Source organism: Salvia splendens, chromosome 22 (assembly GCF_004379255.2).
Source record: "Salvia splendens isolate huo1 chromosome 22, SspV2, whole genome shotgun sequence".
Lineage (NCBI taxonomy): Eukaryota > Viridiplantae > Streptophyta > Magnoliopsida > Lamiales > Lamiaceae > Salvia > Salvia splendens.
In genome coordinates, this window is record NC_056053.1 from 11,588,289 (window position 1) to 11,660,377 (window position 72,089).

At 37.9% G+C, this 72,089-nt stretch overlaps 2 protein-coding genes and 4 long non-coding RNA genes across 20 annotated transcripts; 1 reads left to right on the forward strand and 5 right to left on the reverse strand.

Annotated features, from left to right (window-relative positions):
• Positions 1–6,341: 6,341 nt before the first annotated feature.
• Positions 6,342–17,328, reverse strand: LOC121785872. Of its 7 annotated transcripts, XR_006047070.1 has the most exons (31): positions 17,196–17,328; positions 16,925–17,043; positions 16,501–16,835; positions 16,328–16,399; positions 16,142–16,228; positions 15,932–16,043; positions 15,665–15,827; positions 15,455–15,576; positions 15,152–15,351; positions 14,906–15,045; positions 14,678–14,816; positions 14,117–14,250; positions 13,846–13,964; positions 13,444–13,756; positions 13,220–13,291; positions 13,015–13,120; positions 12,190–12,917; positions 12,014–12,085; positions 11,300–11,444; positions 11,133–11,213; positions 10,911–11,037; positions 10,408–10,692; positions 10,194–10,270; positions 9,880–10,075; positions 9,544–9,621; positions 9,417–9,451; positions 9,202–9,335; positions 8,406–8,524; positions 7,345–7,423; positions 6,641–6,954; positions 6,437–6,550 (listed from the first exon to the last, which is right to left on the reverse strand). It is a non-coding gene; the product is annotated as an uncharacterized LOC121785872 (long non-coding RNA). The 7 variants fall into 7 exon arrangements; XR_006047067.1 differs by lacking the exons at positions 6,437–6,550; positions 9,202–9,335 and adding an exon at positions 6,342–6,356 and having other exon boundaries at positions 6,849–6,954; XR_006047066.1 differs by lacking the exons at positions 6,437–6,550; positions 7,345–7,423; positions 9,202–9,335 and adding an exon at positions 6,342–6,356 and having other exon boundaries at positions 6,849–6,954.
• Positions 17,329–17,756: 428 nt separating this feature from the next.
• Positions 17,757–24,518, reverse strand: LOC121785871. 9 transcript variants are annotated; one of them, XR_006047056.1, is made up of 25 exons: positions 24,440–24,518; positions 24,239–24,361; positions 23,596–24,143; positions 23,401–23,513; positions 23,117–23,250; positions 22,846–22,964; positions 22,424–22,756; positions 22,251–22,322; positions 22,065–22,151; positions 21,855–21,966; positions 21,597–21,750; positions 21,388–21,508; positions 21,086–21,285; positions 20,840–20,979; positions 20,612–20,750; positions 20,051–20,184; positions 19,780–19,898; positions 19,354–19,690; positions 19,181–19,252; positions 18,995–19,081; positions 18,785–18,896; positions 18,518–18,680; positions 18,309–18,429; positions 18,006–18,205; positions 17,757–17,895 (listed from the first exon to the last, which is right to left on the reverse strand). It is a non-coding gene; the product is annotated as an uncharacterized LOC121785871 (long non-coding RNA). The 9 variants fall into 9 exon arrangements; XR_006047055.1 differs by having other exon boundaries at positions 17,763–17,905; XR_006047058.1 differs by having other exon boundaries at positions 17,763–17,905; positions 20,612–20,760.
• Positions 24,519–29,760: 5,242 nt separating this feature from the next.
• Positions 29,761–30,888, reverse strand: LOC121786727 (late blight resistance protein R1-A-like). The gene has a single exon (XM_042185357.1). The coding sequence runs from the start codon at positions 30,886–30,888 to the stop codon at positions 29,761–29,763; it is 1,128 nt and encodes a 375-aa protein (XP_042041291.1).
• A 940-nt stretch (positions 30,889–31,828) lies between these two features.
• On the reverse strand, positions 31,829–32,820 carry LOC121785878. Its single transcript, XR_006047078.1, has 3 exons — positions 32,586–32,820; positions 32,335–32,513; positions 31,829–32,175 (listed from the first exon to the last, which is right to left on the reverse strand). It is a non-coding gene; the product is annotated as an uncharacterized LOC121785878 (long non-coding RNA).
• Positions 32,821–37,591: 4,771 nt separating this feature from the next.
• On the reverse strand, positions 37,592–38,278 carry LOC121786728 (putative late blight resistance protein homolog R1A-3). Its single transcript, XM_042185358.1, has one exon. It carries the CDS (start codon positions 38,276–38,278, stop codon positions 37,592–37,594), a length of 687 nt encoding a protein of 228 aa, XP_042041292.1.
• Positions 38,279–62,116: 23,838 nt separating this feature from the next.
• On the forward strand, positions 62,117–63,102 carry LOC121785877. Its single transcript, XR_006047077.1, has 3 exons — positions 62,117–62,258; positions 62,629–62,682; positions 62,767–63,102. It is a non-coding gene; the product is annotated as an uncharacterized LOC121785877 (long non-coding RNA).
• The last annotated feature ends 8,987 nt before the right edge of the window (positions 63,103–72,089 follow it).

The following is a 72,089-nucleotide window of genomic DNA, read 5'->3' on the forward strand; positions in this document are numbered from 1 at the left end:
TAAACACACACTATACACAAAGCACGCATAATACATGCACAAAATATATTCACTACACACAATACTCGTAACACACTATAATATTCATATATGAGAACTACATATGTAGCACTATAAACACATTATACAAAACATAAATGCACTAAAATCATATACACAAAATACAAACTATATTCAAAATACACACTACACAAAATACACAATTTCCACACAAACATGGACATCCCAAACAATGCATACTTTATGCACAAAGTACACACAATCCACATACTCCAAGCTTCGTACATTGTAAAAATACAAATTACTCAAAATACATACATTGCATAAAATAGACACACTATACACTTCCCTGGTCAAAATACAAACATTAATAATAAAATACACACATTAAACATGAAAAACACACATCACAAAAGTACATACATTGCATAAATACATAAACTATACCAAATATAAATAAGCACTATACACATCCCCGATCCAAACACACATTATAAATAAATTACATACATTAAACACAAAATACACATAGACGCACTTCACACACATAAACACACACTAAACACATCTCCAGGAAAAAATACACATAATAATATTAAAATACATAGATTAAACATAAAATACACAATTCACATACAGACACTCCATAACATACATTGAACACACTACACTTAATAAAAATACATACATTGCATAATATACATAAACTATACCAAGTATAAATAAACACTATACACATCCTTGATCCAAATACACACATTATAAATATAATACATACATTAAACACAAAAATACACAAACACACTAATAATAAAATACACAAATTAAACACACAATCCACATACTCCAAACTTCGTACATTGTAAAAATACAAATTACTCAAAATACATACATTGCATAAAATAGACACACTATACACATCCCCGGTCAAAATACACACATTAAACACGAAAAACACACATCACAAAAATACATACATTGCATAAATACATAAACTATACCAAATATAAATAAACACTATACACATCCCCGATCCAAACACACATTATAAATAAATTACATACATTAAACACAAAATACACATAGACACACTTCCCACACATAAACACACACTAAACACATCTCTAGTAAAAAATACACGCACTAATAATAAAATACATAGATTAAACACAAAATACACAATTCACACACAGACACACTCCACAGCATACATTGAACACAATACACTTAATAAAAAATACAAACATTACGCTACACATATACACTATCCACGAATATATATATACAATACAGACACCGCACACCCTATTCAAACACATTATAAACATAAAGATACATATAGGGAAAACAATCTATACACAGTACATACATTGCACACAAAGTAGACATAATGCACACATTCCACACTACTTGCACACAGTACACACTATATAAAATACATAAATTGCATATAAACACATTATTCAAAATATTAACAAACACTGTACACATCCCCGATCAAAATACACAAAATGCACAAAATGCACACTACTTACATTACACACAACATACACTATACAAAATACACAAACTTAACACAAAAAACACACATTGCATATATTGCCCATAATACACACGTTACTGAAAATATAAACACACACTATACACAAAGCACGCATAATACATGCACAAAATATATTCACTACACACAATACTCGTAACACACTATAATATTCATATACGAGAACTACATATGTAGCACTATAAACACATTATACAAAACATAAATGCACTAAAATCATATACACAAAATACAAACTATATTCAAAATACACACTACACAAAATACACAATTTCCACACAAACACGAACATCCCAAACAATGCATACTTTATGCACAAAGTACACACAATCCACATACTCCAAGCTTCGTACATTGTAAAAATACAAATTACTCAAAATACATACATTGCATAAAATAGGCACACTATACACTTCCCTGGTCAAAATACAAACATTAATAATAAAATACACACATTAAACATGAAAAACACACATCACAAAAGTACATACATTGCATAAATACATAAACTATACCAAATATAAATAAACACTATACACATCCCCGATCCAAACACACATTATAAATAAATTACATACATTAAACACAAAATACACATAGACGCACTTCACACACATAAACACACACTGTACACATCTACAGTCAAAAAACACACTAATAATAAAATACATAGATTAAACACAAAATACACAATTCACACACAGACACACTCCATAGCATACATTGAACACAATACATTTAATAAAAATACATACATTGCATAAATACATAAACTATACCAAATATAAATAAACACTATACACATCCTTGATCCAAACACACATTATAAATAAATTACATACATTAAACACAAAATACACATAGACGCACTTCACACACATAAACACACACTAAACACATCTCCAGTCAAAAATACACATAATAATATTAAAATACATAGATTAAACATAAAATACACAATTCACATACAGACACTCCATAACATACATTGAACACACTACACTTAATAAAAATACATACATTGCATAATATACATAAACTATACCAAGTATAAATAAACACTATACACATCCTTGATCCAAATACACACATTATAAATATAATACATACATTAAACACAAAAATACACAAACACACTAATAATAAAATACACAAATTAAACACATACTCCAAACTTCGTACATTGTAAAAATACAAATTACTCAAAATACATACATTGCATAAAATAGACACACTATACACATCCCTGGTCAAAATACAAACATTAATAATAAAATACACACATTAAACACGAAAATCACGCATCACAAAAATACATACATTGCATAAATTTCATAGACTATACCAAATATAAATAAACACTATACACATCCCCGATCCAAACACACATTATAAAGAAATTACATACATTAAACACAAAATACACAGACACACTTCACACACATAAACACACACTAAACACATCTCCAGTCAAAAATACACACACTAATAATAAAATACATAGATTAAACACAAAATACACAATTCACACACAGACACACTCCATAGCATACATTGAACACAATACATTTCATAAAAATACTTACATTACATAATATACATAAACTATACCAAATATAAATAAACACTATACACATCCTTGATCCAAATACACACATTATAAATATATTACATACATTAAACACAAAATACACAAACACACTAATAATACAATACACAAATTAAACACACAATCCACATACTCCAAACTTCGTACATTGCAAAAATACAAATTACTCAAAATACATACATTGCATAAAATAGACACACTATACACATCCCTGGTCAAAATACAAACATTAATAATAAAATACACACATTAAACACGAAAATCACACATCACAAATATACATACATTGCATAAATACATAGACTATACCAAATATAAATAAACACTATACACATCCCCGATCCAAACACACATTATAAAGAAATTACATACATTAAACACAAAATACACATAGACACACTTCACACACATAAACACACACTAAACACATCTCCAGTCAAAAATACACACACTAATATTAAAATACATAGATTAAACACAAAATACACAATTCACACACAGACACACTCCATAGCATACAATGAACACAATACATTTAATAAAAATACTTACATTACATAATATACATAAACTATACCAAATATAAATAAACACTATACACATCATTGATCTAAATACACACATTATAAATATATTACATACATTAAACACAAAATACACAAACACACTAATAATAAAATACACAAATTAAATACACAATCCACATACTCCAAACTTCGTACATTGCAAAAATACAAATTAGTCAAAATACATACATTGCATAAAATAGACACACTATACACATCCCTGGTCAAAATACAAACATTAATAATAAAATACACACATTAAACACGAAAAACACACATCACAAAAATACATACATTGCATAAATACATAGACTATACCAAATATAAATAAACACTATACACATCCCCGATCCAAACACATTATAAATAAATTACATACATTAAACACAAAATACACAGACACACTTCACACACATAAACACACACTAAACACATCTCTAGTCAAAAATACACATAATAATATTAAAATACATAGATTAAACACAAAATACACAATTCACACACAGACACTCCATAACATACATTGAACACACCACACTTAATAAAAATACATACATTGCATAATATATAAACTATACCAAGTATAAATAAACACTATACACATCCTTGATCCAAATACACACATTATAAATATATTACATACATTAAACACAAAATACACATAGACACACTAATAATAAAATACACATTAAACACAAAACACACAATTGACATATACACACAAACTAATCACAAAATACAAACATTAATAATAAAACACACATTAAACACAAAATACACACCCTTTACAATTTATACACAAAGTGCATATAATCCACACTATACAAAATATAAATACACAATATACACATCCTCAATCAAAATACAAACATTAATAATAAAATACACACTTCCACACACATACACACAAATGCACAATTTATACACAATGTACATATAATCCACACAATACACACTATTCAAAATACATACATTGCATAAAATACACACTATACACATCCCTAGTCAAAATACAACCAAAAATACACACACTTCACACACATACACACAATACACACTTTATACACACTATACAAAATACATACATTGCATAAAATACACAATATACAAAATACAAACAAATGTATATAAAGAACACACACTATACACTAAGCATAAAATACACACTTCATAAATAAAATACTTACATTAAACACAAAATAAACATACTACATACACAGAATAAACACACTTCCCATAAAATAAACATAATGCACACTTTATACACACAATCCACACACTCCACACTACATACATTGCACACAACACAACTAATCAAAATATATACATTGCATAAAATACAGACTATATACAAAATATAAAAACAGACACTATACACATCCCCGGACAAAATACACACATTAAACACAAATTACACACACTTACCACAAAATACACACAATGCATACTTCATAGGAAAAATACAAATAATCCACAAAATCCACACTACAAACGCGCACAATACACACTATACAAAATACAAACATTGTGCTACACTCCTATCCACAAATATATATATACAATACACACACCACACATCCTATTCAAGCACAATATAAACAAAAAATATGCACACGTAGGCAAATTTATTATACACAAAATACAAACACTGCACACATACACACAACAAAAAAAATACACACTGCTTACATTGCACAAAATATAAATACACACTATACACAATACACATACTATACACAAAACAAATGAAATAAATACACTATACATACCATACACATAAAATACATGCACTTCACATAGTACGATGTACACACAATACACTATAAAGCACATAGTATGATGTACACACAATACACTATAAAGCACATAGCACGATGTACACATAATACACTATAAACAAAAATACAGGTTACACACACTATAAACAAATACACGTTACACACATTATATGAAAAAATGACAAAATGAAAAAAATACATGCATATACACACATTGCAATATTTACACAAAATACATGCACGGCAAACACGCATATACGCGAAATCCAGACACTACTCTCGTATGGCGGATTATGGCGGTTCGCCTAAAAACCGCCACAGGGATATGGCGGATATAGCGGTCAATAATTAAATAAATAAAATAATACTTATATATTTATATATAATTCAGAAATTAGAAAATAATTAAAATATAACATCTAAAACACTTTAAACAATTAATAAAGTATAAAATACAACTCTAACCTCCATGTTTCTTGCATAATGCCCCATTCCTAAATACAATACACACGCAATGTTGTCAAATGTCGGATATGGCGGTGTTATGGCAGCGACATGGTGCTATGGCGTTTCCACCACTGAACGCCATGCCATAGCGCCATGGCGCCGCCATATCTGCTATTTGATAACATTGATAAAATATACACGCGCTCCACATACACAAACAAAAAAATGACATGCACACATACATAAAATACACATGCAGGTACTGCACACACTACACACTATTATAGTCCTGCCATGTAAAAAGGCATGACTTCTTTAGTAATCAATTCACATTGGAAAGAAATATACCTTCAAGACAATTTCTTTAGTTGTTTATCTAGGCTCCATTGCATAATCTGTAATTTAAAAAAGCATAACTTCTTTAGTCAAAAATTCACATTGGAAAGGAATATATCTACAAGAAAAGTTCTTCAGTTGTCTATCCATGGCAACCGGCACTGAAAAAAAAAGAAAACATATAACTGGAATGAAGCCATAGTATAAAGCTTCTTATTGACAACCATTTGGTTTTCAATATTAGTTGTTGTACCTGCGACAATACAAAAGCTTGTTGCAAAAGTAATAGATCGTTAGTAAGTATTTAATACAAGTGTGATGGATGTGGAGAGACTTGACTAACTGCATATTCTGATTGTCCTTGTAAAAGGCCTTGAGCATAAGGAAGCTGGTCAGAATATCCTAAGCTAACTCACTTGTCATCCCCGGTCAAAGTTCCGTATGAATGAGGGCTAGGTGTAGCATACTATTATCGTGATTACAAAATCAACCTCCAATAGTACCATTGAATAAAAATAGAAAACTGAAGCAACCAAATAATATAGAATTACCTCAATCTAAAATTTGAGGATCATCTTCATGTACGGCATTGCATAAATCTCAGCAAGAAACAAAGAATTCCCATTGTCCAAGGGTAAGGAGGCCTATATCCAATACCTGTTCGAACAGGGTTCGATAATCACATTTACAGTCCTAACCAGGATATTTGCAGAATTCAAATGACCATTTGATTTGAGAATACTACCATTTTTATATCAATGATCAGGAGAATTATAAGTTAGCACATAGGTAACCAGAGAATACAACCATAACAAGGAACAAAAATCCCCAGAGTAAAAAGCATGTGAAAACCAAAAGGACCAAAATCAAGTGACAGTGACCTAAAAGTACAAGACAGCTACATCCAATCACCTCTACAGGAGTTTCTCTTCTCTCAGCCGTAACAGCAATCCCAATGTTAATATAATCCATAAGCACACAAAGAGAGAGTAGCACAACTAAAAGTGATAATTTACTTGCTTAGGTTGATCTAGAAGACAGGCAAACCTGACGAGGCAGATTGTATTGACAGCACAATGCCACTGCATATCTAATTGTGGGTGTGAGTAGATTAGCTCTCAAAATACTGTCAGAACAAGGAAAAATAGAAAAAGTATCAAGTGAACTAAAGTAGACAAAGACCCTATTACTTGCCTTAAGAAGTTTAGGTGTATTGTGCTGTCTTCTTTATGTAATTAGGAGTAACGAATGGTTTCTTCTCATCTGGAGAACATGGTGGTCTATGTTGTAGTGGAGGATCAAAGAAGGAACTGCTAATCTAGACAATGTGCCTACAATCTGAAAATAAAAGGACGCAATTGCATTGATCATGAGTTCACGCAAATAACTTGGAGTAGAAGTATTATCACAAGCACATAGACAAAAGGACCCAATTGCAGCGATCACGTTAAAGTGCTATCATGATGACATCCAGATAGCATTATAACATTTGTCATGTTTTTAGGAAACGTACATTTGTTTCTCATATTCATGTTCAACTACTTAACAAGCAAATAGTATTACTATGTCAAATACCTCAATATGTAGAGCAAAAGATTGAATAAGACTGTGTCACTGATCAGTATTGGCACTATGATGATCAGTGATTCAGTTTAACTATCTGAAATCTTATTAAGTGCTCTCTCTACAATGTGCTCCTATAATTGCAGTACTGTGGCCAGACGTCAGACTGAAATTCACAATAATTACATTAACTGATAACCTAGGAAGGGATGAACTTTTGAATCTGCATGCTTCCTCAAAGCATCTAAAACAGCTCATAAAGCAGTAAAGTACCCAGAACACTTACTGACTGATCCTAAACCCTAAAGGCAAACTGGAAATTTTAGAATGGGGTACATTACAACTATCACAGTAAGCTTGAAGATTATTTTACAACACTATTTAATGTTCACTCAGTAAAAGCATTGAATCCTCCCTAAAATCACTTAGCATGATCAACTGCTTCAGAACTATACGAATCGAAAACAAGAACAATCAAGGTTAGGGCTAAATAGATACGAAATCAATGATATTAGAAGTACTATTTAGATTGCAAAAAAACTCACCCTTTTTGGCTTCCGGTTCTCACGAAGCATGTCGATGCGGCTGGTAAGAGTTACTCCGAAAACGGTTATCGAAAAGGACTGAACATCGGAGGAGAAGAAGCCATGGAATTTCGATGGCCCTGATGAATATCGAAACTGAATTATTAGCGTTCAAGCACAGCATTTTGAATTAAATGAACTGAATCCCAAAATATCTGTATGGGGTGTTCCAAAGCAAGATGCGAAGGTCATGATCAAAGCAAGATATGTCAAACATATAAAAATTCAGATAACCTGCTTTGAGAAGTTAAGAATTGTGGCATGCATATTTAAAGCAGAGGAGAAGGAAAAGGGGGAGGGGGTAATGTTTACAAGATTAGACCATACCATATCATTTCTATTACATTTCTAATTCCATCTCCCATATGTGGACAACAAACTACCCCTAATGTTTGATGAGAAGGTCATTATCAAAGGAAGATAAGTCTGATAGTATGAACACTTCATTACATTAAACGTATGAAACTCTGGTAAGGCTGCTTTGAGAAGGCAAGAACTGTGGCATGCATATTTAAAACAGAGAAGGAAAAGGGGAAGGACGTAATGTTCACAATATTAGATCATATCATACTAAAAGGAAAACATCAGAGTACTTCCACACTCCGCATTTTTATTTTTGTATTTATGTTAACGATTTTGCTATTTTTATATAGCAAGCGGGCCATGGGGGGGGAGGACAATTTAGACACTAAGAATCACATAGACCAAGGACAGGCATGTTTCTACACTAACTAAAATAATTAACTCTGGAATATACCTCATCCTTATGAAAAGATGTGTACCCCCGCCAAGCAATTAGAGGAAATAACATCAACCATTTTTCATCCCATGGGTATAGCAAGCAATTTTATGGCCATGGACATTCATTAAATAAGAAGACAACTTCCATTCCTAAATAAAGTAAGATAAGTTCCAAAAACATGTTTAGTCGATTCAATATAGATTACAGAGAACCCTTTTTGGAAGACCTACCTTTCAACTCCTCTTCACGTCGTTGTCTATCCATCCTGCAAAACAATCAAAGATGGTAGAACTAAATCAGTTGCAGTACTCCTCGCCTCTACACTAGACGTATAAGATGTTGAGTTGGAACATATACATGTTCAATGTTACCAGATGCAACTAGCATGTTTTTAGCTTCATTCTTGAATCCTTCAGTTGTGGCAATTGCTATGACCTGCATAATTTTCACCAAAGAATGCCCCCTATTAAGATCTAACAAAATAAACAAAACATAATGCCAACAGTAAATGAAGTAAAAGCATTCCATCCACCACGCCCTTAAAAGGATGATATCTTCCAAACCCTGGTTTGGCATTTGCAATATAAAAAAGCACCCCGTGTACCTACAAAAAGGAAAAAAGTAAATTATTTAATCAAATACATCTACAAGAACAACAGACTAAAATAAGTAAAAGAACAAAAATTTGTTTACCTGATAACCTTGACGAAACAGATCTACCAGATTCATAATTATCTGCAATGGATGTGGCACGAAAAAAATCAATATAATGATATGGAAAAGTGGAAAAACATAAATATATTTTTTTACTAGGAGATGAATGAGTTAAATGTAAGTAGCATAATACCTTGAAGAGCTCCATATGGCTTCAGTCGTTTGCTAATAACAGCTAAAGCAAAATGTTGTATATATCTCAATTTTTTGGGTACATATAAGGGAAGAGATATAAGATAGGTCTAGGCGCCACATAGCAGCTAAAAGAGTACAAAAAATTTGGATGTTCATACCGTTTCTTGTCCATAAACCCTCTCAATATTTCATTAAAGCATGCTTCAGCCGCTTTACAACCATCTGCTTATTTATCCTGGAAAGGTAACCAAAAAATATCTAGAGACATAAGTTGATACACAACTACCTACAGAATAACAACCTTGCATAATGAAAAACCATCATAGCAGATGCAGTGGGTTTGAGCAGCTTTATTTCATCAAGGAAACTCACCAATCCGGTAAGTTGTCTTCTTGATAGCCATTTAAAAAGATCCCTGCGCCCTTCTATGCCTATTTCAGCGTCTGAGAGAATAATATATGGTAGCTAAACGCTAAAGACATCAGCAAGCGTGAGGTTAACAATACTCAAAGCAGGAAGTCGAAAAACACTATTTTCTAAAATGACTACAGACCATTTTATCGAGATGAGCAGCACCAAGCATTGGTACTCTCATTGTACACTCAATCATATGCTTTTTGTGTCGCCAAGGCATTTCAAGGCATCTGAAAGAATGCCCTGCATGAGCCACATTCATGTAAATGATCAAGCCTCACAGGAGCTATGTACATGACAGAAGAGTTTGAATATTGGGATTTAAAAGTACAAATATTGTGGTTGACGTTTTCAAGATTATCTAAAGGATCCCAAGTATTTATAATATTGGGATTGTAACTCACATTTAGTTAGCGCAAGAGACTCTTAATAATAGTATAACTAATAGTATACGAGAGTACCTTGCCTGACTTCTCAACTGGCAGTCCATTGCAGTCGTAAGAGTACCGATTGTGGACAAAGTAGCAATAATAAAAAAAATGTTGTTACTGTCGTGTGGACTCCCTTTTAGAGCTCCAAATAGATCTCCTAAAACAAGAAAGATAAAAGGGCATATCATGTAGATAATTATATACTCCATATACAAAAGTTGATAGTTATTTCAAATTTTTCACTGAACGTACCAGTTCCAGCAGGCAGAATAGGTTTGTTCGCCTCTTCCAGAATTTTGGTCACACTTTCAATAGATTCCAAACGGACCTACACTGAAGATAAAGTCAGATTGACAGCATGCCCTCATAAATCATTCATAGATTTGATGATTAACAAACATATACTCCATTTAACCAACCTTCAAATCAGAACCCTCTAAGCCTTTTAACGGGGGGGGGGTAGTCTTTTCACTGATATCTTGACGTGGAAGACCATCCATGCCAGTGATGCCACCACTCACCGCAGTTGATGTAGAATCAGTTACTTTATCAACCTTCCTAAAGCTGCAGATGCATGCAAAGGGTAATATTTGTAAATTTGAACTGAAGAAAAAAAACATATCATAGGAAAAATGACAGTTACACACCCCAAAAAAATTAATATTGTCATACTCGGCGTCGAGAGTACTTAGTAAAGCAGGTTTATCATCGGACAGAAATCACTTTATATCTTCGAGAAGAGAAAAACACAGTTACTTCTTTTTCAAATTTGACTATTATGATTTCCATAAAACCCCTCTAATAAGCCACCTCCCAACACATCCCCAGATATGAAAGCTGAGTTTTAAAAAATGTATCCCCATAAGACAGAAATCCCTGTATATCTTCAAGAAGAGGAAAAAAACAGTTAATTCCTCTTCAGATTTGACTATTTTGATTTCAGTAAAACCACACTAATAAGCTCCCTCGCAACACATCCAGTGACTGAGTTTAAAAAATGTAACACCTGGACCAACAAACTGTTGCATTTCTAGATGTAGCTGCACTAGATTGTAAACCGACGTACTTGCATAAGTCAATTAAATCCTGGAAAATGATTATCACGCATGTTAAAACCGATAAGTTTTGAGCACCTTCAGCTTAATATGAGAAGTACCAAAGTCATCCACTGCAGAAACCATCCATGATAGGCCTTCACTAAGAACCTATGGAAATATCACAGTTATATTCAAAAGAGAGAGACAAACAGACGAAGGTTTGAGCACCGGCACCTTCCCACATGGAAATATCTACATAGCTTTAAGCGCACCTCGGGTGAAAGAATATCATGCAACCATTTGTAGAGCTTCAATACATCTTTAATATTCATCAAGTGGATGATTCTTCAAGTGCCTGGTAATTCTCAAAGACCAGAGTGTGTATCTGCTCAATTTGAACAGAAACTTCCCCCAGAAAACGGACCTGATAAGTAAAACAATCAAGACATTCAATCAGAAAGTGGTGCACAAAGTCAAGACATTCTGCTGTTGGTGTGGCGAAATCCATAACGTATGAAAGGTATCTAAACGATCGAAGAGTAAGAATGCGTTTTACAATAGTGGAAACATATATAGCCGTTCCAGGTAACCAGCAATGCAAAATCATGATACCTGAGCTTTTGTGTATGCATCTAAAACGCCAAATTCATCAACAAACCATGTAGCAACAACAAGTTTCTTTGCTGAAACTGTTGGCCTCTCATCGCAGTCTCCAAAACATAGTCGTAAGCTATATTTTCTACTACAGATGTATGTGCACTAGACATAACACATAGTTAGTCATGCCACTCTCGCCGAAGGATGGAATCTTGATTTTGTACGAAATAGGCGTTAAGCATGAACTATAAAACATCTGCATATATCTTGTAACTATATTCATCTGCATACCTTGCAACTACTTTCATCTGCAGTGGTTGAATATTTGATGTATAGCTGTATTTTTCCCAGCTTTTTCTTGCTCTGGTTCCCGAGATATAAAACACTGACAATGCTTATTCCCCTGCATCAAAACAAGCAGAAAAACTTGACCCCTTGACACACACACAGATCTGTTTCAAAAATAACAGAAAACAAAAGATGAGGTCAAGATCAAGTACCGATTCATCAGAAATGTCAGCCATCTGAACAAGAGCATGCCCGCCATACTTTCCCTTCGAATCATGGACTTCGATTATCAGATCATCTTCAAATCCATCTGGCAAGCTGCAGGTCAAGAGCAGTATAATTCACTTATCAATGATCTGCCAAACTTAAGAACTAGAAGTAGAATGAGACACAAAACATAAAAGACACGAGATTCACCAGATACCGGTTGCATTCCCAATGAATCATCTTCGGGCGAACTTTTCAATCTCAACAAACAAGAATATGATTCTGGAATCAAAAACAAGATATACAATCCGAGTAGAAGTTAGACTGAATGAGAAACAAGAATCCATATTGATATATGAATGAATGAATGAATGAATGAATGAATGAATGAATGAATGAATGAATGAATGAATGAATGTAAGAAACCTGCATACCTTGCACCAATTCATAAGTTGATGCACTTTATGAGCTTGGGTACTTCTCTCAAGTATCTACGAGTCCCAACAATTAAGTGTGCAACGCTTCTATGCAATATAGAGAGCCTCTTAAAATGTCAGCTTTTTTTCTTTTCTTTTCTTTTTCCTTTTTTTCTTTTTTTTCCTTTTTTTCTTTTTTTCTATTGGATGAAACAACCAATTTCACATTTGATAACCTTTGCTGAAATGTTTCCAGCTTCACCGTGGATGAAGACTTTAAAGATGTAAACATGCAACCAGTGGGTTGCTCCGTCCCCATTCACTTTACGAACTGTAAAATAATAGAAAAACTTTGTACAGTTAAATACAAGCCATGCACAAGAAGCAGAAAACAATTTTCTTGCAATACCACATACTCACCTGGAACTCTAATCTTCCCGATGGTTTTCTTAGACTTTACGTAAGCGCCTTCACCCACAAGTTCAGAATGATCTTTCCTCGTCAGCTTTTCCTCTGATTTTAATAATATATTTCTTAACCTGCAAATTTAACTAAGGAAAGTTAATGTAACAGCAGATATACCCTTTTAAATAACTTTCTTTTGTGCAAAAGAAACCAAAATATGCTTTGGAAGCTAACTAATCAGCATATGCAGCAGAAAATTAAAAATAAAATCCAGAGATTATCTCACCCTAATACATCCCTCAGCAGTGAGCATTCATTTTCCAAAAAGGGAGGAGCTCCATACAGCTCCTAGCCCACGAGTGGGGGCATAGGCGGACAGATGCATCATAAGATAAAACAGCATACCAGTTGCCTAGACCACTGCATCGGATTTAGATAATATACAAGTATTAGAAGATCTGCTTCCATGAAAAGAAGCTAAATGAGAACTATTAACTTCAAGATCTCTCATGTTCATCTGGCATAATGAATCCCAAATTTCCTATTAGAATATCTCCTAGCATAAAAAATTGATAATGCTTTTTGCAACAATGTACTTATAGCTACGCAAAATCTAGAAGTGAAGAAAAAGATATTTTATTATTTCATCTGTCATCTCTGACATATTTCTTTGTGGAACAGTGGAATATAAAGTTTTTTTACAACGGAGTTACTCATTACAAACAATTGAGATTCCGAGACATATTTTGATTCAATGATCAATATCAGGTGTTAAAGAAGTAATTGATTGAAAAAAATCAAAATAAATATGCATGGTTGAGAGAAACAGATTATGCTTCTAACTTACCTCCAAAATAAATGAGGGATCATATTCCTCGTGAACCTTAGGTATGGTGGCTGTGTTACTTGTTTCAATACAGAATGTAACACAGCTCAAGTCAACGACCTTACAAGAGGAACTTTGTTTTTCACTGCTACCTTCACATCTGCAGAAAACTAATAATCAGTAAGATTAAAACTGTAGAAAGAACTTTCTAATTCCAAATCATAATAAAGACAAATTCTTCTTTTTAACCTTGAGACCCATGCATTAGTTTTTCCTTTCATATATGCTGTGGAGACAGCCACGGGATCCAATAACATGTTTTCGTTATTAGTCGAAAAGAACTTATCAATTTCAAACAAGTGCCTGATTGACCTTTTTCTCGTAGCAATCTGCAGAGAAACATCACAGTTATATTCAAAAGAGAAAGACAAACAGGCGACGGTTTGAGCACCGGCACCTTCCCACATGGAAATATCTACATAGCTTTAAGCGCACCTCGGGGAAAGAATATCATGCAACCATTTGTAGAGCTTCAAAGCAGGATCAAGTGCAGGTGCAGCCAATCCTGTTGCAGGTCCGAATACATCTATAATACCCGACATCGATGATTCATCAAGTAACTTGAAATTCTCCAAGACCAGAGTGAGTATCTGCTCAATTTGAACAGAAACAGAAACTTCTCCCAGAAAACGGGCCTGATCAGGAAAACAATCAAGACATTAAATTAGATACTATCATACAATAACCAGGAAATGTAAAAATGATAACAAAACAACAACTTGCCACATAACGACCTACCTCTTAGTGACTCAATGTGTGCTTACTTTTTGTCTTTGATTACCACGGGCAGCAGAATGTCGTGCACCAAATCAAGATAATCTACTGTTGCTGTGGAGATATCCATAACGTATGAAAGGTATCTAAAAGATCGAAAAGCAAGAATGCATTTAACAATTGTGGAAACATATATAGCCGTTCCAGGTAACCAGCAATGCACATTCATGATACCTGAGCTTTGTGTATGCATCTAAAACTCCAGAAAAGATGCAAATGAATCCACCAACCATTTCCACGAACCATGTAGCAACAAGATTCTGTGCTGAAACTGTTGGCCTTTCATCGCAGTCTCCAAAACACAGTCTTAAGCGATAGTTTCTGCTACAGATATGCACTGGACGTAACACATAGTTAGTGATGCCACTTTAGCCGAAGGATGGAATTTTGATTTTGAACGAAATAGGCGCTAAGCATGACATATAAAACATCTGCATATACCTTGTAACTATCTTTATCTGCAGTGGTTGAGTAGTTGATGTATAGCTGTATTTTTCTCAGCTTTTTCATGCTCTTTTTCCCCGGATATAATACACTGACCACGCTTCTTCCCCTGCATTAAAACAAGCAGAAAAATTTAACCCTTTCAGACACATAAACAGATCTGTTTCAAAACACCAAAAAACCAAACATGAGGTCAAGATCAAGTACCGATTCATCAGAAATGTCAGCCACCTGAACAAGAACATGCCCACAATATAATTCAGATTCAGATCATCTCCAAATCCACCTGGCAAGCTGCAGATCAAGAGCAGTATAATTCACTTATTGATGATCTGCCAAACTTAAGAACTAGACGGAGAATGAGAAACAAAACATATAAAACACGAGCTTCACCAGGTCCCGGTTGCATTCCCAATGCATCCTCTTCGATCGAACTTTTCAATCTCAACATACAAGAATATGATTCTGCAATTAAAAACAAGATTTGCAATCCGAGTAGAAGTTAGATTGAATGAGAAACAAGACTCCATAATTGATATATGAATGAATGTAAGAAACATGCATACCTTGCACCAATTCATAAGTTGATGCGCTTTATGAGCATGGGTACTTCTTTCAAGTATCCATGAATCCCAACAATTAAGTGTGCAACGCTTCTATGCAATAAAGAGAGCCTCTTACAATGTCAGATTTTTTTATTTTTTTTTTCTCTTTTTTCATTTTTTCCTTTTTTCTTTTTTTCTTTTTTTTTCTTTTTTTTGTTTCTTTTTGTTGGATGAAACAACCAATTTCACATTTGATAACCTTTGCTGAAATGTTTCCAGCTTCACCGTGGATGAAGACTTTAAAGATGTAAACGTGAAACCAGTGGGTTGCTTCGTCCCCATTTTCACATTACGAACTGAAAAATAATAGAAAAACTTTGTACAGTTAAATACAAGCCATGCTCAAGAAGCATAAACCAATTTTCTTGTAATACCACATACTCACCTGGAACTCTAATCTTCCCGATGGTTTTCTTAGACTTTACGTAAGCGCCTTCACCCACAAGTTCAGAATGATCTTTCCTCGTCAGCTTTTCCTCTGATTTTAATAATATATTTCTTAACCTGCAAATTTAACTAAGGAAAGTTAATGTAACAGCAGATATACCCTTTTAAATAACTTTCTTTTGTGCAAAAGAAACCAAAATATGCTTTGGAAGCTAACTAATCAGCATATGCAGCAGAAAATTAAAAATAAAATCCAGAGATTATCTCACCCTAATACATCCCTCAGCAGTGAGCATTCAATTTCCAAAAAGGGAGGAGCTCCATACAGCTCCTAGCCCACGAGTGGGGGCATAGGCGGACAGATGCATCATAAGATAAAACAGCATACCAGTTGCCTAGACCACTGCATCGGATTTAGATAATATACAAGTATTAGAAGATCTGCTTCCATGAAAAGAAGCTAAATGAGAACTATTAACTTCAAGATCTCTCATGTTCATCTGGCATAATGAATCCCAAATTTCCTATTAGAATATCTCCTAGCATAAAAAATTGATAATGCTTTTTGCAACAATGTACTTATAGCTATGCAAAATCTAGAAGTGAAGAAAAAGATATTTTATTATTTCATCTGTCATCTCTGACATATTTCTTTGTGGAACAGTGGAATATAAAGTTTTTTTACAACGGAGTTACTCATTACAAACAATTGAGATTCCGAGACATATTTTGATTCAATGATCAATATCAGGTGTTAAAGAAGTAATTGATTGAAAAAAATCAAAATAAATATGCATGGTTGAGAGAAACAGATTATGCTTCTAACTTGCCTCCAAAATAAATGAGGGATCATATTCCTCGTGAACCTTAGGTATGGTGGCTGTGTTACTTGTTTCAATACAGAATGTAACACAGCTCAAGTCAACGACCTTACAAGAGGAACTTTGTTTTTCACTGCTACCTTCACATCTGCAGAAAACTAATAATCAGTAAGATTAAAACTGTAGAAAGACAAACAGGCAACGGTTTGAGCACCGGCACCTTCCCACATGGAAATATCTACATAGCTTTAAGCGCACCTCGGGGAAAGGATATCATGCAACCATTTGTAGAGCTTCAAAGCTGGATCAAGTGCAGGTGCAGCCAATCCTGTTGCAGGTCCGAATACATCTTTAATACCCGACATCGATGATTCATCAAGTTACTTGAAATTCTCCAAGACCAGAGTGAGTATCTGCTCAATTTGAACAGAAACAGAAACTTCTCCCAGAAAACGGGCCTGATCAGGAAAACAATCAAGACATTAAATTAGATACTATCATACAATAACCAGGAAATGTAAAAATGATAACAAAACAACAACTTGCCACATAACGACCTACCTCTTAGTGACTCAATGTGAGCTTACTTTTGTCTTTGATTACCACGGGCAGCAGAATGTCGTGCACCAAATCAAGATAATCTACTGTTGCTGTGGAGATATCCATAACGTATGAAAGGTATCTAAAAGATCGAAAAGCAAGAATGCATTTAACAATTGTGGAAACATATATAGCCGTTCCAGGTAACCAGCAATGCACATTCATGATACCTGAGCTTTGTGTATGCATCTAAAACTCCAGAAAAGATGCAAATGAATCCACCAACCATTTCCACGAACCATGTAGCAACAAGTTTCTGTGCTGAAACTGTTGGCCTTTCATCGCAGTCTCCAAAACACAGTCTTAAGCGATAGTTTCTGCTACAGATATGCACTGGACGTAACACATAGTTAGTGATGCCACTTTAGCCGAAGGATGGAATCTTGATTTTGAACGAAATAGGCGCTAAGCATGACATATAAAACATCTGCATATACCTTGTAACTATCTTTATCTGCAGTGGTTGAGTAGTTGATGTATAGCTGTATTTTTCTCAGCTTTTTCATGCTCTTTTTCCCCGGATATAATACACTGACCACGCTTCTTCCCCTGCATTAAAACAAGCAGAAAAATTTAACCCTTTCAGACACATAAACAGATCTGTTTCAAAACACCAAAAAACCAAACATGAGGTCAAGATCAAGTACCGATTCATCAGAAATGTCAGCCACCTGAACAAGAACATGCCCACAATATAATTCAGATTCAGATCATCTCCAAATCCACCTGGCAAGCTGCAGATCAAGAGCAGTATAATTCACTTATTGATGATCTGCCAAACTTAAGAACTAGACGGAGAATGAGAAACAAAACATATAAAACACGAGCTTCACCAGGTCCCGGTTGCATTCCCAATGCATCCTCTTCGATCGAACTTTTCAATCTCAACATACAAGAATATGATTCTGCAATTAAAAACAAGATTTACAATCCGAGTAGAAGTTAGATTGAATGAGAAAACAGACTCCATAATTGATATATGAATGAATGTAAGAAACATGCATACCTTGCACCAATTCATAAGTTGATGCGCTTTATGAGCATGGGTACTTCTTTCAAGTATCCATGAGTCCCAACAATTAAGTGTGCAACGCTTCTATGCAATAAAGAGAGCCTCTTAAAATGTCAGATTTTTTTTATTTTTTTTTCTCTTTTTTCATTTTTTCCTTTTTTTTCTTTTTTTCTTTTTTTTCTTTTTTTTTGTTTCTTTTTGTTGGATGAAACAACCAATTTCACATTTGATAACCTTTGCTGAAATGTTTCCAGCTTCACCGTGGATGAAGACTTTAAAGATGTAAACGTGAAACCAGTGGGTTGCTTCGTCCCCATTTTCACATTACGAACTGAAAAATAATAGAAAAACTTTTTACAGTTAAATACAAGCCATGCTCAAGAAGCATAAACCAATTTTCTTGTAATACCACATACTCACCTGGAACTCTAATCTTCCCGATGGTTTTCTTAGACTTTACGTAAGCGCCTTCACCCACAAGTTCAGAATGATCTTTCCTCGTCAGCTTTTCCTCTGATTTTAATAATATATTTCTTAACCTGCAAATTTAACTAAGGAAAGTTAATGTAACAGCAGGTATACCCTTTTAAATAACTTTCTTTTGTGCAAAAGAAACCAAAATATGCTTTGGAAGCTAACTAATCAGCATATGCAGCATAAAATTAAAAATAAAATCCAGAGATTATCTCACCCTAATACATCCCTCATCAGTGAGCATTCATTTTCCAAAAAGGGAGGAGCTCCATACAGCTCCTTGCCCACGAGTGGGGGCATAGGCGGACAGATGCATCATAAGATAAAACAGCATACCAGTTGCCTAGACCACTGCATCGGATTTAGATAATATACAAGTATTAGAAGATCTGCTTCCATGAAAAGAAGCTAAATGAGAACTATTAACTTCAAGATCTCTCATGTTCATCTGGCATAATGAATCCCAAATTTCCTATTAGAATATCTCCTAGCATAAAAAATTGATAATGCTTTTTGCAACAATGTACTTATAGCTACGCAAAATCTAGAAGTGAAGAAAAAGATATTTTATTAATTCATCTGTCATCTCTGACATATTTCTTTGTGGAACAGTGGAATATAAAGTTTTTTTACAACGGAGTTACTCATTACAAACAATTGAGATTCCAAGACATATTTTGATTCAATGATCAATATCAGGTGTTAAAGAAGTAATTGATTGAAAAAAATCAAAATAAATATGCATGGTTGAGAGAAACAGATTATGCTTCTAACTTACCTCCAAAATAAATGAGGGAACATATTCCTCGTGAACCTTAGGTATGGTCGCTGTGTTACTTGTTTCAATACAGAATGTAACACAGCTCAAGTCAACGACCTTACAAGAGGAACTTTGTTTTTCACTGCTACCTTCACATCTGCAGAAAACTAATAATCAGTAAGATTAAAACTGTAGAAAGAACTTTCTAATTCCAAATCATAATAAAGACAAATTCTTCTTTTTAACCTTGAGACCCATGTATTAGTTTTTCCTTTCATATATGCTGTGGAGACAGCCACGGGATCCAATAACATGTTTTCGTTATTAGTCGAAAAGAACTCATCAATTTCAAACAAGTGCCTGATTGACCTTTTTCTCGTAGCAATCTGCAGAGAAACATCACAGTTATATTCAAAAGAGAAAGACAAACAGGCGACGGTTTGAGCACCGGCACCTTCCCACATGGAAATATCTACATAGCTTTAAGCGCACCTCGGGGAAAGAATATCATGCAACCATTTGTAGAGCTTCAAAGCTGGATCAAGTGCAGGTGCAGCCAATCCTGTTGCAGGTCCGAATACATCTTTAATACCCGACATCGATGATTCATCAAGTTACTTGAAATTCTCCAAGACCAGAGTGAGTATCTGCTCAATTTGAACAGAAACAGAAACTTCTCCCAGAAAACGGGCCTGATCAGGAAAACAATCAAGACATTAAATTAGATACTATCATACAATAACCAGGAAATGTAAAATGATAAGAAAACGACAACTTGCCACATAATGACCTACCTCTTAGTGACTCAATGTGTGCTTACTTTTGTCTTTGATTACCACGGGCAGCAGAATGTCGTGCACCAAATCAAGATAATCTACTGTTGCTGTGGAGATATCCATAACGTATGAAATGTATCTAGAAAATCGAAAAGCAAGAATGCATTTAACAATTGTGGAAACATATATAGCCGTCCCAGGTAACCAGCAATGCACATTCATGATACCTGAGCTCTAAAACTCCAGAAAAGATGCAAATGAATCCACCAACCATTTCCACGAACCATGTAGCAACAACAAGTTTCTTTGCTGAAACTGTTGGCCTTTCATCGCAGTCTCCAAAACACAGTCTTAAGCGATAGTTTCCGCTACAGATATGCACTGGACGTAACACATAGTTAGTGATGCCACTTTCGCCGAAGAATGGAATCTTGATTTTGAACGAAATAGGCGCTAAGCATGACATATAAAACATCTGCATATACCTTGTAACTATCTTTATCTGCAGTGGTTGAGTAGTTGATGTATAGCTGTATTTCTCTCAGCTTTTTCATGCTCTTTTTCCCCGGATATAACACACTGACGACGCTTCTTCCCCTGCATTAAAACAAGCAGAAAAATTTAACCCTTTCAGACACACAAACAGATCTGTTTCAAAACACCAAAAAACCAAACATGAGGTCAAGATCAAGTACCGATTCATCATAAATGTCAGCCACCTGAACAAGAACATGCCCACAATATAATTCAGATTCAGATCATCTCCAAATCCACCTGGCAAGCTGCAGATCAAGAGCAGTATAATTCACTTATTGATGATCTGCCAAACTTAAGAACTAGACGGAGAATGAGAAACAAAACATAAAAAACACGAGCTTCACCAGGTCCCGGTTGCATTCCCAATGCATCCTCTTCGTACGAACTTTTCAATCTCAACATACAAGAATATGATTCTGCAATTAAAAACAAGATTTGCAATCCGAGTAGAAGTTAGATTGAATGAGAAAACAGACTCCATAATTGATATATGAATGAATGTAAGAAACATGCATACCTTGCACCAATTCATAAGTTGATGCGCTTTATGAGCATGGGTACTTCTTTCAAGTATCCATGAGTCCCAACAATTAAGTGTGCAACGCTTCTATGCAATAAAGAGAGCCTCTTACAATGTCAGATTTTTTTATTTTTTTTTCTCTTTTTTCATTTTTTCCTTTTTTCTTTTTTTCTTTTTTTTCTTTTTTTTGTTTCTTTTTGTTGGATGAAACAACCAATTTCACATTTGATAACCTTTGCTGAAATGTTTCCAGCTTCACCGTGGATGAAGACTTTAAAGATGTAAACGTGAAACCAGTGGGTTGCTTCGTCCCCATTTTCACATTACGAACTGAAAAATAATAGAAAAACTTTGTACAGTTAAATACAAGCCATGCTCAAGAAGCATAAACCAATTTTCTTGTAATACCACATAGTCACCTGGAACTCTAATCTTCCCGATGGTTTTCTTAGACTTTACTTAAGCGCCTTCACCCACAAGTTCAGAATGATCTTTCCTCGTCAGCTTTTTCTCTGATTTTAATAATATATTTCTTAACCTGCAAATTTAACTAAGGAAAGTTAATGTAACAGCAGATATACCCTTTTAAATAACTTTCTTTTGTGCAAAAGAAACCAAAATATGCTTTGGAAGCTAACTAATCAGCATATGCAGCAGAAAATTAAAAACAAAATCCAGAGATTATCTCACCTAATACATCCCTCAGCAGTGAACATTCATTTTCCAAAAAGGGAGGAGCTCTCATATAGCTCCTTGCCCACGAGTGGAGGCATAGGCGGACAGATGCATCATAAGATAAAACAGCATACCAGTTGCCTAGACCACTGCATCAGTTTTAGATGACATAACAAGTATTAAAAGATCTGCTTCCATGAAAATAAGCTAAATGAGAACTATTAACTTCAAGATCTTTCATGTTTATCAGGCATAAAGAATCCCGAATTTCCTATGGGAATATCTCTTAGCAAGATTACCTTGAATGAAATGTTGGATATTGACCGCTCAACGGATGAGAAGCTACAGCTGCATTCTTAAAAAACGTATCCAGCTTTTCTAGAAACTTCTCCAGAGGTCTCATACCCACCATCTAAATAACAGATATACCAAAAGAAGCTAAATTGGCAATTAAAAATAATAATATTTAGAAGGAAAACCTTGAAATAATTTACCTTGGCAATATCCGCCAAAGCTGAGAATTGATCACTTAAATATCTTTCCAAATAAACTCGAAACACCAAACAAGATACTATGAACCTATCTCATGGTTTTCATATTTGGCTGCACGCTGGTGCTAGATGGATTAGCCCCTTTATTGTTCCGTTTCTCCACTGAAACGCTGTTGCTACTAGTGGTGTCCGGGGTGGGGGTGGAGTTCAGTTAGTGACAGATTCAGAAGACACCCTAGCAGAATCATGGTGCCCTACAACGACTCTATCATTACAATTCCCAGGTGCATTGGCAAAATAAATGTGTCTTGCACCACCATTGGCCACTTTATCATCCCGCGGCGATGCCTTAGGGGAGTCGCGACCACCATAGCCCCCACCCTCAGAATCAGAGGTGTCTATGTCCCAATCCGAGAGGTTCTCAATCATACGGTTAACAGAGGGCATACGTCCAGTGCGAAAGTTGGAAACAGAGGACAACCCGAGGCTATTGCCCTCAGCCCCACCACTGAATCAGAATGAAGCTTGTTCCGTAGGAACTAGTTCTCCACCTATTCATAATATACCAAATTCAAGATTAATGAATCACATAATGTATGAAGTCACAATGTAAACAAGAAATTGACTAAAGAAATAAGATATCGACCTCAAGCCGGATTTTCTGCCCTCCGGCAGACTAGCAGCGGTGGCGGAGGCAGACCAGCGGTGGCAGCGAGGCATCCGACGCACAACGACACTTCCCAGACCTTTTCGACGACATTTCCAAACCCTTTTCATTTCTGAAACTTTTAGTAAAGATTTCAAGGTTTTTAAACTTTTTTTGCAAATTAAAAGTGAAGCAACTTACCGAGCGTCGGCGGGGACAGCAGCGGTTACCAGCCGAAACAATAGCAGCAGCGGTGGTGTCACAGTAGGAAGGGTTGTCTAGGGGTGTCAATGTAGCCCGTAACCCGTGGGCTGGCCCGAATAGCCCGCCAAATTTATAGGGTTAGGGTTAGAAATTTCTAGCCCGATAAAATCAAAACCCGATTAGCCCGCACCCGATTAACCCGCAACCCATTAGGGCCAGACCCGAAAACCCGATGGGATGGCCCGAAAACCCGATAAAATTTCTATTATTCTATTTTTTTTACTCCTAATTCGACATTTTATTGATTAATTTTAACTAAAAAATAACTTTCAATTTTATATTAAATATACAAATTATATATTGAATTTTTATTAATATTATAATTGATAAATAAATTAAAAACATCAAATTCACAAAAAAATATTTAAATTTCTAAAACATGCATTAAAATTCTACGAAATATCTCAAATATTAGTATTTGATCATGTTTATTTGATCACGTTTATGATTGAGTTTAAGCATATATCTCAAATATATCACAATTAAATGTTTTACATTGTATGAATATTAATAATTTTAATCATTATTTATTGGATTGATCGCATGTTAATAAAATATTAATTCGACATTTTATTGATTAATTTTAACTAAAAACATAACTTTCAATTTTATATTAAATATACAAATTATATATTAAATTTTTATTAATATAATAATTGATAAAAAAAAATTAAAAACTTCAAATTCACAAAAAAAATATTTAAATTTCTAAAACATGCATTAAAATTCTACGAATATCTCAAATATTAGTATTTGATCATTTTTATGATTGAGTTTAAGCATATATCTAAAATATATCATAATTAAATGTTTTACATTGTATGAATATTAGTAATTTTAATCATTATTTATTGGATTGATCGCACGTTAATATTATCGGTAGCAACCCGATTAACCCGCTGGGCTGGCCCGAAACCCGAGCTTTTAGGGTTAGGGCTGAGCTTTTATAACCCGAAAGAAATCACAACCCGATTAGCCCGCACCCGATTGACCCGCAACCCGAGTAGGGTTGGCCCGAAACCCGACGGGCCGACCCGATTGACATCTCTAGGGTTGTCTGCGTCGAGGAAGAGAACTCCGGAGAATCGATAGCTAAGTAGTCCAATTCTAGTTTAGAGTTTTTTTTCAATTTGGTGAACAGAAAGGGTGAGAAGCGAGGGAGAGAGAGAGAGGGGGGGATCGGTGAGAAGCGATGGAGAGAGAGATTCAAATTTGGGGGTGATTCAAATTTGGGAGTGATTCTTTTCTTTTATTTATATACTGTAGGGCTTAGTTATATCTAGTGTTGGGCTAGTTTTACATTTATTTAGGTTTTGGGCTTAGGTAAATAGGTAAAATATTTTGGGCCCATATTAAATTCTCTTACTCGGGATCGTATATTGTTATTTCGTTGTTTGGATTTCCACGCAAGAAAGGGTGAAATATATTTATTTTTTAGTTCCCAATTTAATTTAGTTAATCCCTTAGCTAATTTATTTAATTCCCGAATTCATTCCGAGGAGGATGAATAAGTACGAGACTAACGATACGAGTTTCAAGGACGTGAGCGGTCGGCCAGCGTCGCTTGTGATGCCTCGGAAACCGCAAATAATCGAAATTTATGAAGCCCAAGGAAAGAACAAAGAAAAGACGAGATCCAAAATTCTAAAGAAGAACGAGAATATAATTGAATTTAGGATTCATGCATTCAAAAATCATACATTAATGTGTACCTTATGTGCTTTGCAAATGGGTTTCTTCCACACGCTAGTTAAGTTCGGAGGAGACATTCTTTTAAAGATGGAAATCCTAAGTGCTCGAGGTGAACTTTATTACCTAAACTCTTTTATTTTCAAAGTTATGAATGTGGTGCTATAAGGGGGTGGTCTGAATGTTATGTCATGTCGTATTCTTCTGTTTTGAATTGCCTACGGGATAAAATCCTACTAGACTCTAATGGTTAACAAAATCGGGTCTAACTATGGGGTGATCCCTTACTCAGGCTAGTGTACATTGATGGGGATCGTGAGCCGTGTTTTGGGTCGGCCGATCTAGTGATCGAGTTTGTGGCCACATTCTCTTTTCATGAGATGATTAAGATATGGTATATGATGGATGATGATGATGTTTGTATGTGCAGATACCTTTTACGATGAAAGAAATGATTTTGGTGTTTCTCGATATTATTAAAGTAAAACTCTATATTCACTCAACGATGGTTTGGCATGACTTTATTTGATGAAAATATTTTTGGCATGAGTTGACTGAGTGCATCAAGTACTCAGCCCTGCATGTATTTTCCATACGTGCAAGTTGAGACATGACGAGGACGGAGAACATTGAGCATTTGGAACGAAGGTCGTGTTCGATAAATATTTCAATAGCTATTTGTGTGACATAGTAGTAGTTAACTCTCAAATACTTCCGCGACTCTAAGTTTTAAACTCTTATCTTTTCTTAAATTGTTGGACTATTGTCGCTTCGTGATTTGAGACTCTGATTCAATATTAAGTTTCCCTTTTGATTCAAATGTCGTGCCCTTTGATCATTTTCTCATTTCTTCCCCTGCTTCTTTATTCCCCCACTAGTCGCGATCAACTGAGCTTTTTTATCCTTAAAAAGTGTGGTCGTGACAAATAATTTTAGTAGATTATATGATTCACATTATCAATAAAAGTGTATGTTTATATACTATTAGTGGATAGTTGAATCTACAAAATAATACTAGTAAATTATTAATTCTAATCATATCTGGTGTAACTAAAATGAGAGTATTCACAATATGGGACTACAATCCCGCCCTATAAATTTGACCATTTCCATTTTTCTTCTACCACGTAAACATTTTATCTTCCCGCCAAAATATCCTCAATAGCACCATATAAATCCACTCATCCTCATTTTCCACATCATCACAATTTTTGTTTCTTTTAATTTTTTATGTTTATCAATTAAAGTACCATATTAAAATAAAATAAATTTAAGGAAGGATTAAAATATACAGTAAAAGTCAAAACTGGTCCTGAACATATGCCCATTTTATGATTTTGGTCCTAAATTTATCTTTTGAATTTTTGAATCCTGAACATTTCAAATTGGATCACAATTGGTCCTGGACTAACTGTTCCGTTAGTTTTTAACGATCAACGGATTTAATCCCGATTTTGACCAAATTAGATGATTAATTATAATTTTTTACTCCCTAATTATTTTAATAAATATTCATTTAAAATATAAAATAAATAATATTTATTCTTTGCAGTATGCGACAGAATTCTTTGCGAAACTCGACTCGCAATTCTCGCCCTTCCAATTCCATTATTCTTTGCCACCTTCATCAACTACTCTCGCCGACTCCGACGCCGCTGTGTGCCTCTGATACCCCACCAATCTCGTCGATTCTGCCGAATTAGGCTCCCAGCTTGAAGAACACGTCCACTGCTGCTGGCTCCCGGCTATTGCTGCCGAAGGATTCCTGCTCTTCCAAGTCTTCGTCGTCTCCGGTGCCCGTCCTAACCCGTCACATATTTGTGGAAGCTAGGCTGCATTAGGTCATTGCTCCCTACGATCTCCGATTCCAAAATTGGATCCTGCTTCGCCTTCCCCGCCTTGAGTTGCTCCGTCGTCGACAGATTCGATGTCGTGCTGAAGTTGAGATCGGCGACGGCTTCCAGGATGGAACACGCTTTGGTCACGCCCGGCGGCAGAGGAAACGACGCCGGTGGAACGTTGTTTTGGTGGAAATTGTGAACGACGCTCGCCATTTTTCTTGCCAATTGGCGCTCTCCGACTGCAATAGTTCGGCGAGCGGACCGGCGAGCGCCAAAAATCGGCGAGCCGGTGCGCTCGCCGCTATTGGAGATGCTCTAAGAGACTACCATGATATTTTTTAATGAGCAATTCTATTTTATTTTATTTTTTCATATTTTAAATGAATATTAACAAAATAATTAAGGAAATAATTAAGGAATAAAAAATTATAGTAATTAATAGTCTAATTTGGTCAAAATTGGGATTTAACCCGTTGACCGTTAAAAACTAACGGAATAGTTAGTCCAGGACCAATTGTGAAGTGAATGTTTAGGATGCAAAAATTTAAAAGATAAAGTTTAGGACCAAAATCGTAAAATGGGCATATGTTCAGGACCAGTTTTGGCCTTTACTCTAAAATATATATATCATTGAGAAAAAGAGCTACAACACAAAAAAACATCAAAAAAATACTTTACCAGAGGCAGAGTTCTCTTGTTTAAAGATCGGGACCAACCTTTTAGTCTATTTAAGGAGTCGTGTGAGCTGGGATTTTGAGCTCTTGTCCTCTGCCAAGGTGAACAACTTGATGGTGTGGAACAGTTCACTCCAGATTTCAACAAAATCTTCCACCATTTTCATGCGATTCTTCAAACGATTCTGCAATTCCTTCCATGAATGTGAAGAAATTCTGATTATTGGTTGATCTTGATTTGGAGCAGATTACTTCACGAATTCCATATGTAATTGTGTGAGCGTATTGTTAATTTAAATCCATGAGTTTCGTGAATTTCATTATGCAAGTCGTGATGTGTAATTGAACTCCATGAGTTTTGATATGTAATTGAACTCAGTGAATTTGATTAGTAATTGAACTCCCCGATTTGTAGCAGTTTACTTCGTATTTTTCTCTTTGATTTCTATGAATCTCTTCTTGCTTCTTCCTTTTTTGCTGTTGATTTCATAAATTTCGTTGTTAATTTCGCTGTTGGTTTCAATTTTAGTTCGCAAATTGTTTGCAGTGTTATTCATTGATTATTGCAGTGTTATCATTACCATATTGCAATTTACATATTATTTTAATAATTTTTGTTCCTGATGTAGTTTAATGAAACGCTTGTAGACCACTCTATTTGTTTCACTCTATTAATTTAATAATTTCACACCACAGTAGGATTAATTATTAATTTTATACTATTGTTCTCAGGTTGCATTCCATTTCCGTAATTAGTGTTTGTTGACGATAACAATTTTGTTTGTGTCGAGATTGCAGTACACCTCTATATGAGTTGCAGTGCACCCAATAACTAATTTTTGTATAACTTTGTTACGTATTCCTTAGCTAGATTTAATCTTAAGCATGCAAATATTTTATAAGTAAAAGACATCAAAACAGTTATGGAAAAAAAAAATCAATTCAAATTACGTCACCAACATTGTCTATACCAAAACAAAACCACTATGTTTGTCTAATTAGTGAAGGAGTTATCAAAAACACAGATAATAGTCTGCAGCTTATTATGAGCTTATTATGAATAAATCTTATCTTGTATCCTTCCCCAACTTCGATTACTGTGAGCAACCTGAGATGTCTTTAACTCAGAAATCTCCCATATTTCAGAGGGCAAATTAAGCGTAATCGGTTGTCCACAAATCAAGGTTTGCAGATTCCACAATCTTGATATTCCAATAGGTACACCCGAAGTGCAGGAGAAGGCTAAGTAATGTAGGTTAACAAGCTGTAATATTTCTCCCGGGAATGCCTCAAATACCATTCCCATTACATCTAGTGCCCTAACTAGTCTTAATATGGAATAGACAGGAGAAATAATCTCTTCACCAGTGCATATAAAAGACCGAGCAAACAACATCAATTCGAGTGAAGCACACTCATCTTCTATTTCATAACATGTCTGGACACTTACACGGCGCATGGAATCCTTGAGGATTAAAAGCTTTTCCTCATTAGCCTTACTTAAGCATAGATCCCTCAATAAATCATGGATTGAGTAACTCGTTGGTTTCCCATTGGTGTTTTTTCGTCTAACCGAAATTAGATTCCTATCCACAAGAGCTTTTAAGTAATCCTCGCCCACTTCCTCCAAACTCTTATCTCTATTGGATTTCACAAATCCCTCGGCTATCAACAAACTCTTAAGTCTAGATCCCTTAATTATGTAATCCTCTGGAAAGGCTCCCATATATAAGAAACATGGTTTCAAGTGAAACGACAAGTGGTTATAACTCAAGGAAAGTATATTGGAGAACCCTTGCTCATCGGATTCAACAATTGAAGTTTTTACATCTGTTGAAACATTCTCCCAAATATCTCTTGATCTTTCAACCTTTGACAAGAGCCCTCCAATCACATGAATGGCAATAGGAAGCCCACTACAATCACTCCCAATCTTAGCTGCAACCTCTTGCAATTCGTCAGGGCAATCCTCTTCTCCAAACACAATGCGACAAAGTAGATCCCGACTCACAGACTTGTTCAACAACCGCACGTGATGCAAACTCTTCGATCCCGCAACATAAAAAGCCACATCAGACACCCTAGTGGTGATCACAATCCTACTCCCATTACTATTGTCCGGGAAATACATCCTTATCTCATCCCAGACTTTCGTGCTCCAAATATCATCCAACACTATCATGTATCTTCACCCAAACAATCTCTTATGCAATATTTCTCTCAACTTATAATCTTCACGTCCAATCAGTTCATCACTTACCTTTTCATCTGGGCCACGAAGAAGACTTAACATAATTTCCCGCATATTGGGAACTTGTGAAATCGCAGCCCTACCACGAAAATCAAAATGAGAAACAATATATGCATCGTTGTAAAGAGTTTGAGCAAGGGTGGACTTACCGATACCACCAATACCAACGATGGGGACGATCTCCACCTTCCTCTATGATGTGTATTTTTCGAGCTTTTATATCAATGAACTAATAACACTCAAGTATATCAAATAGCTCTAAAATTACAACCTTTCTGCAAGAGTACAGATGTAGTTGTAGTAAAAGAGTGTCGAACCACATAGAGACGTATGATTATTTAACAAGGTTTGACAAGATTAATAAACTAAATTTAAAAACTAAAGTACGAAAATAGAGAAACTCAAGAGATAAAGAACATTGCTCCTAACAACATTCAGATGAATCACTATTGTATTGATTCTATATTCAAGTTCGTAAGCTATTGAGAACGATGTATCAAATTTACACTCTAAAAGTATTGAACATACTTAAAGAATTAAAGTGCTAGTGCTAGTTGAACATATAGCCAAAAGTACCTACTCATTAGACTATTATTCCCGCGGAAGCGCAGTAAATACTTTATAAAGGGTGCTCTATAATGCTAATTTTTCTTAAATTGCTAACTTGCCAACTCATCAACGCAGTGTATTAAAACTGTCAATACGATCAGCTGCAGTTGCAGCGGGAGTCAGCTTAGCAGACTCACTTTCACCCTCAGCCCGGATACATTCAATCAACAAAGGATGCAAAATAACAAACACAATATCACAAAAACCAACTTCCTAGTAAACTTGCACCCTATTTGTATAACAAACGGTGCATGCTATTGAATACCCATAGAAACTGAACGATCTTCACATGTCTCAACATTTACAAATTTCAACATGAATGAATGGCTACATTGATACTATCACATATCTACCAAGAGTGACAAACACATTACAATCACGAGACATTTAACAGCATATTGCAAGCGATGTAAGAGCAGCAGCAGCTGAAAAAGACGGAACAATTCGCTATCAAATTAGAAAAACTGCACACCAATATATAGCTAGACATTACCAAATCCAAGTCTAACAATCATAAATATGTATTACCGTTTATTGCAGTACATACGTTTAGCTCGAGCCAAGAGTGATTCTTGCTTGTTGCTGAAACTATTCGAGCTGCAGAAGTCGCTACACCATACAAAAGAGACAAGAGTTTAATAACCACAAGTCGTGATCAAGAAAGTATACCAACGATGTAAGTTCAAAATGAATATTAAGGACTAGACTGTGTTGTATATTAAAAAAGGAGCATGCTTTTTTTGATTGCTTATAGTTTAGCATTTGTACCTTTTGGCTTCTAATCTTGTATGAGAACTTTGAGGTCGTTGTTGTCATACTCCTCTTTCTGCACCTTCTGTATGTTAAGTGCTGAGCCAACTACAGATGCGCCACATTCACGTACAAAAATTTCTTGGAGGGTTGGGATATCTCCAATGTCGCAAGGGATTTCCTCTAGCTGATAGTATCTGATTACATACAGGTCACGAAGTTTAGGGAAGTTGGTTTCGTCGGCTCTCCAACACACTATTCTTAAGTACCTGAGGCTCAGAAATTGCAGCGAGCGGAATTCATCTCCTTCTGTTATCTCCCACTCTTCTTCCTCTGCCTCTCCGACTTCGTATGTTTCAAACACACAATACTCTATTTTGAGCACTTCCAGATTCGGTAGTCCACATAGAGTTGTCAAGAAAATTCGAGATACTACACATTCAGATATTGCTAACTTTCTAATTTTACATGGAAATCTGAGAGATTGTTCAGAAAATGGCCATAATCTTCATTCAACTCAGATTGACAACTTAAATTTTGGAGTTTGCGAAGAGGGCTAAGATCAACTTCAGTGTCTGGTGAATCTTTGTATTAGATTCCTAACTTTACGACATTTGGGATGATCTCTAAGAAACCACTCCTAATCAGTGAAAAAGTTATCTGAACGAAAACAGTCTACAGCTTCTTAAGAACAAATCATATCTTTTATCCCTTTATAATTTTGATTATTTTGTACAAATTATGATGTCTTAACTCATGCATCTTCCATATTATCTTAGATAGAACACCAAGACTCATGCGATGCATACAATCAAGGTTTGCAGATTCCACAATCTTGATATTCCAATAGGTAAACCTGAAGTGCTAGTGCAGGAGAAAGCTAAATATCGTAGATTGACAAGTTGTAATATTTCTTCCGGGAACTTCTCAAAGACAATTCCCATTATATCTAGAACCCTAACCAATCTTAACATGGAAAACACAGGGGGTTATTTCTTTTTTTTATTCTAGACTACAATTAACTTTCCTTAAGTGTACTGGAGTTTTTTTTTATTCCGGCTTTGGGAGAGACACATGAGGGTCATGCGTCTTTTGTTAATGAAACGCATTACACTCATGGGTCTTTATATAAGACGCATGAGGAATATGCGTCGTTGGAACAAATGGATACTCTCAAAAGAGTAAGCTGACTTCTACTTATACTAAGTCTCCACCGCCCCAATTTAATGATCGTACCAATTCCAAAGCACTAACCACTCGGATTAATTCAAACTCTTAAACAGCTGCCAACCAATTTAATTACTCTTCCAATTTTCTAGGATGTCACCGCCAAGATTAAATGGCTTAACAAATTCCTAGGAGGCCAGCCGCCCTGCTTGATTGTTCCTCGTAAATCAACCGCCCAATTAATTCTCCTCCAAAGCAACAAATTCCCAAAAAACTTTAACTACTTTAGTAAATAGGGATTTAGCCGTTGCAGTTTAGTTCTACGCCGCCCAGCCTTTATCACTTCAAACGATTTCCAAAATATTTTACCAGCCAGATTAAATGACTTAATCAGTTCCAATGACTCAGCCGCCAAGTAAAACGGCTTTTACAAACTCCTAAGCTTCCCACCGCCCAAAGTAATGGCTAAGACAAATCCCAAGGAGTCCACCGCCCTGATTAAATCCTTAATCAGTTGCTTAATACTCCAATTTCTAAGTAGCTGTCATCCAGTTTAATTATTCTTCCAATTCCTAGGAGTCCAATTTCCAAAAATTAAAAAACCAACGACGCATGTTCCTCATGCGTCTTATACAAAGACTTTCATGCGACTCCCCCAAAGCTGAATAAAAAAAAACTCCAGTACACTTGAGGAATGTTAACTGTAGTCTAGAATAAAAAAAGAATTAGATGTAATCTTCTTCCTAGTGCATATAAAAGATCGAGTTAGTGACATCAATTGCGGCGAACACACACATCTTCTATTTCAGAAGGCGAGTGAACACTTACACGGCTCATGCAATTCTTGACATTTAAAAACTTCTCCTCGTTAGCCTTCCTTATGCACAGATCCCTCAACAAATTATGGATAGAGTAAGGCCATCCACAATGGGGCGCCCTAAGGCGTGCCCTAAAGCCCGCCCTATGCACCGCCACGTCAGCATTTTATCCTCCTGCCCTTCCACCTGTAGTGGGGCGCCCTAAGTATTTTACTATTGTTTTGTTATTTAATTTAAATGTTTTCAAATATATAAATGCAAACTTATTAAAAAACACAACGATTAACTAAAAGAACGGCAAAAAAATCATTGATTAAAAAAAAAGTTACACGAGTTAGAAATAAAAAAAATGACTATCCAACAAAAGCCCCAACTTTCGGCTCAACTCATCACTCAACCTCTGGAGGAGCTCGGCTTGGGCCGGATCTATACACTTCATAAGGGCGTTGTGCGTATCCAACAACGTCCGCGCCATCGAGGCCGTTACCAAATCCGCGTAGGCAAGTGTCGCCTGGATCATCGCCGAGGTCGGGGTCGGGATAGGCGATGGGGGGGGGGGGGGGGGCGGCGGCGGCCGAGGAGTATGTCGCCTTCGCCTTCCCCTTGTTTTTCGCAGCCTTAATGCCTATGGGACGCCGCCGGGAGGACATCGGTGTGCCGGAACTCTCTTCCTCTGTGCACGTCTGATTGAGGTCCACCGGACGAGTTCTGCTTTCGCTGGTCGTGTAACCACCAGTGTCGGTGGTCTTCGTCCTCTTCGCCGCACCCGTGTGCAGAATCCCGCCTTAGAACTTCTGCTTGTCCCTCAAGAGCGCCCAGATGTTGAAATGCTTGAAGTCACCGTACATGGACTGGTACGACAACAACGCTCTATCGCGCACGTCGCTCAAGCTCTCGCCGCTTCCCTGATCCATCGAGCACTTCTCGTACTCCGCCGCGAACAGGTTGATTTGCTTCTTCACCTAATCCCAGTGCTTGCGGAGCTGCTCCCGTTGGCGCTTGTAGCGCTCGGTGGCTTTGCCTCATTGTAGCGCTCGGCGATGCACTCCCAGTACGCGAGCTCCTTCAGGTTGTTCGCAAATATCGGGTCCTCCGATATATCCACCCAACACCTCGCCAAGACGAGGGTTTCATCCGGCTGGTAGTTCATACGGCCGGGGGCGTACTCTTCACAAGTTGTCGGAGGTGGCAACTTGTGCGCCCGGTGCTTGGTCCGCTTCTTTCTGGCGGGGACGGGGGCGGGGGCGGAGTCGGGGGCGCGACGGGAAGCGGCTCCATGTTGGAGAGACCGTACGAATCCGTACTGAAGTCCGGATCGTACTGCGTGTTGGTGTCGAACGACCGATATTCGCCAGGTTGTATACCCGGCCACCGTGCGCCATCTCCAAACATCGGGCTACTAAGACTTGAGTATCCACCGGAATCCATTTTATAGCGTAATTTGAGAGTTTAAAAGTTAATCCAAAAGTTACAAATGAAAAGTGAAGCTGGGGTATATATATAACAAAATTTTCGAATAAAAAAAAAAACTAAAATGCGTTGCATCGTCCGCGCCATCGTCCGCGTCGCTCACAGTGGGCGGACGATGACGCGGACGATGCCCTATCGTCCGCGCTTCGTCCGCGGACTAAGCTTCGGGCGCGGACGACGCATCGTCCGTCGTCCGCAGTGCCACAGTGGCGGACCCTAACTCATTGGTTTCCCATTGTGCTTTTTTCGTCTAACCAAAAGTGGATTCCTATCCACAAGAGCTTTTAAGTAATCCTTGCCCACTTCCTCCAAACTCTTATCTGTATTGGATTTCACAATTCCCTCGGCTATCCACAAACTCTTAAGTCTAGATCCCTTAATTAGGGATGTCAATGTAACCCGAACCCGCGGGCCGGCCCGAATAACCCGATAAAAATACAGGGTTAGGGTTGTAATTTCGCAGCCCGAATTTAAAATCGGGCCATTCGGGCTGACCCGTTCGGGTTGTCGGGTTAGGCGGGCTGACCCGTTCGGGTTACGGGTCGGCCCGTCGGGTTGAAGGCTTCTGCATAGCGAGCAGTTTTTGTAACGGTCATAACTTTCTCTACAAAGCTCCGATTGAGGCGTGCAATATATCCACGCGAAGCTCTTTCGAAAACGAAGAAAATGATATGTATTAGAGGTTTATCAGACTTCAAAATCGCGAGAAACATTGACTCAAACAAGGCTGTTGCACATCCACATATTTTGTGTACATTTTCTAATCCATTTTCTATCATTTCTCAACAAAGATGTAAACATATCAAAATATATAAATATAATCAAAATCATCCAAGACAACCCTCTAAAACCATGCAAAATCCAAATACGTCAACCGACTATATAAGATCACGAAAAAAATCACTATGTGGTTCATGGATTCATAAATACTCGTATATAAAAGCTTTCTTTTAGTATATTTCCAATATAATAGTACAAAGTGTTTTGGCGCCGCTTCGTCATTGAATTATGCGTACTTTGATGATTCTTAAAACAAAGATAAATTATTATTTGACTTATTTACAGCTGGAATAAATTAAATTTGACTAATCATAATTCAAGAAAACTTAGAGTTACTCCAATTAGCTAGCATCTTGATAATTCACTCTTTAACAATGCAAAATATTTTTGTTACATCTACGATGCACCTCTAACGTTATAAAAATTTTATTTAATTTTCTACGAATTGATTTATGTTTGAATTTTGAAATAAAGTGTTGATTTATGTTTTAAATACATAAACATAAACATACTATTGATAGATATTTTGTAAATAATTATGTAATGAATAAGTTATTTAAATCTTTTTTAAAAATATTAAAGAAAATTAAAAATACGTATTTCATTGTTGAATGATTAATTAAAAATATGTATATAATTAAAGAAAATTTAAAATACGTATTATTTTTTTGAAAATATTAAAAGAATTAAAAATATGCATTGGCCCGAATAACCCGGTGGGTTAGCCCGAAACCCGAAGGGTTAAGGTTAGGGTCAAACTTTTATAACCCGAAAAAATCATAACCCGAATAGCCCGTACCCGAATGGCCCGACAACCCGAATGGGTTGGCCCGAACCCGAACGGGTTGGCCCGATTGACATCCCTACCCTTAATTATGTAATCCTCTGGAAAAGCTCCCATATATAAGAAACATGGTTTCATGTGAAACGACAAGTGGTTATAACTCAAGGAGAGTATATTGGACAACCGTTGCTCGTCTGATTCAACAATTAAAGCTTTTATATCCTTTGAAACATTCTCCCAAACATCTCTTGATCTTTCAACCTTTGACAATAGCCCTCCAATCACGAAGAGGTAGCCCACTGCAATCGCTCAATATCTTAGATACTAACCCTTTCAATTCGTCAGGGCAATCATCTTCTCCAAACACAATCTGGCAAAGTAGATCCCGACACGCATACTCATCTAAAAAATTCACACGATGCAAAATCTTCGAGCTCGCAACTTGTTCTGCCACTTCAGAATCCCTAGTGGTGATCACAATCCGACTCCCATTACTATTGTCAGGGAAATACATCTTTATCTCATCACAGGCCATCGTACTCCATATATCATCCAACACAATCATATATCGTCGCCCAAACAACCTCTTATGCAAGATTTCTCTCAACTCATAATCTTCACATTCAATCAGTTTTTCGCTTAACTTTTCATCCGGGCAACGAAGAAGACTTAACATAGTTTCCCGCATATTGGGAACTTGTGAAATCGCAGCCCAACCACGATAATCAAAGTGAGAAAAAATATATGCATCGTCATAAAGATTTCGAGCAAGGGTAGACTTACCAATACCACCCATACCAACGATGGGGATGATCTCCACCTTCCTCTCCATATTCGTGAGACGATCCTTCAACTCCAACAGAATTGTATTAACTCCCACCAAATCACTCTTAGATCTCGAGGAAGAAGCACTCTTTTCCTCCAATTCTTCCACGAGCTTCATAGATTCAAGTGGTTGGGTTGCTCGCTACAAATCTGTTGTCAGATTATGCAAGAAAACCACAACAGAATCAAGCTCTTGAGTGACTTCCTGCAGATCTGGTGTGGAAAAGGTCAAGTTTTCGCTTCATGGGTTAGACAACATTTGATGAATCTTTTGTGATTCAATAATATCCTCTGCTTTATACACTGTATCTCTGATTTGGCTCTCCAAAGTTGCTATTTGGGAGGGTGAAGACTTTTCAAGAATTTGCATCAAAGATTCAGCTTTTAGGAGTAGTGATTCAAGTTGGGGTTTGTTACAATCGAAAGTCCAGTGGATTTGTTCGGGATCGAGGATTTGTTGTAGGATGGTGATGAGGGATTGAAGATTGTATGCCATTTTTTGTTTCAGATTTCTTGCAGAAATGACTATGAGAAGTTGATAACAAAAAAATGACAATCTTTTACAATTTTGGAGTACTAACTTTTATTGATTTATACAATTCTATTTTTTATTTAATATTTGTTTTGTTCTTACTTCGTTTCTTTTATATGTTCTGGATAATTGCTTCACGTTTGAGTGACACATTCTGTGATGATTTAATAAACTTGCTACATAATCGTGAGAGGAGGTTGGCGAGTTAGATCGGCTTAATAGACACTACAATTAGCTTCCCTTAAAACGGCATTGTTAATTGAGAGTGGGGACTTTTCCAGGGTCTTAGGAGCTTTAGGGAGTTACGGATCTAGGATTGACGCCCCTAGTGTTAGTAATCCACGTTTGTACCGCATGGGCAAAACTTAGGCGACTCGTTCTACTGAAGTAAGAACTGTGCTAGAGTATTGTAGTTGGAATTTGTATAACCATAATTGTGAAAGCTCTATCCTAAGAATTCCACTATTTGCCTAATTTACTTGCTTTATTTTATTTGCTTTATTTGTTTTTGCTTAGTTAAACCAAAACTCTTGTTTCTCTAGATAGTATATGACGTTTAGTACATGATAGCCAATTGTAATTATATTCCCTGTGTTCAATATCCCGGTACTGACCTTTAGCTATACTATTTCTGCTGGTACTGACCTTTATCTATACTATTTCTGTCTTGTATACTTGCAAGTAGTTGTAGTGCTAAAAAATAGTGCAACAGTGGCATTGAGACATGTGAACCTTCCTGTTATAATAGCTGTTCTAGAAATATTGCACCATAAGAAAAATTCAATTGTATTGATAATACATTAGCATTGACATTCAAATGCATTCAGAAAATGGTTGTCAAGATCTAATGAGTACATACATTTAAAGTACAACCTACAATTAATAAGTGTGTTTTGCCTTTTTCCCCTCTTTGTTGTATTGTAAGGCCAGCCTACTTCTAACGGCAGTAACTGATTTTCTCTTCAGGGGGTCATGACTCTCGTAACAATTATTCACATTATATTGCGACATCTTTTGCTATGCCCTTTTGAATTGTATCCCATCCTTTAACAATTTTTGAACGACAAGAGAAACCTATAAACTTTACTTGAGTGCATGCTTTGGTAACCTGAGTTGGTGCAATAGCCTAAAACTACACAACATTGGCAAACCACATTAGAAGAACCTAAGTATGAAGACTTGAAAGTGTTGGGATTTAAATTTGTAATTTTGGGGAGAAAATTGACCCCAAACGCTTATTGTGGTCATATCATTTGTTGTTCCTCTTCCTCAAGAGGCAATTTCAACCATTTAGAGTCTACTGTTATTTAGAACATACAAAAAGATGTACTCCATACTATATGTGCCTAGACAGATTATGACATCAAATTTTATGTGGAGAACATGTCTATCTTCTGGGTATTAGCTGGTTTTATGAACCCCATACCACAAAATTGGTATTCAATGAGGGAAAATAAGAACTTAACCTTTATTATTTAGCTCATCATACTGCTTTCTTAATTATTCTTCTGTGATAGCTGTTAGATAAAGTTATGTTTGCTAGTGCTTCAGTAATATACTCTCTCCGTCCCACAAGAATATGCACTTCTTCCTTTTTAGTCCGTCCCATAATAATATGCACTTTCTATTTTGAAAAACACTTTTCTCTCTAATGAGGTGAGACTCATTCTCCAATAACAATACTTTATTTACTTTTTCTTTCCATCTCTCTCTTACTTTACCAAACTTGCATTAAAACCCGTGCCGAATCCAAAGTGCATATTCTTAGGGGACGGAGGGAGTATTATACAGTTGAAAATGTTTACTAACTATGATTTAATCAATAATCAGTTAAGCCTGGAAAAGTTGCATATATTTGGTAGATTGGATGATAATTTTCACACATCATGTGATGACAGGAATTGAAGTTGGTCACCAATTTTTATCACAAGCCGAGATAGTTGTGGTGGGTTTTCACCACCAATGGTTAGCTAGAATTGTTTCATTTGGGAGTACTGCTGAGACTTCCCAAAAATATGAAAACACAATGGTAATTCTGAGCCAAACCCATGTAATAGATGCTCCATGTGCTTACTTTTGTGGATTAACCTTGAAAAATGAGTCAAATAACAGATCATCTAGGTTTATGAAATTTATTTTTTGTTCAGACCATTGATTATTATGTGCCAGGAACAAGTTTCGTAAGTGATTTCCTACTTATGTATTTCCATTGCGGCATGTTGATCTGAGTAACTTAGTTGTTAATTTTATAAACTGGTATATGTTATCTCAGCTTCTTTTTTCAGTTTTTATGGATATGCTCACAATTTCCTACTATAGGTCACTTTACGCTAATATCATGTTTTTCCTATTTAGAATTATTTTGCTTTCCTCTCCTTTAGTTGTTTCTTATGTCAAAGTTTCAACATCATGATTTTGATTTTGAAATTTTGTCTTGGTTCTCTATATGTCACACACTTGCACATCCCCAAAACAAGACTGTGCTTTTCGATTTTGAACTTTTGTCTTGGTTCTCTATCTTTTTCTTTAGGCATGCTGCATCATTACTCATAGTCATCAACATGCAACAGGATGATGCTAAATGAAATCCCTCCCAAAAAATGAAATAAAATGAAACAAATTATCACTTACATTTGATCAGCAACTGGGACCTGACTGATTTCTTTTATTGCTTTGGATTTGCAGATACTGAAAAAGATTCAAGCTCCCACTTGTTGTATCTATTGTTGTTTTGTCCGGCCAATATGAGGATGATTTAGACAATTGCGAGGAAATTGTCTACACTGGCCAAGGAGGAAACAATTTGCTTGGAGACAAACGGCAAAATTGTGGACCAAGAACTGAAAAGGAGCAATTTGGCACTTCATGCATGGATATATTCTTGAACTGAGACTTCTCTGTCTTTTTTCTATAGCTATTTATCACATTGACTGGTTTCTGAAATTTTGTTTCTCCACAGAATTCTATAGAGCAAGGTTCACCAGGGTAACCCGTGGACATAACAGGATAGCTATGTTGGAAAAGTTTATACTTATGATGGCTTATATAGGGTAACCAATAGCGGATCCAGAAATTAAATATCGTGGGGTCGAACAACATTATAAATATTTAAATAATGTTTATATTAATTATTTTTATAAAAATATATTTTAATATAATTAGTTTATGCGAGTATGGATATTCTTAAAACAACATACTCCCTTCGTCGCACCCTGTGAGTACAGAATTTAAGAAAATGATGTTTAGAAAATTAAGTGAAGAAAATATAAAATAGAAGATGAGATAAAGAACAGAAGCAAAAAGATAAAGTAAACGAATAATTATGTTATATCCTGCCAAAGAAAAAAATGACTTACATTAGTTGGGATGTCCAAAAAAAATATTGAGTCGCTTATGGTAGGATAAAATGAGTATACTTTTTCAGTAACATTCCACATTTTAAAAAATTGAACATAATTTGAATATGAATAATAATATTGAAATTCTAAATTACAAAACTGAAATTAGAAGAAAATAAGAGATATTTACTTCAATAGTATGTGTTTATTTTAGATAAGTTTATTTAGTAATATATAAAAAAACATAATATACTATGTAACATTAATTAAAATTATTAGATGATAATACACGTTTAATGGACTTCTGAGAATTAATACAAATAAAGAAAGAAAAATTCAAAGGCCATTTTAAAATTAGATACATATTCAAGATCTCTAATCTTTTAAAATTAGCAAATTATGGGTGCATCTTTGTTGATGCCATTTAATTCTAGGTCTCTGGGTAAATATTGGAAAGAAAAAACAATAATGCAACTCACTTCTCTCTCCTCACCCACATCGCCAAACCCATTTTATTTTCTCCCTCTTCGGCAAAAAAAAAACTGAAAGCTCTTCTGAATTCTCAACATTTAATTTCTTCATTCTAGACATCTGCCGCCTCCGCCGTGAATGCCGCCGCCAGATTCTGGACTTTGTCCCACCTCACTTCCTTTCTTTCTCTCTACTCGGTCTCATCTCACACTGCGTGAGGTGGGGGCGGAGACGCGAACGCCGTAGGGTCGGAGGTCGAAGAAAGGAGCTTTCCGGCGGCACTCCGAGGCAGGGTGGTGGGGTCGGCCGACCCCACTCGAACCCAACTGGATCCGCCGGAGGGTAACTATTATGAGCCTCTCCTCTTATCACCAATTATGAGCCACATAAAAATGAATATAATAATATCCCACATCGGTGTACACAAAGAGCTTAATCCACTATATAAGTCTCATGAGCCTCTCCTCTTATCACCAATTGGTTTTAAGATGGAACCCATTGATTTCTATCATGGTATCAGAGCGGGTCGCCGACTGTGGGTCATATTTAACTGACCCAGCAGTATATCTGGACTGAAACCGAAAAAAATGACTAACCCAGCAGTATAACTGGGCTGAAAATTTGGGCCTGTGGTCTAACCGATCGAAAAAAAAATTGGGCCGATTGTCCAATCGATCATAAAAAAGTCCAACCCTCCAAGATTCACCTTTAAGGGTTTGAGGGAGGGTGTTGGAAATTGAAACATAAAAATGAATATAACCATTTAACTGACCCAGCAGTATATCTGGGCTGAAACCGAAAAAATGACTGACCCAACAGTATAACTGGACTGAAAATTTGGGCCAGTGGTCCAACCGATCGAAAAAAAATTGGGCCGATTGTCCAATCGATCATAAAAAAGTCCAACCCCTCCAAAAGACTGACCCAGCAGTATAATTGGGCTTAAAATTTGGGCCAGTGGTCCAACCGATCGAAAATCAAATTGGGCCGATTGTCCAATCGATCATAAAAAAGTCCAACCCCTCCAAGATTCACCTTGAAGGGTTTGAGGGAGGGTGTTGGCAATTGAAACATAAAAATGAATATAATAATATCCCACATCGGTGTACACAAAGAGCTTAATCCACTATATAAGTCTCATGAGCCTCTCCTCTTATCACCAATTGATTTTAAAATGGAACCCATGGATTTCTATCACAGAGTCCTAATTGCGTTTACTTTGCAGGTTACTGAATTTTAGGATGAGAAAGGGGTCTTTGGCTTCACGCTCTACAAATTTTGTCTGAAACAAGATGATGGGCAACCACCGTTGATGACTGAGAGGTATACTTTATTGTATATGACCATATACAGTAAACGCATTACCTAAAGTAACGTTGCCGTGTATAGTATATAGAGAAAATCTAGGTTTTCTGTTATATGGGAAACGGGGGGAAACTTTTCTACCAGAACCCATCTTTTTATATATGACTATCACTGTATGATTGGTCTGCTTGTTTTTTACACTGTACCTTCAACCAGATCTATTTGCTTAAGTTGATATTATCTAATGATTGATAAAAATCTTTTCTGAATCTTTGGCCCGGAAAAACCATCAACTTTAAATGGCTAGTTATACATACTTTAACTCAAACCATTTGAAATTATCCTGCAAACTGTCTCCTTTGTGAGTTTAAAGTTGTCCAAATTAGTCATGTCCCGCAGTGACATTTTTACACTACATAACTCCATGTTGGTTCTTTTAGCATTTGTTTTAAAGTGTTAGTGTGTTAAGGGATAATTTCCCTTAACAAGATTCCGGCGTCGCGATTGCGATCGGCGGAGGAATAAAAGGTAGTCGAGGTAGTCGCGGGAGCTTTGCCCGTCGATCAAACCAAGAACAATACCGAATTGATAAAAACGTAAAAATAAAATAGGATAATTGTATTTCTTATGGATTGAGAATGGATACAAATACTCCTATTTATAAGACTAGCCTAACTTAATTAGCAAGAAAATAAAGATCCTAAGAGATATATAGGAAAATATGGGAAAAATATGCTAAATCAATAATATATGAAATGATAGAGATATGAGATCTTTTATAGATATATCCGTATCAACTCCCCCACTGTTAAAATCCACCTTGTCCTCAAGGTGGTAATCACGAGGCAACAGAGAGAGTTGAAAGCAGAATCTTTGGCGAGGCATCCCCTCCGGGATCAAATGGGCAGAAAACAAGTGAATTTCTCCTTTCGTAATCGAGAGTGAGGAGTCTCGAATCTTTTTCGTAACCAAATTTCTGCTTAAGAGAAGCACTACCTACTAGGAAACCATCCAAATTGGGCTGTGAAGCCAAGTTATTGTAGTTGCCACTATTCACAGCTCCTCCATAGATGATCTTTATTGATGCAACAACATCTGCATTCATAATGGATTTAAGCCATGTCCTCAACTCAATATGTACCTCTTGAGCAACATTGAGTGATGCGACGATCTTCTTCACTTCCTTGGTAGAAGCATACTCCTCTTCATTGTCTACCAATGCCTCTTCTTCTCCGCACGATGAGAACCCCTCGCTATCTTCCTCCAAATGTGTGACATTTTCTTCAAATGTATTCTCGACGGAGCACACTTTTCTTGTGGAGTTGAGTTTCAGAAAGTAATTTCCTGGTTGGAAAGCAGATTCCAACAAATCGAGGTAGAAACGATCAAGGCTCGGGTCTGAGGTTACCTTTTTCATTGAGTTCGGTATAGCCACAGGCAACGACGGTGGCGGTGGGACAACAACATGTTCCAGTTTCTCATCCCCATTAAAAGACTTGTCTCCTGTCTCAAGTCTCGCAGGTGGTAGCCTTGACAACTCTTCACGTTGATCCTCGGGTGCAAGGTTAAATTCTAATGGTCCGAGTTCTCTGGCCTTAGCTCCATGATTCTTACCCAATAAAAGAGTTTCACCATCTTCATCTACTTGCACCGTAGATGCCACAACTTTACACAAGAGGCGTCGGAAATCGTCGGCGTGAGACGGGGCAGCAGCAGCTGCAGGCTGATCGTAAGCCATAAGTTCCCATGACTGGCGCTAACCAGGTGGGTCCCAGCACGCTGGTTGGTGGTCTTGTATGAGCTGCAACTGCTGGTTTGGGGGCGGCTGATACCATCCAAAATTAGGGTTCATGGTCGACTGCTTGTTTGCTTGCGCAGGAGGGCTGTAGTATTCCGGTGTTATGAAACCAAATCATGGATTCGGGTGCTCAGGTGGCGACGATGGCTGCCAATTCTGGTACCCATGTTGGTGATAGAGCGCATGACCATCCAGTGGATCCCAACAAGAGTTTGGGCTTGTTGGTGGTTGATCATACGGCGGGAACTCCGGAAGCATCCGACTGCTCGGTGGGTCCCAACAGGTAGCTGGTCTAGGAGGTAGCCGGTTGAAGGTTTGGTGGCTTTGACGATGGTGCTGTTCGGGGAGATCCCAGCTTGTTGGCTGGCTAGGTTGTGTGGCTAGCAGCTGACCTTGTGGGTACAAGTGCATATAAAGGTTAGAGCTCGACGGCTGCTGCCAAGTGTAGGGCTGATACAGAGGCAACGGTGGCTGGTAGGGCGCGTGAGGTGGCTGTGCGGCGGTGTACAGCCGGGGTTGGTCGGGTGGATCAGGTTCGGGTTGCAACGGAGGGAGCGTTGCTGCCACCCTGCGCTCATGCTCAACCATTCGGGTCTCGAGTCGGACGAACCTAGCGAGAATATGCTCCAACATTGCTGTTGAATTCAATTGCAAGCCTTCAGATGCTTGCGATATCTCCGACCATGAAGGAAGATTGACTTCGACCATGAGTTCTCAATGAAATCACCAAATGTTAAGGAATAATTTTCCTTAATAAGATTCCGGCGTCGCGATTGCGATCGGCGGAGGAATAAAAGGTAGTCGAGGTAGTCGCGGGTGCTTTGCCCGTCGATCAAACCAAGAACAATACCGAATTGATAAAAACATAAAAATAAAATAGGATAATTGTATTTCTAATTGATTGAGAATGGATACAAACACTCCTGTTTATAAGACTAGCCTAACTTAATTAGCAAGAAAATAAAGATCCTAAGAGATATATAGAAAATATGGAAAAAATATGCTAAATCAATAATATATGAAATGATAGAGATATGAGATCTTCTGTAGATATATCCGTATCATAGTGTATGCCACAAAAGATATACATTCCTCAACACTACATAGCGCTTATATCTTTATTTCGTGCATCTGTTATCAGGCTTATTTCACTTGCGGTCATATTCCTATATCTATATCAAGAATAAGAGGGTATTAGTATTCATTCAACAACAATTGCATAAAAGAAAATGTAACAAAGTAGAAATAATTAATGTACAGTCTTGAGAAGATTGGAACATCAAACATGTGCAAATAATGTACCACGAAAGGATAAACAATGTAGACAGTCAGTAGTAACTGATGTACAATGTGTACATAATTCAAAATAATGTAGCAAACGTGTACTAAATGATGTACGAATGTGACTAAATGATGTTCAACCACTCGCCAACAAAAAATGCGAAAAAACAAAACATATGCCCAAATAATGTAGCATATTCATACTAAATGACGTGAAGAAATAATTGGGGATCGGAAATATGTATATTATTGCTTAATTACAATGTGTGCTAGGGTTATATTCTTTATAGGCATGAGAAATTCTACATATGGTAAACGAGATCATTGGAGATCCTATTCTAGTTATGGTATACAATCAATTTGTAATCAATCACCTTAATTGCATGATTTCTTTCCAACACCCCCCTCAAGTTAAGTAACGGAGTTTCCGATACTCAACTTGCTTAATACGTCCTTGAACGATTTAGAATTCACAGCCTTGGTTAAGATGTCTACCAACTGATCTTCCGACTTCACATATGGAAACTCGACAATCTGGGCTTCAATTTTCTCTTTGATGAAGTGTCTGTCGACTTCCACGTGCTTAGTTCTATCGTGTTGAACTGGATTCTCATAGATGCTAATTGCAGCTTTGTTGTCGCAGAACATTCTACATGGTTTTGGTACGTACAAATCAAGCTCTGTCATGAGCTTCCTTAGCCACAATATCTCAGTGAGGCCACTTTTGATCCCACAGAATTCTGCTTCTGCACTTGAGAGTGCAACTACCTTTTGCTTCTTGCTCCTCCAAGTGACAAGATTTCCTCCTACCAACGTAAAGTATCCTGCCGTGGATTTTCGGTCATTTGGGTTCTCTGCCCAATCTGCATCAGTGAACCTGTTGATCTCCAAGTGCCCATGTTTCTCGAACAACACCCCATGCTCCGCAGTACCCTTCAAATATCGTACAATTCGGAGAGCTCCTTCCCAATGATCTTCTTGTGGTGAGTGCATGAACTGACTCACTACCCCCACAACATATGCTATGTCGGGCCTAGTATGAGAGAGGTAAATAAGCTTACCCACCAGCCTCTGATATCTCCCCCTGTCTGTGAGCTTCGCTCCTTCCACTATCTGTAATCCATGGTTCTGTATCATTGGGGTGTCTGCTGGCCTGCAGTCTACCATACCCACTTCTGCTAAGAGATCGAGGATATACTTCATGATTGATGAAGATGCCCCTTTCTGATCTCAGAACCTCGATTCCTAAAAAATACTTGAGAGGACCCAGATCCTTCATCTCAAATTCTTTGAACAAGTTCTTCCTCAATTCGCAGATCTCTTCTTCATCGTCCCCTGTGATGATCATGTCGTCCACATAGACGATAAGGCACGTGATTTTCCCATTCTTCCTTTTGATGAATAATGTGTGATCTGAGTTACTCTGCTTGTAGTCATACTTCTTCATCACTTCAGTGAATCGACTAAACCAGGCCCTTGGAGACTGCTTAAGTCCATATAATGTCTTCTGGAGTTTGCACACTTCTCCAGGCTGAAACTCATTTCCGAACCTGGGGGAGGAACCATGAAAATTGGTTTAGGCAGTTCCCCATGCAGAAAGGCATTCGTCACGTCGAACTGGTGGAGTGGCCAATCTCTGTTGGCTCTGATCGAGAATAGTACCCTGACTATGTTGATCTTGGCTACTGGCAAAAAAGTCTCAGCATAATCAATTCCGTATGTCTGAGTGTACCCCTTTGCTACAAGTCGTGCCTTATATCTTTCGACTGAGCCATCTGGTCTTCGCTTGATAGTAAACACCCATCTACACCCCACAGCTTTGACTCCCTCTGGCAGTTTTCCTTTCACCCATGTATTATTTTTCATCAACGCTTTCATCTCTGTAAACATGGCCTCTCTCCAGTGTTTATGCTTATTGCTTCCTCGGTAGTTTGCGGAATTTCCTGTTCTTCATATAGTGCCGCTTCAAACGCACGTGCCATCTTGCTCAAATTTCCTTGCATAAAATTTGCAACCCCATATCTTCTCTTTGCACCAATCTTCTCGGGAGAGTATCGTTTGAAGGAATGCCCCGAGTAGTCTGGTTGGGAAAGAACATACTTCCCAGTGTCACTGTCAATGGTATTATCCTCTTCTTCCTCTTCTGCAGTGTTAGTATTAACTACGGTATTCTCTTCAGAAATTGATATAGGAGATACATGGGATATCGGTTGAGGTTGATCTTGAGGTGGTTGAGGAGACTCTGGTGGGGGGTGTGCTCGGCGGCAGCGACCGCTACAGTCTCTGGTGGTTCCGCAATTGAAGGACTTGGGAGTGACACAATCCAACTTAGACAGTCCCCATAATTAGTTCCAGGATTTTGCTCCCCCTGACTGCAAAGGTGGTGTGGGTAGAAGAACTCGGTTTCCAAGAAGTTGTAGTTTATAGTGGTGATAATTCTCCTAGTGCTCGGGTCAAAGCACCGATAACCCTTCTGGTTTATTCCGCATCCCACAAAAACACATTTAGTAGCACAAGGAGAAAATTTTGTTCTTTCATGTTTGGGAATATGGACATAGACTGTACACCCGAATACTTTAGGTAACATGCTATGGGATTCAGGTATTTTGGCTTGTTGGGAGAGGATATCAAGGGGTGTTTTCTTGTTGAGGATTTTGGTGGGCAATCGGTTTATGAAGTAGATGGAGGTTGCCACGGCTTATGGCCAAAGAAAGGTTGGGACCTTGGAGTCAATCATAATAGCCCGGGTTACTTCTAGAATTGTTCTATTCTTTCTCTCACCCCATTTTGCTCGGGTGTGTAGGCACACGAAGTTTGGTGAACAAGGCCCTTTTTTCTAAAAAATTCAGACATGTCACTATTGACAAATTTCCTCCCATTATCGGACCGAAGGACTTTTATGGTGGTTTGAAACTGGGTTTGAATCATATGGAAAAATAGAACAAATTTGTCGACCACTTCAGACTCAAGAAATAAACCCAAGTCATCCTAGTGCAATCATCAATGAAAGTAACAAAATATCTAAATCCCTTTCCCCCAATAACGGGCGCAGGACCCACACATCAGCATGCACAAGTTCAAACATAAATTTCATACGGGTATTTGAAGGTTTGAAAGATTGTATGTGGCTCTTGGCGAAAACGCATGTCTCACAGGAAAAGTCTTTAGGAATTTTAAAGTTTGGAAACAAAAGCTGAAAGTAACCATAGGAAGGATGCCCTAGTCTTCGTGCCACAGACAAGACTCTTCTCTTGTAGATCCGTGAGCTAGCATTGCACTGCCATGTTGAGCTACCCCATCCACGTAGTAGAGTCCTTGGTTCTCAGTGCCACGCCCAACGATCTTCCTCGTCCGAATATCCTGTAAAATACAACAATTTGGGTGCATCAGGAGAGTACAATTCAGTTTTCTTGTGACATGGCTTACTGACATCAATCTTTGAGACAAGCTTGACACAAATAAACAGTTTGATAAACGAAGACTAGGAGAAATTTCTATGGTTCCCGCCCTTGCTACTTTAATTAATTCTCCATTTGCAGTTCGAATATAAGTCTTAGTGACTTCACTAAAATCACTAAAGTCTGTCCTCTCGGGGGTCATGGTATATGTGGCTCCACAATCAAAAATCACCCCCTTCTATCAATTCTATCACTATTTTGCATGCATTCACTATTTTGCACGTTGAATGCAGCGGAAATATTCATCAGAGGTGCAAAACGGTTTTGGGTATCAATTTGGTCAACATTTGGGGTCAATTTGAGTTTTCTAACAAGTTTAGGCGACTTATGATAATATGAGGAGTCTGGGGGTTTCTTTTTAATGGGATGGGGTATATTTTGTTATTTCACACAGTCTGGGGATGAATTCGCAAATTTAAGAGTTTTTTAGGGTTTGATCGAGGATCAAACCCTTTACCTCCTGTTATTGCGCCGCTACTCCAGTTTTGACCTTCCGTCGCCGCTCCGGTTCGTTTCACAAAATTCCCGATTCGGATGCCACTTCCTCCGCCGCCGCCACCACCGCCGCCGATTTCCGGTTGGGGAGGATTATTAGCTTGGTTCCCTCCTCCAATCGCTCCTTCTCTGTTCTAGTTCGGAGGGTTCTGTTGCGGGTTGTTTTCCGTGATTCCGATGGCGGCGAGCTTCCCTTGGGCTCGTGCCTTCTGTTTTTCGTCCCACCATTCCGGGTATCCCACCCGGAGAAAGCAGGTCTCCCTTGTATGCTTGTTCTTCCCATAGTGGGAGCACCACAGCTTGCTTTTGTCCGGTCTCCCTCCGATTCCGGCGGTTTGGTATGTGGTTCCGGCAGGTGGCGGTCGTTGTTGGCTTCCTCGGTTATTTGGTCGATCCCTCTGTGCCCCGAATCCGTAGCCAATTTCCCCCGATTATGCATCGGCACTTCCCATGCCAGAGGAGTCTCCGGTGGGTGGAGCGGATGCTGGTGGCATGATCTTCTGTCGAGCCGCCTCCTTCTTCACCCATCCGTAGGCTTCTTCGACTGAGGGGTACGGTTGTTCCTTGAGAATCTCCCACCGGATGTGGTCTTACTCCTGATTCAGGCCCGTGAGAAATTTGATAAGTCGTTTCTTATTTGCTTGTTGCCGGTATTGTCCGGTCCCCTTGTCACAGCACGTGACTGGTTGCTTCTGAGTTCGATCAATGTTCACCCACAATCCATGGAGATGACGGTAATATGTTTCAAGATTGATATTTCCCTGTCTCATATACATTATTTTGTCCTCCAGGTCATAGACCAAATATGGATCCGCCTTGCCTTCGAATGTAATTGCGAGATTGTCCCACAACGCCTTGGAAGTTTGGTGGTGGGCGAATTCAGAGATAATATCATGTTCGATGTTGTCGATGATCCACGAAAAGACCACCAGATCGGTTTCTTCCCACTCCCGATATCCTTTACTGCCTGGTTCCGGTGGTTTATCTTGGATATGTGAATATCCCCTCCTGCTTCCTATCGCGACTTTCGTCAAGCGCGACCACAACGGGTAGTTCTTCTCGTTTAATTTGAACGCCACGGTAACGTTCTTGTTTGTCCTCAACTTTGAGGATTCGACTGTTGGTTTCTCCTCATCTGTGTCTGACATTTTCGATGAGAGTTGGGTTCTGGTTTTGGTTTTAGGTAAGGCCGGGTATGGGTATTACACGGTTATGATGAGATTTCTCTGAGCCAGAAATCTTCCTGCTCTTAATGCCATAAAGAAATAATTGGGGATCGGAAATATGTATATTATTGCTTAATTACAATGTGTGCTAGGGTTACATTCTTTATAGGCATGAGAAATTCTACATATGGTAAACGAGATCATTGGAGATCCTATTCTAGTTATGGTATACAATCAATTTGGAATCAATCACCTTAATTGCATGATTTCTTTCAAACATGATGTACTAATTACCTACACACGCTTATCATTGAACAATGATGCAAGTAATGTAAAAATAACCCATAATAATGTATCATACGGGTACCTAATGATGTATTCATTTTACTAAATGATGTACTAATGTGACTAAACGATGTAAACTAGCTCAGTACATAAAAAACCAATACAAAAAATTAAATAATATAACATAACAAGAAAGTTAAAAATATAACACTTAATGTTCACGTATAGTCAAATAATGTATTAAAATAGCCAAATAATGTTGCATGGCTTGTTTAACTAAACAATTAATGTATGCATCATACCAAATAATGTATCGGTGCTTGTTTAACCAGTGTAACAGGCTATGGATTCAACTTCCCTCAATTAGTACATTATTCACTTTTGTGAATGTTCATTAGACTATTCGTACATTATCTACATCAAGCATGTAGTAAATAATGTGCGCATAATACCAAATCAGGGGCATCAAATCGACCCAAATCGGGAAAGAATCAGAAACCAATATAAAATTTTTATTATCAATAGTAAAAATATGAACTGTGTAGTAAACTTGAGCGACAAAATAGAAGAATCCCATACTCATTTGTATAAAAACTATAAAAATGTAGAAAAATTGGTGAAAAAACAGTAAATAAAAACTATGATCACAACCAATTCATACCCAACAACAACAACAATAGGTCATTAAAAATATTGCTTTTATGTACAAAAAATATGATAATAGATCGTTGTTTGTGCTTGATTTCAGAAACATGAAACGAAAATCAGTCCTGGAAACGTAGCACCGTTTCTACACCAAAAAATAAACCCTGAGATAATCCAATTATGACCATACCTTACTGTTTCCATAAAAAATTAAACTCTTATAATTTTGAATCAACGATATATATTGTGATACATTATTTATATTTAAAAATGAATAATATGTCTCCTAAAAATAGGATAAATATTAACACAATAAATGTCATTAAATTGATATATATAATTTAAATAAAAATCATATAATTATACTACAAGTTTTAATATATTTATTGGAAATTCAGTCATCAATAATAGCATCACGGAAAAGAAAAAAGGAAAATAGTGAATATGTAATATTATAGTATTAAATTATTAAATATGATCCATAATGGTAAGATGTCTTATTCTTATTGCATTAAACTAGTATTGCTAGATAAATCAAATAATATAATATCAAAGTTTAAAGTTTTATGAATGTGATCAGTAAATAAATTAAATAGTTAAATAAAAGAAATAAAATTGACACCAATAGGGAATACAAATATACCCCACTATTTTTATATTTATAGAATGTTGTTGAGAAATAAATATACTAGTATTAGTTAATTTATTTTTAATACTCCATTTGTAGAAATTTGATTTGTCAATATCTTTTCATATCAATATCTTTCATTAAATAATTAGGTATGTTTTTGTAGGGAGATGATCAAAACAAGTATGTGTTTAAAGCCACAAATGTAGCTTAAATCTTGGTCCTAGGATTAGGTGATTCAATAGTCAATAATTAACCAAAAACATGAATGGTCATTATTAAGCAGTTTTAGGTCATCTATCCTGATCTAAAGTGTAAGTTGGGTAAAAAGACTTTAATACCCTTTTTAGAGAGAAAATGGAAAGATTGAGTGTCTTCTATCCAAAAATATTTTTTGATGGCAAAAACAGTTGGACAAATAATGGTCCAATAAAATGCTAGCTTCTTGAAGAAGTTTTAAAACACATTAAATAGTGCACTGTCATTATTTTTTTTATAATTAAGTTAATAAATTTATATATTAATTAGCCTTATATTTGGGTTAAAATTGGAATTGTGCTAGAGAGTTTAGTTTGCCTTCCATTTATTTAAGTTAAAATTGAGATTTAATCCTTTATTGCAATATTTTTTCTCCGAATTAATTCACGAGCTAAACGACAACACACATATGTAATGTTTACAATTTTTATCCTATATTTACTCAATTAAAGTTTTTAATTCTTATATATTAATTTGCCTCTAATTAATTAAAAATAATACTCCTAAGTTTATATATTAAACTACGGAATAAGATGAAATTATATATTTAAAATTAAATCTAACTTATAAAGTTTGTACTTCTTAATATAAAGAGTAGTGTAAATTGTCACATTTTTTCTTCACATTATTCAAAACAAACAAGATGCATAAAATATTATCGCTAGTTTAAATGATAATTTACTTTTTATATGTATACGTGGCGGGAAGTAAAAAATTTATTCTTTCCAATATAAAAAATTCATTTAGTCTTTGGTCATGTATATCTAGTTATGCTTTGTTCCGAAATTAAACAGAAAAAATAAATAGTCAACTAAAATGTGATTATTGGACAATACGAATTTTCTAACTTGACTTCTCAGAGATGTTTTAAATTTTTATGATTTAAATTATCATAATATATTTAATGTGGGTATGTTTAATATTCCATATATATTTTTCAAAATTTTCAGAATTAAGCTATTAAATTTATATATTAATTTACCTTTTATTTGGATTAATGACTTACATAGCATTGTCAATAAACATCTTTACTCACACATATTTTCTTTATTTTATATCTTATTCTAATTAACTCATATTCTTTGATCATTAGTCACACATCTTCTTTTTGTTATTAATTTTATAGTTATTACTCCACTTAGATTATAAATTAAAATTGCATAAATATTTCATTCATTAGGGAATAGTAAATTCTTCATTTAGAGTGAGACAAGATAAGTACATTTCTATTTTTTTAAATCTTCACATTGCTTCTTTGAATTCTTATTTTCTTATATATTTATTATATTTTGAATTCATTACGTGAAACTCTTATGTCCCGTGCATAGCTCGGGTGTAAATACTAGTATTATAAAATTCAGGTTTAATGTCATGTGAAGATCATTTTAGGTCATCATTTGATAAAATGACCTAAAAATATACTAATAATGACCTAAAAATGCCCTATGTATGATTTTGTTCTGCGTTTCTGTATTTAAATCTAGTTTTGCATATATCAAAACCTATTTTTATATTAAAAAATTTAATGTATAAATATGTGAAGAATGGTTATAGTGAAGATTTTAAGAATCATGATTAATTTCCTTAATTATAGAAGGTTAAAATCTAGGGGTATTAATTATGTAAATTTTTTAATTTTCTTTCCTGAATCTCTGATTTCTTTGTCGGATATTGTCCAAATTAATAAACTGTAGATTTAGTTAGAGATTTAAAGTAAAAACTAAACGCCTCTCTCATCTGCTCCATCAGGCCATCCAGAGTCGGGGTAAGTTTTTAAGAATTATATCGACTAATAAATTATTAGTGCTAATTTGATTGTGTTGAAAACTTATTATACTAGATGAGAAAGTCCATAGCAATCCGTCTAGTGTACATGAAACGGCGTCTATTCTCGTACAAATTCTACGAGGATTGCAGCTTGAATGAGCAATTAAATGAATTCAAGGAGCTTGATGATGAGTTGAAGGATATTGAAGTGAGTTTAGAAGATGAGGACTTGGCCATCATCCTCCTAAACGCGTTACCAAGATCATCCCAAAAACTGAAGGATTCATTCTTCTACAGAAGAAGAAGAAGAAAGAAAAGCATCACACTGACGGAAGTTGAATCTGCCCTACAGCCTAAGCCCCGAACTCATCTGAAGGGTGGTGGTTGAAGTATTTGGAACATAATCTGCATTACTTTAGTTTCGACGAGATGGATTTGAAGGACTATTATACCCTTCTCCCAATGACGTCTGGATTTTCTGTTGTGTCGCCTCCTGGGGAAAGAATTGTGGATGAAGACTTTCCGAAAGAGCCTAGATTTTGCCGTGTGGGTGGTTCCTTGTTCATTGTTGGAGGTTCGTATGACTTTCCAGATGAGGGTTATATACAAACCAAATGGTTGTGGTCTGCACCGCCACCTCCAATACCCGACAGTTCTTTTATTATGACTTGGACTCTTTGCGACACTGCTATGGAATCAAGGCGATCTAACCCCATGCTTGTCCCATTACATGATGGCAGGATATTCATATACGGGGCACTAAAATACCAAAATGTTGGATTGAGATCTTTGACCCGAAGAATGGCGAGTTCAACTATAGGGACTTGCCTGCTCACATCTTCAATCCTTTCCAACCTCTTGCTTTCAGCTGGCCGACCAACTGGTTATGCTCTACTATCACTATAAGGAAGTCATCCGCCCATCACTCGTCTTGTACGATATGGGAAGAAACACCTGGGAACTCTTTGCAGAGATCATCCCAATCCCTAAATCACCTGGAATTTTTTATGAGAAGAAGAGGAACCTAATATATGTGGGGGGTAATATTCTATTTATTATCGACCGCGCATCTCGTTGGTTTGTATGAGATCTGTCAGCCAAAAAAGTGGCAGGGAAGGTGGACGTGAGGGTTAAGGATAGGGAAGTGATGCAAGCTTTGTATCTCAGCAACAATGTTACTAAAAGTACTAGTTGGCTCTTCTACATATTCCTTGAAGGGTCGAAGTGGTCTTTTAGTGATGTTTGTTATGCCAAGGTCAAAGTCGTCCAAGGCAAAGACGGGGGTTACATTTCTACAGTTCCGTGGAGTGGTGTCCTCAAAATCGCTGAATATGAAAACCTTTACATGTAAGCCCCTTGTTCATTATATATGATTGTTATATTTTGGTTTTCTTAAGCTCATTGTATAATATTGGAATGCTGGTTTTTTATGCAGTATTGATAACGAAGTGAGCCGTCAGGGAGCCGCAGAGTGTATGGTACAATTGGCATGAAAAATACACGAGGGAGTATGAATAGGAAAGAGAATGGAGCTAAGAGCATCTGCATCGGTGCTCGACGCGGAGGACAGCGTCCGTGCCGCTAGCACGACACTCCCCTGTCCGCTGCTGTGCTCTTGCCGCTGGCACGAATCTGCTCGATACATCGAACACGTCCGTGCCGCTGAGCAGGCTAACGTGGCGCGACGAGATTGGCTAACGGCAAAGCCGTTGGCATTTTCAATATTTTTTTAAAATTCGAATTGAATTTAAAAAATCTTTTTTAAATAAAAAAATATTTTCCCACTTCCCAATAAATTATATCCATTTTCTCTCTACGTTTAATTTATTTTTCAATTTTTTTTCTCAAAATTCACATTTCATCTATAAATACCCCCACTTCCGCACAAAAAATTTCCCACCACACTACACAATTCTCAACTAAATTCCTTCATCTAAATTCTCTTATTAATTCTCAATCTTTCACTCTTACAAAAAAATGTCCGGCTCCGACGATCACCCCTCCGACTCCCGCGGTTGGAACCACGAATGGTTCGACTCACAACCATTTCCTAGTTCGGAAACACAATTCTCGGCCCCTCCTCAAACCCAAGGTTCTCAAGTTTCGGGTGGCTACCGGCCTTACCCGGTCGATGACCAAGATGCTCCCGATGGGCGATACGGGTGGGCACCCGACCCAGATTGGGAGGGAGCGGCGGCTCTCAAACTCCTCCTACTCCTACTCCTACTCCTCATGGTGTCCGCACCCCGTACACTCCGACGGAGATGGATCAGTTATTCAAAGCCTATTTGATTATCCCTGAAGATCCGGAGGTTGGCATGAACCAAAGCGGGGATAGGTTTTGGTGGCGCATCTCTCGCTGGTACAATTAAAACCGCTGGGATGGAACCATCGAGCGCAATGAGAGTATGGTGCGCAATGCCATCTTCAGAGCCAACGAAGAAATCCAAAAGTTCCAGGGGTATTACCTCCAGGAAGAGTGGTCGGCAGGGAGCGGCAGGAGCGAGCGCGACATCATCAGTGCCGCGTTGGCGACCTACGAATCCCAACATTACAAACCGTTCAAGTACCTCAGCGGTTGGCAGGAGGTGTGCCATCATCCGAAGTATAAGGGAGTCGTATCATCCTCCTCCAGCAAACGGTCGAGGTCGATATCCCTATCCGACGCCGGCGAGGATAAGGTGGCTAGCCAGCTTGCCGGAGCTAACTTGGGTAGCCCGGACGCCGGCCCGAGCAGTTCCCAACGTCGGCAACAAGGAAGGAAGAAGGTGACGGCCAACCGCCGTCGCACCGCGACTCCATCCGCCCTTGCTCCCGCTCCCTTTGTGCCACCTCAACCCCCCACCAACTCGTCGTGGACCCTCTTGGCTCAACTCAATTTGGCCGATAGGTCTCGGATGACTCCCGAGCAACTTGATTAACATTTGACAATGATACAGGGTCTCCGAAAAACATTAGGGATAGGGCCTGGGACTAATCTTCCACGAGGGTATTTTTTAGCCTTTAATTATGCAATTTTTAATTTGTAGGATTTAATTATGTATTTTTTATTTTTTAATATTTTAATTATGTATTTTTTATTTTTTAGGATTTTAAGTTTGTCATATTTACTTTTTAGGATTTAATTACGTAATTTTTATATTTTAATATATTTTTATATTATAGAAATGTTTTTAGTAATTGAAGTATTTAAATTAAATAATGGAATGGTGTGACCCTTGAGGGGGTATTTCTTTTATTGTTCTAGACTAAAATTTAGATTCCATAAGTGTATTGGAGTTTTTTTTTTCTTCCGGCTTTGGGAGAGACGCATGACCCTCATGCGTCTCCTTTTAATGAGACACATCAAGGAGATGCGTCTTTCACAAAGATGCATGAGGGACATGCGTCGTTCAATTTTTTTGATTTTTTTAAAGATGCACAACACTTATGCGTCTTAGGGAGAGACGCAACTCCCTCATGCGTATTTTTTTTTAATTTCACGGACGACGCATGAGCGTCATGCGTCTTAGGGAGAGACGCATGAGGCTCATGCGTCTCTAATTCGCATAAAACATACTCCAGAGGCAGTAGCTTCATTTTCCACGCGAGAGAAAGAGAGAAAGGGCGATTTCTTGGCGATTCCCCGTCATATTCCGATAAGTTTCCTTCAATCTTTGAACATTGCTCCCTTATTTCTTGAATCATAGTCCTATTTTTTAAAGCATGAAATCTGGAACAAAGGAAAGATATGGGAGACAAAGGAGATATATGGACAATAGTAGGAATCTGGAACTCCTTTCTTTGGAATTGAGACAGATTCAATAAAGAAACAAACATACATTTAAGAACATATATTTCTCCACAAACGGCGCCGAAAACTAATACATGTAACATGATTTAAGAACATATATTTCTCCACAAAAGCAAGAAAACTAATATATTTTCAAACTATAGAATATGATTTAACATGTAAAGTAGGCCAATCCTCCCAGATTCTAATTAACCATGGAAACGGATTTGATCACTTATATACATAACCATCACTCATCACACAAAATTAAGTAATTAATTCATCCTAATTAATTACTCACAAAACTAAATTAAACACACAGTTGCAACTAAATTAATTCATCTAATTACGGCTCTAATCCACAAGAAATAAATGGTTAAAGCTATATATAAAAAAAATGAAGAAACAGACCAGCCTCCTTCACCAACTTCACAACCACATTACTAAATATTTTACTTCATTCATTACTTATACGACGATGGAGTGTATTTCGACGGTTCAACCCCCTTATTATTCCTGGTTGACAATCTCTTGTACACTTTGCTCATGATCTTCCCAGCCCCGCCGCGTGATGAACCCTCTGCTACTGGTCGAGGTTGAACATAGATGTTATGAACAACCTCTTCTTCCTCATTTTCCTCCTCTCTTTCATCATTTTCTTCTTCTCCTTCATCGTCATCTTCTTCAACTTGTACAGGAGGCAAAAACTGATAATTTTGGAAGAATGGGTCGACTGATGCTCGGGCTCTACTCCATTGCGGCACATCTTGGCATTGTGAATAGGGGCGACGAGTCTAATCAGGCTCAGGCTGGCTTGGAGAATACAAGGGACGGTCCCACTGTGATTGGGACTCATGCGCCGGATACGAAGACCACTGAGGTGGGTCATGCTCTGGATTCATCGGCTCTGGTATTACGTAATCGGGATACGGCTGCGACATCCTAAACTGCTTTGTGAAACCGTGTCCACCAGTCCGAACACCAGGCACTCCACGACGTTGTGGAATCACTTGTGGTTGATAAGGCATGACCACATTTTGATGTTGGGAAGTCGGGTACTCCATGAGATCGGCGTTGTTCGTCGACTAGAGGCAACGCCTAGCAATTTCTCGAATCTGGCGCATTCTTGGGTCCATTTCTTCTTCAGTAGTTAAATGAAAAATCTGCTGAAAACCCTCAACCTAGACCCAAAAAAACATACAAATATCAATACGATACAATCTATAACACATGAAAACATATAGTTTAATATAACAAACTTACAAGTAATCTCATCGAAGAAGCCGACTCGTTCATCCCAGTAGTTGACCGTACCCCAGGCTGAGTCAGGCACGTCACTGTAATCTAGGTGTACCACGCCATATACCCTGGACTCATAGGAATATTCATGGACATCGGTGCGGCGTCTTCGGTTGCTTGGAACCTTTCATACCTCAGGTCTCACTCCCTAATGTAGAACTGGTGCGTGTTTTCCCAATTGTTACCCTTTTTACCACGCCGATCATTTTTGCCCAAATGATCGGCATTCTTTAGCATCCTGTCTACATATTGAGGAATATCCTGATACCGATTGAACTGCCGCCGCACTCGTCCAACCTCATGTGCCTCGACATAGGCCCAACACACCAAGTAGGTATCGCATAAAGAGCATCCATTCACATCACTGCAGTATGCAATGTGCATATTGCGTCCAGAGAAACTACAAAACAGCAATGCAATCGCCATATTAACTTCATAATAAATTCATAAATTAAGTCTAAATTGAAATAATATTCAACTGGTCAGGTCTAATCAGGGATATTTGGTCACGGTAATGCTCCACCGAGTATCAAGGAGCATTTCCTATTTTAGTTGTTCCTTTCCACTTATAAAGAAGATTGATGTAAAAAAATAACCCAAGATGCATAAACAAATAAATATTTAACTATATACCTGGCGCCACATGGTGTATATGGCTCGTGCACGAGTGATCCTATGAACGATGGCCTCAATGTGGGCATTCTTTCCCACGCTCATAGCTGCAGAAGAATCATAGGCCCACCCAACTCTTTCCTCTTATCCATGGAAGCCTCGTACAGATAATGATAAAGGTAGGACAAAGCCGCACTTCCCCAACTAATAGTCTGCACCTCTTCCGGATCCTCAAACACATTCAACCACATAAATGGAACCTTACACCCCATGGTGTCTGGTAGAATGAGACCTCCTAACAAAATTAGGGCATGGATACATGCCCTTTGGATGTATACGTATGTAGGTAGGTCATCACCCAGAGGTATCGTCGTCTGGTTGATCAACGCGGTCATCAGCAAACTGCCTTACTTTGTCTCTGTGGATGTATCCGGTATCCATCTGGAAATGTTAAGCTGTGGCATAGGTGAAATATGGCATTTCTCTAATTTGTTTGAGCGTTATGTATTAATTCACTGCAGTGCTTTGGTCCCTTTGCAGGTTTTCTGGAAGTGTAGCAGCAATGAGCATTGTAGGCCACATTCTTGGCCTCGGTGATAGACACTTGGATAACATCCTTATAGACTTTTCAACTGGGGGTATTTTGCATATTGATTATAACGTATGCTTTGACAAGGGGCAAAGGTTAAAGATCCCTGAAATTGTTCCGTTCCGCCTTACTCAGATAATTGAAGCAGCATTAGGTCTAACTGGCATTGAAGGCTCTTTCAGGGCGAATTGCGAAGCTATTTTAGGAGTTTTAAGGAAGAATAAGGATATAATATTGATGTTGTTGGATGTTTTTGTGTGGGATCCACTTGTGGAGTGGACACGTGCAAATTTTTATGATGATGCAGCTGTTGTTGGTGAGGAGAGGAAAGGCATGGAGCTTGCCGTAAGCTTAAGCCTATTTGCATCACGTGTCCAGGAAATCCATGTTCCTTTACAGGTATTAATATAGCAAACATTCGTGTTCAACTTAGGTCTTCCTCATAACAACACACGGTACTTGATGTTAACTTTGTTTGACTTCTTTTTATGTATGATTGATTTAGCGTCATGATTTTGTTATCACTGTGATTATTTCTTTTTTTCCAAATAAATACTTCAGCTTGGAGGTTTTCTTTTTGTTTCTTTTGTAAAGAAAATTCCAAATTATAGTTGCTTTCTTTGTCTACATGCTCACGTTCTCTTGACTGTGCTGAGTTATAGGCTTGTTTGTTGCAACTGGCAACTTGCATTTTTCAAAATTTTAGATAACACACAACTACCTGTCATATTACAAATTCAAATGACTTGCTATTTTTGTATTATTACAGGAACATCATGATCTTTTAGTTTCTACCTTACCAGCAATTGAATCAGCCATTGAGGTTTGTGAATTTCTGTAATGTTGCTTTATCTCCATGTTTGTAAAATTGAATATAACTTCTCTGACCTTTATATATCTCATGTAGAGGTTTGCCAGCATTTTGAACCATTATGAGATGGTATCTAGTGATTTCTATCAAGCTGACCAAGAATGATCAAAACTTATTCAATATGAGTCATCCGCAAAGTCACTTGTTGCTGAAGCAACCAGCAATTCAGAAAAAAAACCATGCCTTGCTTGAATTACAGGTTCAACAGTTAAGTCAGGAACAGACCATGGTAATGGAGATAGGCCAAGAGGCAGGAACCTGGATTGAGCAGCATGGAAGGATTCTTGATGCTTTAAGAAGCAGTTCAATTCCAGAGATCAACGCTGGCATAAAGCTGACTGGTTCAAATGAAGTTTTATCTCTTGCGGCTGCCGTTACTGTTGCTAGAGTTCCATTTACTGTAGTTCCTGAACCCACGCAAATTCAATGCGACGATATAGATAGGGAAGTTTCTAAGTTAGTGACTGAGTTGGATGATGGTCTTTCTTCTGCAGTTGCTACACTCCAAATGTATTCATTGGTTTTGCAGCGAATCCTTCCACTGAACTACCTTACATCCAGTCCAGTGCACGGCTGGGCGCAAGTTTTGCTTTCTTTAAACAATTTGTCATCTGATATTACATCATTTGCTCGAAGGCAGGGTGCTGAACTTGTCAATGACAGACTTACTGATAGGTTTGACTATTAAAAGCAATTATGAGGAGCTGTGCGTCAGGGCAGCCAGGTATGCTGCAGATCTTGAGAGGTTGGAAGAAGAATGCGCTGGACTTGTGATTTCCATTGGTCCCGAAACTGAATCAAAGGCTAAGGAACGTCTTTTATCTTCCCTGATAAACTATATGCAGCACGCCGGTCTCAAGAGAAAAGAGGAGTCCTCATTTTCTGAGCGAGCCGTACATAAAGGAACATCTAACATCTCATTTCACTGGGACAATGACGAGAAGAAAGAAAGTTGTCTGAATGTTTTAGATGCAGCAGTTGTAAGTCTGTTTTCTAATGTTAAGCACAGGATGCAACAAAGCCTTGATAATTATGGAGGGGAAAGCAGCACAAACCGTAGCTCACAGTCTGATCTTGGATCTTTTTTCTGCAAGTTAGAAGAGCAAGTAGAAAACTGTGTACTTGTAACTGAGTTTATTAATGAGCTGAAATACCTTGTTGGACTAGATATCCCTGGCACTGAGGCTGATCCTGATAGTTTGAAAGGGAGCTGGACTTCTGTTTTCAAGACCAGTATTCTGCTTTGCAAAAACCTTCTTGGGAACACGATTGAAGCAGTTGTACCCAGTGTGATACAATCTGCTATTTCTTTAAAGCATGATGTTATGGACATATTTGGATCAGTCTCCCAGATTCGGGGATCTGAAGATACAGCTCTTGATCAGCTTATCCAGGTTGAGCTCGAGAGAGTATCCTTGATTGAACTAGAGTCCAACTACTTTGTGAAGGTAGGTCTCATTACTGAGAAACAATTGGCTCTTGAGGAAGCTGCTGTAAAGGGCAGGGACCATTTATCCTGGGAAGGGGCTGAGGAGCATGCATCTCAAGAAGAAGCTTGCAGAGTGCAGCTGGACAAACTCCATCAGACATGGAACCATAAAGATCTGCGGACTTCATCTCTTTTGAAGAAAGAAGCAAATGTTAATGGCGCTGTGCTTGATTCAGAACTTCGCTTACAATCTCTTCTTACTGCTGAACCAGGAAATGAACCACATGTCTTAAGAATGAAAGCACTTCTGGCAGCCATACTTGAGCCTTTCTCTGAGCTGGAATCTGTTGATCAAGAATTGATATCGTCAATTGGGCCTGTTCCACATAGCTCAAATAGAATACCGTATCTCTTGGACTCCATAAACTCAGGATGCTCAGTATCTGAATATATATGGAAGTTGTCTGGTTCACTGCAGGGTCATGCCTTCTTTATTTGGAAAGTTTACATGGTGGATCTTCTTCTTGACTCTTGCATGCAAGCTATGGCTGCATCTTTTGATCAGAATGTAGGATTTGATCAACTTGTTGATGTAGTAAAGAAAAAGCTCAGGATACAATTTCAGGAGCATACTACCAAATATTTGAAAGATAGACATATTGAAATTATGAGGCAAAGGAGCGAGTCAGTTAAGGATATGGAGAAAGATACAATTCAAACGGATTATGATGCTGCTAGAAGTGTGCAGCTAATTCTTGAGAAGTACTGCAATGTGTGCGAAACTCTTAAAGCAGCTACATCAGCAGCCTCTCTAGCATGAAGACGCAAGCTGAAGAACTTAAAGATGCACTTCTGAAGACCAGCTTGGAAGTATTTCAGATGGAGTGGATGCATAATATTAACTCGAGACCCTCAGAAATTACCAGGCTAATTCCTCATAAGTTTATTACTGGGGATAACTTATTATCTGTCACAGCTGAAGGGCAGCTTGAGAGGGCAATGAGCTGGGCTTGTGGGGGTCCAAACCCTGGTTCTGCTGGAAATGTTCCGGCTAGAAATGCTGGAATACCACCAGAATTCCATGACCATTTGCTTAAACGGAGGAAATTTTTGCAGGAAGCTTCAAAAAATGCATCGGATATAATGCAAGTTTGCATCTCGATTTTAGAGTTTGAGGCTTCTAGGGATGGCATGTATAGAACTATGAGTGAAAGTTCCTCGTTGAGGACTGGAGCAGATGGTGGAAATTGGCAACAATCTTGTTTAAGTGCTGTAACAAAAGTAGATGTTGCCTACCATTCCTTTACACGTTAGTTTCAACTCAATTGTCATTCAAGATTGCACTAGTAGTTCATAGTGGCTCCTCCTCCCAGGATCTCATAGTTTCTCTTATTTCTTATTCAGGGGCTGAGAAGGAATGGATGCTTGCACGAAGCAATATGGAAGCAGCTTCGAGTGGTTTAATTTCTGTAACTAATGAACTTTCAATTGCTTCACAGAAATCCAAGTCTGCTTCAGGTGACATGTCTTTCCAGTAATTATAATTTTAGATGCAACCTACTCGGGTTTTAACACTGATCTTGACAAATTGTTCTGCCTTAACTAACTTTTATTCTTTCACTTTACATAGTAAATATCTAAACATTGATGGGGTTCCAATCTAATGTTGAAAACCATGAATGATGTGCATGTGTGTGTTGGGATTTTTTCTTATTGATATTAGTATTGAGTTGTCCTAATTTCTCCTATATTAATAACTGTTAGGTCATCTGCAACGCTGTCTCTTATCCGTCCCTTAACCGTCCCTTAAATTACTATTCTTGGGCCCCACTGTACTTTTTACTCCGTCTCTTAACTAAGGGACATAACCTGCAACCCTCCGTTACTTATCCGTCTCTTAACGATCTCTTAAATTACTATTCATTCATTTTCATTTTTATTTCCAACAAATTCAATTAATAAAAACACATTTCATTAAATAAAATAAAATTACAACATAAAATTCTTTAAAAAATAAAAAAATAATTAAAAATCCTTAAAAATGAAAAATACATAATTTAATTTCTTCCGCTCACTCTCACTAAATTCAAAATCTTAAAGCTCAAAGAAGCAGAAGAACGGCGATGATGTGCGTCTACCGGTTGCCAAATTTTGCCCAAATGTGCTCAATTAGATCATCTTGGAGTTGAGTGTGGGCGGTAGAGTCACGTGTCCTTGCCCTAATAGACAACCGTTCTTGTATATACGGATGCACTCCACTGCGAGGCGGACTACTTGCGGTAGAACTTCCGAGGGCTTTAGGGTCGAACCAATTTCCCGCCTCAGGTCCTTCGTCTTGGACAATCATGTTGTGCAAGATTATGCACGTATACATGATGTCGACCATACTCTCCATAAACCACGTACGAGCCGGGGCTTTGATAATGTTGAAGGGCGCTTGGAGAACCCCGAACGCCCTCTCCACATCCTTGCGAGCAGCCTCCTGCTTCTGCGCAAAAAGAGCCTGCTTTGCGTTCACAGGCCTGTTGCACGTCTTCACGAAGGTTGGCCACTTCCGGTAAATGCCGTCGGCAAGATAGTACCCCATTTTATACCGCCGGTTGTTAGCGATGAAGTTGATGGCCGGCGCTTTACCATCCAAAACTTTGGCGAAGAGGTCGGATTGGTGGAGCACGTTTACGTCGTTGTTCAATCCGGGGACCCCGAAGTACGCATGCCAGATCCATAGCCGGTAGTCGGCAACGGCCTCGAGTATAACGGTGGGGTGGGTGTCTTTGTGGCCGCTCGTGTACGACCCCCTGCACGCCACAGGGCAATTCTTCCATTGCTAGTGCATGCAATCGACGCTGCCAAGCATCCCGGGGATTCCGTGCACTTTTTCGTGAAGGTGGAACAAAAACTGACAATCTGTCGTGCTTGGCCTCCGGAGAAATTCGTCCGTGAAGGCTGCCCGGACGCCTTTGCAGAATTGGATCAAGCACATTCTCCCAGTGCTTTCTCCAATGTGGAGATATTTGTCGAACACATCCGCCGTTTGTCCAGTCGCAAGCTGACAGATTGCTGCAGTACATTTCTGCAGCATCGTGTGGCTGGGACGGCTGACGGCGTCGAACCTTTTTTGGAAGAACTCTTCTCAGGCTGCCAATGTATTTGCGATGTGGAGAAATAGCGGTTTCCGCATGCGGAAAGGGCGACGGAAGTAGGTATCTCCGCAAACCGGGTTATCGCAGAAGTAGTCGCGTACTAACCTTGCGGCGGCTTCCTCCCGGTTACGATGGATGTAAGTCCGGGAGCGTCTTTGGGGCAGCGCGGCTTCCTCCGCCTCCCGGCGTCGATCTTCTTCAAGTGATTCTTCCATTATTCGACGCATTTGCTCAAATGGATCCATTAGATCGATTAACTTTGGGGGAAGGATAAAAGAGTTGATTTGAGATGAAAATTGGAGTGGAAAGAGAGATGATTTGTGCTTGACTAGATGTGTGCTTGTGTGTAAAACGAGGATGAAATAAGAGTGTTTATACAGTTAAAAAAAGGGAAAACGGTCGAAAAACGGTAATATTACCGTTTTCGATTTTTATTTTTTTAATTTTTAAATTTGAATTTTTTAAAAAAAATGATTTATTGCATCAGCGTGACGAAACCCACTCACGGGCCGGTGAGTGGGCGTCACACATCGCGCCGGAGCGCGCCACGTCGCGCGAGCGCGTGGCTAGACAGCTCGCTCGCTGTCTCGGCGAGCCGGGCGTCTCGGCGGGCTGGGGACGAGACGAGACTCTGCAACGCGTCCCGCGCCTGTCTCGTCACGGAGGGACGGGATTCGAGCGACCCGCGTAACGCGTTGCGGGTGGCCTTATCAACTCTATTAACCAAACTACATGGTTTAGATTCTTATCTTCTAAAACAATTGAAAAAACTATTCAAGGGTTCAATCCTTGATTCTTGGAGCATTTGATAATCATTTCAAGTGTGTGATATTGGTGAAGAGTCTCTGATTGTTTGGTTTTGAAGCACTGCATGGAGCTCTAGTTTTTTAACTGTTCGTCAATAAATGTCCATTTTACTTTTACTAGTATTTGATAAGTGGATCCTGTACTCCAGTTAACTTTTTCTCCTACTTTACTTTATAAAGTCAAACAATTTCTTAAAATCTGCGTCTGTCAGATATGTGACATTTAATCATGGACGGAGAGAGTATATCTTTGTGCTCTGAGTACCCCATCAATTCATCACCATATGTGACAAAAATTCATTCCCAGCAAATTCATCTCTGTCAATTGGACCACAACGAATGAATGGAAGCAAGCCTCCCTCAACAATAATTTCGATCATATATTGCCAAAGCATGATTCGTTTTGTATATTCCATTGAATCCCATAGATTCACCCATTACCACAAAGAGCATGTTTATGTCTATGTACATGCTTTGATAGAATAGTCGTGGAACATATGCATATATCCGCGTGTTAAGAGCCTCCACACATTGATTTTTATTGCTACACAACAAAAGGTATCTTGTCACGCAATGTGTGTTTGTTTGTGTGTGGTGAACTTTCAACCTGCATGATCTTTTCCTATAAATACAATCCATCAAGAAGAGGAGAAAAAGAAGAGCAAAGCAAATGGGAGCTGCAGGTGAAGTTTGCAATTGCATGGGAGAATCTAGGAGAGGAATGGAGTTACGAGTCCTCCGTCGGCAAGGCTGAAGGAGCATGAGGTGCTGCAGGAAGAGGGATTCGACGCCGACACCAGTGTGCCGGCGGAAGAGCAGCGGGCAGAGCCGGAGCGGCGGCAGTCGAAGCGACCGTTGAGTTATGGAGATTTTGTTTCACGTTAAAGTGGAAGATATTATTTATTTTGAGTCATTTAATTATTGTAATTCCTTAAGAATATTATAGTTTTATTAATTTATTCGTTGAACGCTCGTTAAGCTCCTTTTCCGGATTTTCTTCGTTGATTCTTTCCCGGATCATAGATCAAATCAACCCTAGGGTCCTTAGATATAAATACATGTGTATTTTATTTCCCATCTCAAGAAATAAAATATTTTCACACAACTTTTACTTTTCATCGTGCACAACGCACGAACCCGAAGTTTCGGCGCCGAATTGATCGACGGGCAAAAGCTCCCGCGACGTTCGACGCGAACTCTATCTTTGAGGAACTTCTTCCTTAACAAAGTGGTGCTTTCATCCTTGTACTCACTGAAGCATGTTGCACGCGGGTCGTACGGAACCAATGACAATTCGTGGCCTGGAACCGCTTCCGTCATCCACCAGATCCCTAGACACCGGAGCAATTACGATGGAGCACGTGCTGGCGTTGCTAGCACGCATGGAGGCACGCTTGGAGGCTTCAGAGCCTGACTCTGTGACGACGGTACCACCCTAGCGTCCGGATCCGGAACCACCGTCAGGCGGGCAACCTCAGTTCCCGGTTTACACGCAAGCAACCGGGGTTGCGCAGTCGGGCCCGTCGCGGCCGCTGTTGGGGGAGACTTCCACGGGTGGTTACCTGGGTTTGCAGCAGAGCCCTAACCCTAATATGGGGCTGACTTCGTGGGCGGGCCCACAGACGGGTAGGGCCTCGGCATGGGATTTCCCGGGGGCAAGAGCCGAGGGTTCTCTCATTCGCCAGCCGACTAGTTGGGATAAGCCAGCGAGTAGGCAGAATTTTGGCCAGCAATCCGAGCATCCGAGGCAGTTTAAGATGCAACAGCCGTGATTTGATGGTACAGATGCTGCAAATTGGATTTCGAGAGTGTAATACTATTTTGAACACTTGTTGATGCCGGTGTTAGGTTTAGTATACTGAAAAGCATGTTCCGAGCAAGTTCACGCAAGTTCGTGCGAATAGAATCTTGCTTGTATACGGAAATACTCTACAATCCACTTTTAACCCGATTCAGTATTATTCGAGCAGTTTGCATGAATAGAATCCGTATATTATTACATTGTGTTTGCTTGTGCGTTTATAAGATGTTTTATAAACACTTAAATTCATAAGAAGTAAACAAAGCCTAAGTCTTTTGCCTAGTAGACTGGTTGTGAGCGTCGTCCACTTTAAGGTAACTACAGTCGGTTCTATGCAATGCTTTGCAAAAGAAAAACAAGAATTTCACAACCTAGATAGGACCTGTCGCGAAAGGTTGCAATGTCAGTCCGATTATTTCTAAGCCTTATTGCAATAAGATGACGTTGGTGTTGTATAGCACTGAATGGATCTAACAACAAGACGTGTCTTTATGCTATCTACTGAAAGACTAGGTCTTGATAAATATCTATTTCGTATTCTACATACGTTAGCATTGAGCATATGGTATTGATTATGCACTACTTTGACTTATCAAAAGGTGCGGGTTTTTCGCAACCCAATAATCCTGATATATTATTTGGGTAGTGGTGATTAATATCTAGCGGTGATTGCTATTATGTTGAATCGTGCGCGAGGTGAGTCTCGTTTGATAATGTCCTCAAGAGGAGCTTGAACAAGGTTTTATTATTCGGAAACTGTCCAGTTGGAATTTAATTATTCCATGAATAAAAAATAAGTGTTTCTTGCTAAGTCCACTCTTGGAATTAATAAGATGTTAATTAATTAAGTCCATAAGAGACTTTAATTAATTAATATACATTTATATCTTAAGCGCGATAAATAAATAATAAAATAAATGGAAACCCAGATTACTTGTAATTTCGGATTTGGATGGGGAGGTCAATGTTACGTCTGTAGTGGCTGCTCGTAATATTCCAATATAAGCTTGTATTAAATTGTGGGTTCAATTTAATCAGTAAAAAGCTAACTGGGGGAGCCCATATCCAAAACCTTCCATAGATCCCTGACTGAGCCCAATATGTACTTTAATATAAATAGGAGAATAAGTGAGACAGAAAACACAATTTGTGTTTACCAAAAATTTCGTCCCTTCTCACTACTGAAGGAGACAAAAATTCTCTCTCCTCCTCCGTGAGGAATTTCTATCCTCTTTATTCGAGTCCTAGTGTTCCGATAAGATCAGCCCACACTGATTTCGGAATACAATTCGGGAACCAGTCAGAAGATCCATGGTCTAGTATTGAAGATCATCGTGGAGAAGGCGAGAGCAATCGACGATTCTTTGGAGAATCAAATCGGTAACTCTAATCCGTAGAATTCATGTATTATGATTTATATTCTTTAAGCATGAATTATTTGCGTTCTAGCATGCAATTATGTGTTAACATGTGAATAGATTAATCCCATAATCTGTCTAATAGATCCCACGTCTGATTTATTTGTTTTGTACAAGTCTTCCGCTGTGCAAGGGGCTCCAAAACCCCAACAATTGGTATCAGAGCCAATTTTTGACTCTGATTATGTGGATTAATTTCATGTTATGTGAATTGCTTGAATGCATGGTTTTCTTCGTTGCGTGATGGTTGTTATTTTCGAATATATGAATAACGTGTGTGTGAAGAAACCGAATTGGGAGAATTAATTCTCTTATTCCAAATTAGTGATCATTACCTGACGCATTAAGTAATCTTTGTTCTCAATCGTTGCAATACATATACCTGTTTGTGGCGATTTGTCCCAATTCATGTTTTGCTACACATATTGATCATAAGGTAATTAATTGGCTAAGTAATTGCAACGTAATTTAAACGCGACGGCGTCGTGGAGTTTACTCCGCAGCAGCGTCGGAGTTTTGGAAACAACGCAGTAACAGCGTCCTTGCGAAACTTCGCGAGAAGGGCAGGCTGCTACAGCGGATTTCGGGCAGCATCACGTCGAAACTGCAGCAGCAGCGAGGATGCAACGGCGGTGGGACATCGACGCAGCAGCGTCGGAGATGTCCAGCAGCAGAGGCGGCGGCAAAGTCGACGTCGCAGCAGCGACGGCGACTCAGCAGCAGCGCCGGAGATGAAGCAGCGGCGATCGGGCAGTGGCTGTT

Excerpts from the sequence above, each read along its gene's own strand:
- LOC121786728 (XM_042185358.1), bottom strand. The coding sequence starts at position 38,278 with ATGAAGCTCGTGGAAGAATTGGAGGAAAAGAGTGCTTCTTCCTCGAGA.
- LOC121786727 (XM_042185357.1), bottom strand. The coding sequence starts at position 30,888 with ATGATAGTGTTGGATGATATTTGGAGCACGAAAGTCTGGGATGAGATA.